This window comes from Syngnathoides biaculeatus, chromosome 7 (assembly GCF_019802595.1).
Source record: "Syngnathoides biaculeatus isolate LvHL_M chromosome 7, ASM1980259v1, whole genome shotgun sequence".
Classification (NCBI taxonomy): Eukaryota; Metazoa; Chordata; class Actinopteri; order Syngnathiformes; family Syngnathidae; genus Syngnathoides; species Syngnathoides biaculeatus.
In genome coordinates, this window is record NC_084646.1 from 10042047 (window position 1) to 10113118 (window position 71072).

At 45.8% G+C, this 71072-nt stretch overlaps 3 protein-coding genes and 1 long non-coding RNA gene across 6 annotated transcripts; 1 reads left to right on the plus strand and 3 right to left on the minus strand.

The window, feature by feature from the left end:
- Window positions 1–13926: 13926 nt before the first annotated feature.
- LOC133503533 (uncharacterized) lies at window positions 13927–23869 on the minus strand. 2 transcript variants are annotated; one of them, XR_009795757.1, is made up of 3 exons: window positions 23676–23869; window positions 17142–17229; window positions 13927–14077 (listed from the first exon to the last, which is right to left on the minus strand). It is a non-coding gene; the product is annotated as an uncharacterized LOC133503533 (long non-coding RNA). The 2 variants fall into 2 exon arrangements; XR_009795756.1 differs by lacking the exon at window positions 23676–23869 and adding an exon at window positions 19521–19590.
- Window positions 23870–27703: 3834 nt separating this feature from the next.
- Window positions 27704–36019, minus strand: lrrc8db (leucine rich repeat containing 8 VRAC subunit Db). The gene is made up of 2 exons (XM_061825807.1): window positions 35350–36019; window positions 27704–31722 (listed from the first exon to the last, which is right to left on the minus strand). The coding sequence occupies exon 2, from the start codon at window positions 31718–31720 to the stop codon at window positions 29207–29209; it is 2514 nt and encodes an 837-aa protein (XP_061681791.1). The 5' UTR covers window positions 31721–31722; window positions 35350–36019; the 3' UTR covers window positions 27704–29206.
- A 3636-nt stretch (window positions 36020–39655) lies between these two features.
- Window positions 39656–47054, minus strand: lrrc8c (leucine rich repeat containing 8 VRAC subunit C). 2 transcript variants are annotated; one of them, XM_061825646.1, is made up of 3 exons: window positions 46930–47054; window positions 45168–45310; window positions 39656–44035 (listed from the first exon to the last, which is right to left on the minus strand). In XM_061825646.1, exons 2-3 carry the CDS (start codon window positions 45303–45305, stop codon window positions 41804–41806), a joined length of 2370 nt encoding a protein of 789 aa, XP_061681630.1. In that variant the 5' UTR covers window positions 45306–45310; window positions 46930–47054; the 3' UTR covers window positions 39656–41803. The 2 variants fall into 2 exon arrangements, with proteins under 2 accessions (XP_061681630.1, XP_061681631.1); XM_061825647.1 differs by lacking the exon at window positions 46930–47054 and having other exon boundaries at window positions 45140–45241.
- A 2692-nt stretch (window positions 47055–49746) lies between these two features.
- On the plus strand, window positions 49747–58267 carry LOC133503741 (kynurenine--oxoglutarate transaminase 3-like). Its single transcript, XM_061825648.1, has 13 exons — window positions 49747–49834; window positions 50695–50764; window positions 50863–50927; window positions 50995–51139; window positions 52818–53054; window positions 54682–54804; window positions 54887–55007; window positions 55937–56013; window positions 56795–56884; window positions 56974–57160; window positions 57348–57421; window positions 57611–57697; window positions 57777–58267. The coding sequence occupies exons 2-13, from the start codon at window positions 50696–50698 to the stop codon at window positions 57843–57845; spliced, it is 1344 nt and encodes a 447-aa protein (XP_061681632.1). The 5' UTR covers window positions 49747–49834; window position 50695; the 3' UTR covers window positions 57846–58267.
- The last annotated feature ends 12805 nt before the right edge of the window (window positions 58268–71072 follow it).

Sequence of the window (71072 nt, forward strand, 5' to 3'; positions counted from 1 at the left end):
TTCCGCGTCTGCTCTCAAGATGACAGAACCAATTGTACGGCAGCATAAAAATAAATGCAAGCGTGGGCGCATCTTTCTTTATTTGTTCGGAAAAGGGCTGTACCTTTAACAGCTGTAGCTTTTTGTCACCGCTACGTACGATCGCATCTCTCTCTCGGTAAACACCCCACAAACAATCGCGCATCTGCGTCGATCAGACAAAAGAATCAGCCTCGGCACGCCATCTCGCTAGCTAGCTAGCGGGTAGGGGTCGGGGGAGGAGGCGGAGGATCTCGCCGGGACTTTGCTCCGAGCTCCCCTCGAGCGCATACAACAGATCGTCAGCCGCCGCGCGGCAGATCAGTGTGTCGCCGGCGCGCCGACACCGGCTCGCGTGTGATAGCGCCGATTCCCGTCTGCTCTTCCTCTTCCTCGCAGCCGTGGTGACTTACTTAGCGAGCCATCTGTGACTCAAGTGCGGCGCAGTTAGCCCACTTTTTACACGCGTCCCCCCCCCGAGCACTTTTATGATCTTAATGAAGCCAGCAGCTTTTTACTGTCAATCAATAATTGAAGAGCCAATGAGGGAGAGGCTATTTCGAGCCGCTTTCGCTCATCGGAGCGCTTGCAAGTTTTGACCGTGGGTGGCAAACTACGGCTCGTTACCCGCTTTAATCCGCCCCGCTGAGCTTCGACATTTTCAAGACGAAACGCACTCGCCTGAGTAATTATTTTCCCTAAAATTGCTCAGTTTGAGTACATTTATTTGTTACGTAAAATTACCGCAACCTGTTTTTGTTTTTAATTTGTTGGAACATATGGAATGCTTATGTTTTTAAGTGGTTTTAAATTAAATTAAATTACAAATATAAAGTAAAATATCGGTACCATTAAATCATTCTTTTTATTTTATAACAATTATCATCAATATTACAATTTTAATAATAATAATACTACATTTTAAATCAACGTGAATTATTTTATCGTTAAAGATTACCTTAATTGTCTGTAAGACTGTGTTAATTTTAATTAAATATGAAACAAAATGAGTTTATTATTATATAGTATAGTATTATTATTTTTTAAATGAAATATTGAAATATTCTTTACATTTGTATTGTATTGAATAATTGCTTGGTTAATTATACTTCAATTATTTTAATTGGTTTATTACTGTTTTGTAAAACTCCACCATTTAGTCTTAAATTCATGTCTAAATCTTTTTAAAAAAATTTTTACCACACCTATTAATAAATTGGCCCATACAATTTATCCCTGTTAAAAGTCACGTGAAATATTGAAATATTCTTTACATTTGTATCATATTGAATAATTGCTTGGTTAATTATATTTCAATTATTTTAATTGGTTTATTACTGTATTGTAAAATTCCACCATTTAGTCTTAAATTCATATCTAAATCTTTTGAATTTTTTTACCACACCTATTAATAACTTGGCCCATACAATGTATCCCTGTTAAAAGTCAAATGTAGCCCGAGTCCTATATTTTTTTTAATTCTGTTAGCATTACTTCCCCAATAATTGGTTAATTATACTATATTTATTGTTTCATGAAATGCTAGGTTAAATTATTCATGGTTAATGATTAAATATCAAATATTTTATATGATAAATGTACTGTTTTTATTTGATCAAATAATCGGAAAATGGAATAAAGTTAAATACATTTTAAACAATAGGTGAGTGGGCATCTTTTTTTTTTTTTTTCCCCGCCAGAGATGACCGTAGAAGAGGAACTTTGGGCTCGGATAACGTGAGTATTTCCTGGCGTCCAGTTTTGTTTTCGGACTTTATCCGACTCCTATGACATTTTGGTTAAAGTTCCCATGACAGTGAACACCGCCCCTCCTGTGAATCGCCAGAATCCACAAGTCATTAGTCCAACATAAAACCCAAACTTTTGTAATTGCCTTTAGATGCCACAAGTTGGCAGCAAAACCAAACTTTGCCAAAAAAAAAAAAAAAAAAAAAATGTGAATGGCGAAGCGCCAAAACGCGTTCTCGCCGCGACTTCTTATTTTAGACGGCGGGCATGGCAACGTACACGCTTGACGCGTGTTGTCGCGTACAAACCGGGGGTGATCGCCCGGTCGCAGCCGCCGGCACCCGCTCCTCATTTTCACCTCATTCGCACCCGCGGGGGGGAGGCAACGTCGACGCCGTGCTCGGGTCGTAGCCCGACGACGCAAAGTGCAGCTAACACCTCCCGGCATCTGTCAGGCGACGCCCGATGCCTATTCATGTCGTTCGCCGTGACGTGCTCGTCAAACACGGAGGGGGGGGGGGGGGGGGGTGTTGGGGAACTCTTGGATTTGTGCTCACGTTCTGAAGTCGCTTGCGAGGGGAACAAATAAAACATGCTCGCCTATGAAATCAACTAACAAACACACAAAAAAATGCTGCTTGGACTTCATTATCGCTTGGAATTAAACTGAAAATGGCAATTAGCATAATGCCAAATAGTGAGGTGCTAACACCATTATCACTATTTATATTTATATATATATTAGCATCAGACGAGAAATATATTCCTCACCAAGAAGCAGTGGAATAATACATAGTACACAAACAAGACAGATCATAGACACAAAGATCTTTGCAACTAGACACCAATAATAGTGCTAATTTATTAAGTTATTGTAATTATTTTTTTTTTTCAGAGCATCACCAGGATTGGGCAAAATCGTCACATCTCCCAAACCTTCATTTTACCAACTGGCAATTTTGCTGGGACGTTAACGTTGCATCGTCGAAACGGGCAAGTCATTTTCAACATTATTTTCATAAAAAAAAATTGTAAAAATAACGTACGCACGTGGGACCTTGCCAATAGAATCGATTGGTGGAAAAAAATGAAAAATTGGCCAAATTCAGACATGGGAAGTTTTGGCCTGATGCCAGCAATATAAAACACACGCCCGTGAGCGTTGTTGTGCTTTGTCAATTTGCGTTCGAGTTGTGCAAATCCCGTTTAAAGAAATTTGCCAAATCTGCCAAAAGTTGCAAAATCTAAAATCGACCAAGCTCCGGCGCCTAACTTGAAAATTTCACTGTAGCGCTTTCGACAGAAAAAAAATCATCTTCATCGACAAAAAAATTGCAGCACTTATGCCTCAGAAACTTTTTCTTAAAGGTCTACCATCATGAAATGCATGATTTTTCATATGTTATTAATGCAAATAAGGCAGTCGGAATGGACCCATGCATTTTTTTTCCCCCCACCCCACAACATAATTTTGACGTGTATGGCTTTTTGTCACTCCTGCCATGAAAATCCTCTCCAAGGATTTGTCTTCGACAAGAAGCAGGAAGTGACGTTAGTAGCAGACGCCCACTCAGGCGGTCTTGTATGCTTATACCAGTTTTACCTGCTGGAAGGTAGCTAGTTGTTCCTTCGCGTTAGCCAAAATGCCGGCTCGTCGCATCGCTGGATATTGTTCGAACACTCGTGAGGATAGGTTCGCTCTTCATACTTTGCAAAAACACCCGGTTCGTCGTGAAAAATGGATTGTACGGGCGCAAAGGACGAGAGCTTCGTGGGTCCCAAACGACAGCTAGGTGTGAGCACAGCTACGGAAAAAAAAAATAGTTTGGTGAGGGGACGTAATCCGTAAATCAGGGGTGCTAAATGTGTCGATATACCCGTCGGCGCCGCGGACGGCTTCGGGCGGGCTGTCTCGTACATGGTGTCTGGGAGTCTGTTGTTAGGTAGAAGTGATCCGCATATCATCTAAATACGTCTCGAAACAATAGGGTCATCTTGCCGCGGTCACGTCACTGGATGGTGAGACGTTCTCTTCTCTGAAAAGCGCTTCCGTGTTCCATAGTAGGCGCTGCAGCGTGTTTTCACTGGCGAATGTCCCGGTGTGACGTAATGAACAGACGTTGCAGCCAATATGGCGACCACTTGAATGTCGAATGAGACTTCCGCAACTTTGCGCGTGGATTTATTTTTTCGTATAGACATTGAAGTGACCTGTTACATATATTTTTCATTACAATGTCTATTTTAGGCATGACACTTGACCTTTAAGAGGGCAACGCACTTTGTAACAAGTTGCGGGCGGCACAAGGCCTGTTTGGGGAACCGCCGTTAGCGGCTAACAGTTTTTTTCCCCGAACAGGGGCCGGGAATACCCGGGAACGGCGTCCCCTTGGCTTCGGTTAACCTTCTTTATAGCCTCGTCGCGATTCAGCGCTTAAACGCGGCCGTTTCATCGCGGGGGCGGTCGCGGCTAGCGAGCCCCGAAACGTTTCACAGCCCCCCCCCCTCGTAGTACGTCCCTCGCAATCCTTCATTAGTCGGGCCTCGTCGGAAAACATTATTGTTGTTCTGGGGGTGCCGTTTTGAGTGACAAGGTGGCGCTCTCGACTTGCGCTGAATTAAAAGCGGATCCGCCGGCGCCGGTTCGCCGATATTGAAACGGACATTTGCATATTTGCCACGATATTAAAAAAGGATTAGCTCGGCGGAGCACAACAAGTGGCGGGAGGAGGGCGGAAGGGGAGGGGGTCTTCATATCATAAATGACACCGGGGTTGGAACGGGGGGGGGGGTGGGTTGGCCCCCGCCCGTCTGGCAAACTGATTAGTGCTTCTTAATTAGGACGGCTTCTCATCTCCATCCACGTGTTCAGCAGGAGTTTAGTCCCCCAACGTTCAATATTTACTCGGCACTCCCACACTTGTACCGCCACGTTCTCCTGCGGGGAAAGGGTGGGGGGGTGGGGGGGGGGGGCTCATAGGCTGGTTCATCGCGGAATTATCTCGGAATGTGCAGGTGCTAGCCAATTAGCCAGATGGCATTTGAAGGACTTTTAATTAATATTTAGTCACACAGGTAAGGTCGGGGGAAGAGCCAAGAGTAGCTAGCGCGCACTTCACGGAAATGGAAGTGATAAACGCGTTGAAAATGTCACTCCGAGTCACACCGGGGAGAGTTTAAAAGCGATATTAGTTGCACAGGTCGACGGCTTTTCTTTTCCGCTTTGGCCTTTTCGGTGTTTTTATGACTCGCTGTTTTTGAATCGCATCGGAATCGGAGGAGAAGTCATCGGGTTGCATGGAAATTGGAGTGAACTTTATCGTCGTCGGAGTGTTTGCGTCGTTATTGGACCGGATAGAATCATGAGTGACGGAAGTGCTCATTTTTTGTCAGATTTGGAGTGCTTCGTAGCAGGGATTATTATAAAACATTGGAGCGAATCATATTAGAAACGTCGTCAATCGTATCCAGTTTCATTCCGACGTCATCAAATTCCACTGTGATATGATTTGGTGCATATGATGTGTGAATGTAGCGGTTGCGTCATGCGAGTGACTTCAACTTGCGTACGCAATATGACTCATTCCACTTATCAAACGATTCATCTCTGATTCTGAAACAATTGAGTCAAATTACCAAACTGTTTAATTCAATTTCGCTGAAATGATTCACTCCAGCAACTAATATGATTCCCTAGATACAGTTTATGATACAATACAATTCACCTAAATTGTGACACAATATGACTCCGCCTAATTTTGCTGTGGCATGATTCACTCTGATTGCGATACGATACGATTCCGAATCGATGCAATACTACTCACTTATGATACTGAACACGTCAAGCCAATGAGAATGTGACGCAATTCACTCCAAATGTGATATGACACGATTGACTACAATTATGATACAATTGATGATATCATGTCATCCACTAAGTACGATGTTATTTTCAATTATTATGTGCTACGATTCACTATGACTACGATCCGATGCTATTTATTCACTTACACAATTCAGTCCAATAATAATAATAATAATACCATTAACTATCATTCTGATACAATGCCATGTGATTAATTCCAAAATTGATACGATTCATTCCCTTTATGAATATACAACAAAATACAATATCGCTTAAAATAAACCCACAATGTCGACTACAATTCCCATAAAATACGCTACGGTTCTTTATGGCTACGTGACGATTCACTTCAATTACAACGATATGATACAATTCGCTCCAATTATCGTAATTTCCGCCCTACAGAGCGCACCTCATTATAAGGCTCACCCAGTACATTTGTAGAGGAAATACCATTTGGTACGTACATAAAGCCGCAAGTGCCCACATTGAAACACGAGATATTTACAAAGAAAGACGGTACACAGAAAGAGTTTCAATACCTTAGCTTAGCTTAACACAGCAACAACACGGTAGCACGAACTGGGCTGGTAAAAAAAAAAAAAAAAAAAAAACATACTGGTTAAAAATAAAAACAGCCGCAGCAGCTACACATTAGCAAAACGGAAACACAGCATTAACAGGGCCGGTTAAACACACAAAAAAAAAAAAAAAAAAAAAAAATCGGACCTCAATCCCTCAAACGCAGCAGTAACACGCCAGCATGCTGCTAACGCTAGTGCGGCACAAACACTAGCGCGGCGCAAAGGGGTTGGTTAAAAAAAAAAAAAACAACTGGTAAAAATCCCTGAAACACGACAGTAACACAGCAGCAACACGCTCGCACAGCGGTAATGTTAGCAGCTACACATTAGCAAAACGGTAGAACAGCATTAACAGGGCCGGTTAAACAAAAAAAAAAATCGTACCTTAATCCCTCAGACGCAGCAGTAACACGCTAGCATGCTGCTAACGCTAGTGCGGCACTAACGCTAGCGCGGCACAAACACTAGCGCGGCGCAAAGAGGCCGGTTAAAAAAAAACCTACTGGTAAAAATCCCTGAAACACGACAGTAACACAGCAGCAACACGCTCGCACAGCGCTCACGCTAACGCAGCGCTAACAGGGCCCGTAAAAGTCACTTCCTCGGCAGATATATTCCACCGGTCTCACTCTTACCTTTTCCGCTCGAGTGCCCCCATGCGGCCGTTAGAAAAAGAATGCACAAATTAGTCGCAGGGTTGAAAGCGTGTGAAAAAAGTCGCAGCTTGTTGGCCGGAAATTATGGTATGAGTCTTTATGATTGAGTCCAATAATCATGGCACAGTCATGCAGTCCTACTACAACACGATTCCCACCATTTCCAATTTGATCCAATTATGACACAATTCACGATGATTACGATGTTCCGATTCCGACGCTCAATGTCGGGATCGCCCCGGCACACGGTGCCCACGAGCGAGCGAAGACGTCGTGGAGCTCCGCGGCTAAACAATGTCACGCTAGCCTCGCAAAGCTAGTCCAACAAGAGCGCGCGGCCCGCGGCGCGGCGTCACGCTTTGGTGGCCGGCTAACGCGAGGCCGTTATTCACGCCGCGAGGCAGCCGCGGGGTCCGCCGACGTGTTGGATTGTTTTGGGGAGGATGTTTGGCGGCTGCTGTGGCGGTTGAACTTTGACCCCGGCTTCCCCCGGCCTCCCATGATGAGGTCGGCGCCTCGGATTGTGATTTGGACAAAAATGTTTCATATGCGCCGAGCAGTCACATCATTAGGGACGCCGCCAAGGAGAGAATCCCAAAATGGTGCGCGCGGTCAACTGCGGCTCACCGGAACGAGACCCCGTCCGTCGTATTTTCCGGCAACTTGACGTGAATTGTATGCCGTCGGAATTGCTCGTGAATTATCGTGATAGTACAGTACAAAAATATTGCGTTGGGTCTGAACCGTGCGGCATCGCATTCCACCGAAATCGGACTCAATCGAATCTTCTCGCATTGTAATTGGAATTCATCCTATTTACATTTTAATTGGAGTGAATCGTATTGGAACTGATTTTATGGCATCAAAATGTGAGTTACAAATTTTCCACCTTAATTGGAGTGAATTGTATTGTAACGTGAATTCGTCGGTTGCATGATATCGGAATTTTAGTATTTTATGACGTCGTTAAACTGAACTATAACAGCTGTTGACTGAATTGTATCATATGAATCGTTTTTATTTTGAATCATCGTTTGAGTCGATTGTACCGTGTCGTAGTAATAATTGGAATAAATTGTATTGCATTGTAGATGAGTACATTGTATCTTAGTAATAATTGTGCCATAAAAATAACATCATAGCATAAATGGATTGAATTCCATTGAAATTTAGAGTGAATCATGACATATCACATTGCTTTGTACTTCAAGTGAAAGTGAAGCATTGAGGATGAGCGAATCATGTTGAATTCAGAGTCAATCGTATAGTATTTTAATGAAATTGGATCGAATCGAATCGCATCATAACCGAGAAAATCATACCAAATTAAAAGTGAATCATATCACATTGCAACGTCCTTGGATTGACTCAAAGGGGATCACGAATGAGCAAATCATATCGAAACAAGAGGGAATCGTATCGAATCGAAGCGGAATCGGAGTGAACCGGTCTGGAGCATAAATGAGCAAATCAGAATGGATTGCATGACAGTGAAGTTCATATTATTGCATCATAATTGGAGAAAAATTCCTTGTGTTTTTTACACACTTGAGCATTAAAGCTGATTCTGATTCTGATGTGAATCGCAGTGTAATTAAGTTCAGAATCAACATTTAATGTTTTACATGACAGAAACTTGAAAAATGCTTGTAATACTAGCATACATACTGGCCAGAGATGCTAATTATTAAATGTATGAATCTGCCGGGTCGCTGCAAATGTGTTTTTCCTTGTCGCACCTGTCTATAACGAGTTTTGCCCTGACGGACCAATCGGAGGACAGCGCGATGACAACATTTGATTTTGCTTCTTAGTGGTTTATGCATCCATCCATCCATCCATTTTCTTGGCCGCTTATCCTCACAAGGGTCGCGTGGAGTGCCGGAGCCTATCCCGGCTGTCAACGGGCAGGAGGCGGGGCACACCCTGAACCGGTCGCCGGCCAATCGCAGGGCACGTGGAGACAAACAGTTGCACTCATAATCATACCGATGGGGCAATTTAGAGTGTGCAATTAATCTTGCATGTTTTTGGGATGTGGGAGGAAAGCGGAGTGCCCACCCGGGGAAAAGCCACGCAAAGGCACGCAACCTAAAAAGGGTGCAAATGAAATAAAGTGATAAAGATGAAAATGAAGGACATTTCTGCAATAAAAATTGTTAAATTGAAATAATTCTGTGAATAAACAGTGCAGTTTGCTCTGTGGCATATTTAAAAATTTTGTGATTTGGCTCCGGTGCTAATATTTAATCCCTTTTTTTAGTGTTCTATCTACAAAAACAAATAATCCATCACTTTTTTTTTTTTTTTTTTTTTACATTTCCATTTGCTAAATGAAAATGTAAATAACCAACGATACACAGTTTGCGGCGTTCTCTTGCTATTGGCAAAGGATAAAAAAAAAACAAACCCTGTCACCATGAAGTCATTGACGCCCATGTAGAAGTACCTTTTTTCCTGTTAGACAAGGATATGGCCTGACAAAATAAAGCCCCATCCCTTAACGTCGCCATTGTTAATTGGTGACGGTTATTTCATGTACATTTGATGATTGTTGCCCACGGCCTGTGATGAGCCCAAAAAGAGACTCACGGCAAAATAGATTATCCCCAAAAATGGGCCGGGATTGAACCGGGGACCTCAGAACTGCGAGGCCAACGCTTTTCCAGCTGACCCACCGTGCCGCCGCGGTTTATATACGGCGACGAAAAAAAATGTCCATTTTATCCAAACAAAGTCAAAGAATTGGATCATTTTCCAGGGGTTCGCTCGCTTTTTTTTTGTTGTTGTTGTTGTTGTTGTTGTGTTGTTTGTTTTTATCTCAGCGCGGCTCCGTGATGCAGACGATCCGTCGCTAGTTTACCAGTCAGCGAAGTGCATCCTGAGTGCGTGCTGATCGGGAGTCGCTCGGGCACAATTAAAACGTGTTTGCTCTCCCAGCGTTGGTGTCTGCCGAAGAAGAGGAGGAGGAGGAGGAGGAGGAGGAGGAGGAGGAGGAGGAGGAGGAGGAGTAGCGGGCGAGGGTGGGGGTGGGGGGGGGCGTCATATTAGCAAAAATAAATGTTGGCGGGCAAATTGTGGCTAATGAGTCAAGAGACTGCGCCGGTTCACATGCATTAAAAGAGCCATCATTAGGAAATTAGGGCCCAGATTAATCCCGTTAATGACACGCCGGCGCTCCTGGGAGGGATGAGAAGAAAAAGATAGCGGGCCCAGATGTCGGCGTACGACGGCTCCCCCTCGCTTCCACTTGAAATGCAAAACGAGGGAGGGGGCGGTCGGCGGGGGTCTGGTCGTCGACTGCTAATGAGAACAGATCTCGGAGATGAGGGTGCGAGATAGAGAGGGAGAGGGAGGGTGGATAAATTAGAAAAAGAAGAAGAAGAGCCGAGGATAAGACTCGGCAGCGGGAACCGCCATGTCCCCAATTAGGCGGGACGTCGCGCCCGCCGTAATAAAGCCCTCACTCGGTATTCGCCGGCACACGGCTCCGACACTGTTAACATTCTAATATGTCGGCGGCGCGCGCTAACATTAATTACTTTGGCCATTTGGACGCCGCTCGCTGTTTGCTCCCCGACGGAAAACGTGAGCTCGGGCTTAGCGGCGTTACATTAGGAAATCATACGCCGTATTTACCCGCCCAGCACGCCTCCCGCCTGTTGACTTTTGCGCCCAGTCAGACAATTATTCCCTGAATTTCGACACCCGCGTCGCAAATGTTTCTTTGACACGTGCCGCCGTAGCCCCCGATTCGCTACTTTGATCCCGTCTGCCGGCGAACTGCCACAATGCGGACGAGGGGAAAAAAAAAAACTGCATAATTTATGAAAGTCAAGTAATCCGTCACATTTTCCATTATCGCTTTGATTCAATGAAAATGATTCATTTAGTGTATCCTGAAAGTTTTTTTTTTTAAAACGTGCTTGAATGTCGGAACAAACATGACCGGTGTTAGCCAAAACGTTAGCCCTTGCTAACTTAGCTTACTTTGGTTTCAAATCACAGCAAGGCATTTCGCTGCTTGTACACGTTCGCATGCTCATACAAGCGTCACAAAAGGTTGTTATTTTATGGCATTTTTCTTGTTTATTAGAGAGAAATATAAACATTTAAACAGCAGCTTCTCCCGTCTCCACGAGGCTAGCGTCGACCTGGCTTGCTTGCGTTTTCCGGACAATCATGCGTCGGATTCAAGGGCGGAATATTAGTTTCGCTCAAAAACAGATGCACTTTTAAAAACAAAAAGGACTTTCAGTTAATTAGAATGTTACCAAAGGGCAAAGTTTGTTAAATTCAAGAAATGTAATTAATTTCATGTAATTTAATGAAAGAAAATCCTTTGGTCACAATGAAATATTTCAGTTTGTCGCCAAGCTGTACATTTAAATTACAACAAAGTTAACAATACATTTGATTTAAAAAAAAAAAAAAATACAGTACACATTTTGGGGTTTTCCCCCCTCATTATTACTTGTTTAAAGTTATTCTGCACTTTTTTAGATTTAAAAAAAAAAAAAAAAGGTTGACAAGACTGGGTACCGAGTCGCTACAGATTTGGCGATGCGCTCCCAGGCTAGCCTACTCGACTACTAAACCATACATTTAAAGCCAAAAAATAAATACATTTCTTAAATGGCATAAAGTATTTAAACTATACATGTATTTCGACTATGTACTTTCTTACCACGAAAAGCTCAAAGAAATGCAAGAAAAAGCCACATTTTTTAGGCTTGGAACGCAATATTTTGTTTTCCATCCATTGTATGAGAAATATTGATTCGGTTTTCCAACAAATCACGTCTCGAACCGCCTTCTGGAATGGATTGCGGTTGAGAAATGAGGTTGTACTCTAATTTGAATGACAAATAAATTCACTGAACACGTAACTGCTTTATTCTGCTTTTCTCACTATTGTACTTGGAGAAAAATTTTTTCATTTGGGATGAATTGCTGCGACTTGTGAATACATTTCATACAAAATTTGAGTGAATTGTACTGAAATTGTCCATTTTTTTCTCACCGTGAATTGCATTCTAATTGGAGTAACGTATTGCAATTGCGAGTAGATTTTATTGAGACTAGAATGAATCATTCTGTAATTGGAAATAATGTAATTGGAGTAAATGTTATTATCATTGGAATGATTTCGTATTCGGGGTAAATTATATTGTAATTTGCTGAATTATACTGGGTCATATTTGCTGTAGTTCATATTGTATTTATCATATTGCGTCATATTTAGCATTAAAAAAAATCTGATCTGGAACAGATTGATGGGATTTCAATACATTTAAATGGGGAACAGTGATTTGACATGCAAGTCGTGAGTTTCTATCCTCTTAAACATACAGTTAAGCACATTAGTACTCTACGCTATTCCCATTTTATTCCTTTTGATGTTTTAATGCATTATTTGGTTATACATTTTTTAATCTAAAGTTAGCAACCGTTTTTACCAGCAAACCAAAAAAATCTGGAACGCAAGGAATCCGCCCCCACCCCAAAAAAAAAAAAAAAAAACAAGACATAGCAAGGTAACACCATAACTGTACATCCTTGACACCGATTACCACTTTCCTCTTATCAACGGCTTTGGCGCCATCTAGTGGCATTTTAGGGCATCATAGAAAGAACCCCAAATTTTCCCATGAATACTGTACGTCCTTTTGTGAATAAAAACGTGAAATGCGGGTTTTATATTTGACTTCCTTCTTTTAGCGCGTGGTGCGCAGTTCTTTTGGCTTTTTGGCTTCCGAACGACGCGAGTTCTTTTTCTCCCGTCTTAGGTTTTTCGGCGGCCACGCTCGTCTCGATGCGGCTCACGCAGGTGCGGCGGCCCGGGAGATTCGGCGCTAGCGAATGAAGGCGGCCCGGCGGGCGGCCGTTAGCTCGCGTCGCACTGCAGCGCGCCGCCGCCCGCCTCTGTTTAACGTAGTAATCGGCGCCCCCAAATTTATCTGGAATCTTCTTCCTGTGTGGCAATTATTTATTAACGTCGTTAAATTAGGGAGGGGCGAGCACTAATACCTGGTATCGCTATCGGGGCCGATACTCGGGGTATTTCAAGGTGTCGAGTACTCCGCAGGCCAGCGATACTTCAAGTTCTCCTCGCCAGGCACTTTTGACACCGCCGAAGTAGGGAAAAACTCTGCGTTTACGATGCAATATCATTTTGTTTATTGACATTTTATGTCTCCAAAGTACTCGTGGTATCGTTTCTCTCTGTCTGGGAGTACTCGAGCGTGAATACTCATAGCCGAAGCCACAACTGCCCCCGCCGGCCCCCTACCCCGCCTTACATGAACACATGCGGAAGTCCATTGACAAGATTAAGAATGCGGACGCACGTAAAATGATAAATCCCGGAATGGTTGCGACAATCCCCGTGCATGCCGTGCCGTGTGAAATTGTGCAATATTTCAAACGGAATGGACTGTGAAAGACGCGCAGAGGAGAGGAGAGGAAAGAGAGGAGAGCACAGGAGAAGATCGCAGTCATCTGCCTTGAAAATTGACATTTTTCATTTCCAGCACCACGACGAGCTTCGGAAGTCAAACACTGCCCCCCAGTGGTGGCTCACACTCACAGCAAATAGTTGTTTGCCAGGGAACATGGGGGGGGCGGTGTAACTGCATTTAGAGTGCGGAAAATGTTTATATATATATATATATATATAATTTTAAAGACATTATGGAATTTTTGTAGGGCATCGTGAATTTGTAAAAAATTAATCGTGGATTTTAGTTTTGTTTTATTGTAAAAGACGGAAAAGATGCTGATAAATCACTGCATCCGCATTGCAGGAGAATATATACATATTTTTTTTAGACATTGTGAATATTTTTTCACATGGTGGAATGTTTTTTAAAAGTCATCACAGGGGTTTTTTTCGGCACTGAAATATTTTCAAAATGTCATACATATTTCTCAAGGATCACGTGAGGCTTTGGGCGACATTGTGGGAATGAAGAAATCAGGGAATGTTAAGAAGAAGAGTGATGGGTTTATTTTTTTGCACATCGGGCAATTTTTAAGGCATGGTGTAAAATTAAAAAAAATGTAATTCAAAGTTTTCATAATTCAAATGACTGCATTTCATTGTGTTTTCTGAAAAGATGGTGCGTCTCAGGGCCCGCGCTCACATTCCGGATCGAGTTGGGACTCCCGCCATTTCCCACCGAGAAGGGAACAAAATGGCGCCGCTGCAAAAGAGAGAAGGGGGAGGAGTTTCCCGCGGCATGATGGGACGGACAGGAAATATGTTAGCATCTTAGCTGGTTAGCCCTTCTACGCTGTCATCAGAATTGTGGGAACGACTGGGCCCTCGCTTTTTATATTTTTACAGGACATTAATTTCACGTTTTAGTTGTTTTAATGAAGGGGGGGGGGCGTGGTCTTAATATGTTCGCAGCCAGCCGTTTATGATGCAAACTAGCCCAGTCCAAAAGCTCGAGTTTAAGATTTAAATTCATTTCATCGATTTAAAAAATAATAATAAATAACATTCTAAATTTCCCCAGTAAAGTGTTTTGTTTTTGTTTTTTGTTTTTTTAAGATAAAGTACCAGTATTTTGGGGATTAGAAAAGAAGTTGTGAAAAAGTCATAATTTTAATCCCACAAAACAAAAATAATCATACATTGCCAGTAAATCTTAATTTTGGGGGATAGTGCTGGGTTTTTTTGGGGTGTTTTTTGAGGGGGGGGTAGTTTTGTCATTGCATTTTGTAAAACTTTATGAAGAAAGTGGTAATATTTGCAGATAATGTGTGGTATGAAAATAAAGGGATTTTGACAAAATGCAAAATAAATATATTTTTAGGGAGGAAAATGTTGTACACTGGAAAAAAAAAATCCTTTGAGCAAAAATCAATTTGTTGAAAAAACAGAGTTGAGAAAACTTTTTCTGAACATATTTTTTCCAGGCTGCTTTTTTCAATAAAAATCAAAATAAAATCATTTTTGGAGGGGGAAGGGTTGTTAATCCTTAGGGAGAAAAACTGATATTTTCACCCCAAAAGTTAGTTTTGGACCAAAAAAAAAAGAAAAAGTTGAAATCATCCACAGCTGATCGGGCCGACACGTCGAAGCGAAGTGAAATGACGCGTTCTGCTCGGCTCGCGCGCGACGTGTTTTGACGTTCCATATTTTGAGCGCAGAAAAAGGCCTTCGCCCGCCTGCCGAGGCGTCGGAATCACAACCGCGGAAGGAAAAGTGGAGCAAAGCGTCGAAAAGCGACGTGTCATCGCGTTGAGCCGGGCAAAAATAAACATTTGTCGAGTGCCAAGCCAAGAATTGATTGAGAGTCTTCGGGCGAGGGCGGCGGGAAAGGGGCGGGGGGGGGGGGGGTATGCTAGCCCGCCGAGCTTGGCCCCAGGCTGTAGCTTAGCGCCGCTTTTATACATAGTTTATTTCTACCTGTTTTCTCGGACTGCTACCGTATTGCCAATTCCCATCTCAGTCTCCCCCACCACCCCCCCCCTTACACCCCACTACTACCAACCCCCGCTGCCCCCCCCCCCCCCCACCCACACCACCACCACCATCACGACTGTCTTGTGAATAAAACAAACTGCTCGGCTTACTGGTGTATAATGCACGACCTCGCCATTGGACATGAATTGACAGCACGTGCGCGACCCACCCCCCCCCCCCCCCCCCGCCTCGGATCGGTAGAGGAGGGGGGGGGGGGCGCGGACTCCGGACCGGACCGCCACAACATCAATGGAAAGGGTTGCGGTTGCAGCCGGGCGGGGGTTATCTTTTTGAATATTTCATGGGCCCCTCCGAGCACATGATGACTACAAAAGTGGCGCCCGCGCTCGTTTGCGGGGCCGACGCCCGCTGAAGGTCGCGCAATGCCTTCTGGGAAAACGCGTTCAAAGGTTGCTCCGCGCCGGCAACTGGGACAGCTGGAGATAACGTGGCGACGTGTGCTAAACTTTGCAGCGACGAGTTTTGGGGGGGGAGAATCGAGTCGTGTCCTGTCTTGGAAAAAAAAACAAGTCTAATAATTTTTTAAAAATGTTTTTTTAATTCCCAAAAAGTTTGGGTGGTTTTTGATCATTTTCCTGAATTTTTTTTAAAAGGAAAGCAATAAAATTTGGCCTGGAAAAAGATGATTTTGTGATTAAAATCAGTTAAAAAGTGGACCAAAATGAGAAGCTTTTTCGACTCCACAGATTCGAGTCCCTTTGAAAAATCCGACGGCAGCCTTGACGATGTTACACCATACGTCGCTTTCTGTGTACCGACAAAAACTTTTCGCACATTCAAGAACAACGAGCCGCGGTTGGCTCGGCCCGGCTAAAGAGGTCGCGTATGGTAGCGGAGAAACCAGAAGACTGAAGAAATTAAGAGGGTTAATGCAGCAAAGATGGAAGAACAGTTTTGCGCCAGTGACTCCAAACCACCAGGGGGCAGCAATAGTCGGCTGGCGCCTGACCTGAAAGGCTTTTACTCCAGCTTTGTAAGGGACTCTTCCGCTCCTGCGACCAATCCAACTTTTGCGTCGACCTTCCGCAAACGCGACGCGAGTCTGCTGCTCAGGAGACTTCTACTTCCTAGTTTACCAGACACCTCCCCCCTCCGCTCTTAAAGGGAAACACGCATAATTACAAACAGAACACACACCCGCAACTTTATATCTGCGGGCATGACTGGTGGACCACACCCGTACGTTTTTCAAATGTGAGTGGCTGGTCCCCATCCTGCCTCAAAGACCTTCAGCAGGTCTCTAGAACTATGCGAAGTACCAAACTGCCACCTCATGCACCCCAAGGTTGTCTGCCCTTGTGTGTTGTTGAGATACTCGCCAATAAATAAATACATAAAAATAAAATAAATAAATTATTCGGATTATATTAAAAAATCATTTTTAAAACACTACAAATTCTTTTTCCTGAAACTCAGATTTTAAAAGTTCGATTTCCCCCCAAAAATGAAAGTATATATATTTTTTTTAAATTACGATTTGCTCCTGTGGTTTTCTTCCACAATCAAGAAATTATTATTTAAAAATTGAGAAACAGAGTCATCATACCGCAACAGTGAAGTGGTAGATTTTTGTGATTTTTGTGATTTTTTTTTTTTCATTTGAAAACCCAACCGATTGAACGTAAGGAAGGCAACGTGTGACCCCCCCACCCAACATGTGTACCTTTACTCGCGTGCAGAATCAAATAAATACACACCCTAAAGCAAACAAATGCTTGTTCGGTAGCGGCGGAGGAGATGGGCGGGGGGGGGGGGGTCTTGGGGGGGCTTACCTGTCGTTAGCTGCGTTGGGCTGGGTCACATGACATTTGTCGCCTTTGAACAGCTGCCAGATTGGAAGAAGTCGTTTGATCAGCAAATCTGTCGGAATTGCAAATCACATGTGAAACATGCACCCCCACCCCACGTGACAACACAGCCACACGCACACCATCACGTCCCCCCCCCCACCCCACCCAAACAGCTCGTTTGTTTGTTTGTTTGTTTGTTTGTGCACTTGCACAAGATGGATGGATTCAGATCATCTTCATTTTAAAAAAAAAAAAAAAAACTTGGGGGGGAAAAAGCTTTTTTTGTAAAGACGAAAAAATCATATTGTTCAAAGAAAAATGTCATCTTACTTTTTTCCATTAAAAAAAGTATCCATTCTGGAAAAAAAGGAACATTTTTCAATTGTCAAATGAAAAAGTCTGATTTTGTTTTTCAATAAACTGTCAAGATAAAAAAATATTATTGTGAGAGAAAAAAGTGGAACGGTTTTCCACTCCTAACCTTCAAAAAAGGAAGAAAACATTTTTAAGTTTTGACAGCAAAAAAATATTTATGGAAAAAAAAATAAGAAATCTCCCAAAGTCTTTTTTTTTTTTTAATCAAGATTGAGCCCTAACTTTTTCAAGAAAGAAAAACATTATATTTCTCCAAACTTTTATACCTACGTTTCATATTGTATCACTTTAGGATTTTTTTATTGAGTGTACAGTGCATTTATAAATATAATTACGATTATTATTATTGACAAATATCACATTTTCCGGACAAACATCTTGCGTATTGAACAAAAAGCTAGTTTGCGAAAAATTTGGGGAGCTTTCAGGATTATTTTTTTCATTCCAAAATTCTTTTTTTTACAGATTAGTTCCATTTATTTATTTATTTATTAATCAGACGAGTCCTATTGTGGCCGTGTTAGTGGCGCACCGACGAGCCCGTGGCGTCCATCTTGGCGCCACCAGGGACGTCCTCCTTGCTTGGGCGTCAATGAAAATGAAAATGAGCACATTGGCATTTCAAAGAGAATGGGCAGCGGCCCCTGATCACAGCGGTGGGGAACCTCCCCCCCCCCCCCCTCGAGGCGAGGCGATGGCGCGGGTCCGCACGGGACAGCCAACGACGCCCTGCTGCGGCCTCATCTTGTTCCCCGGTGAAATGTTGAACCGTTGCTTTTTGATGTTTGCGGGGGCCTCCCGGGGACTGGCGGGTGGGGTCGGGGGTCGAGGGGGGGGGGGGTTGGGGGCCTTCTGATGACTCCTGGTGGCTCGCGATGGGGATGAGACGCCTTCAAATCCACATCAGAGGTTTCAGAGAACCTGTGCTCCAATCCTTGTTGGCCTTGAAAGTCTACTTTGAAACCCAAACTTGAACCTTGACCCCTGGGCTTCAAACCCTGGTGTGAAACCTTAACCCCTGTCTTGAAAATCATAACTCGCGTTTTTTTTTTTTTTTTTTTTTTTTACACAAGTATCTGCGCTCCCATTTGAATACGGAGTACTGCATTTTTCCCACTTCTGTGTGCTAGCTAGCATCCAAACTAGCACGTGAGCTAGCATGGCCGCCATCTCATCTCGGCCTTTCATCTTCCTCAAAAGTGGCGCATGAAAAATTCATCCGGGACGAGCGGGAAATATTTCCTGGCGCCGAGAGAAGCGAGGTAGCGCTGAAACATTCACGTGGCCTTTAATTACTTTGATTACGCCGTAAATACACAATCAATGACTTCATGCAATATTGAGCCGGCCTCATCCTCAACAAATACACAAACGCTGAAGGATCAGAAATCATCGACGCCCCAATTGGAGGACATTTTGCACAAAAGGCGGAAACGTGCGCGTTTTCTGGAAATTTCACTCGTCCTGAGAAAGAATCCTTTGAAACACCAAATAGCTCACGTCGAGTGTCATTTCCGAAAAGAATTTGCTCTCAAAGTACTACCACAATCATCAACATATTTAAATAAAATAGCATAGCAGGTAGCTAGCAGAACAGCGGTGAGATGTGCCGTAGGTGTGTAGGAAGAGTTTAAGGAGGAGGCGGGATTGCATCAGGGATCCGCTCCGAGCCCCTTCCTGTTTGCGGTAGTAAGGGATGGGCTGACAGATGAGGTAATCGGGACAAGCCGAAAGGAAAAGAAGAAGAAGAAGAAGAAGCATAGCAGGTAGGGCCTACTACTGTTTTCATCCAAAACGAGGAAAAACTTTCCCTTTTTTATGTTTTACCCCTTAATTCCTGGCCTACGGAGGGCACCTGGTTACAAGCCTCACTGAGTACATTTGTAAAGGAAATACCATTTGGTACATACACGTTGCAAAGACGGTACACAGAAAGAGTTCAACGCTAACGCTAGCGCTAACAGGGCCAGTTAAAATAAAACTTACCGGTTAATATCGCTGAGACACGCCAGTAACACCGCAGCAACACGCTAGCACAGCGCTAACGCTAGCGCAGCACTAACAGGTTTCACAAGAGTCACTTCCTCAGCGCATATATTGCACCGGTCTCACTCTTACCTTTTCCGCTCGAGCGCCCCCTTGCGGCCGTTAGAAAAAAAAAAAATGCACAAATTAGCCACATCACCGCATAAACCGCAAGGTTGAAAGCGTGTGAAAAAAGTTGCAGCTTGTGGCCGGAAATTACGGTATTTAATATTACTGTAACATTATGCAGTTATGAAATTAAAACTCCACATATATTTTCTTAAATAACAGAAATATTTTAAAAACATTAAATATATTTTTAAATATTAAATGATCATTTTTAATATGTTATTTTAATGCTTACTAAAAATTCTACATGGATAAATGTAGAAAAAATTCAGTTCTAAAAGATTAAATGCAAAGGTCTTGTACTTAAAAAATAACTCAAACACAACTGTACTTAACAAATGCACTTTACAAAATATAATAAAAGTAACTTTATGCGCAGTTTGAATATTTAATTGAGTGATTCATTCACTTACCACTTGAGGGTGCCCACGTACCACACGTTGAGAACCATTGGCCTGACCGGGGTTTGTTTGTATGTCTTGTAATTTTTTCACAGACATATTTTAAATATTTCCGCTTTGTGATAATGCTCTGGGTGTGTCGCTCCAAAAACATTTTGGCTAGCTATAGGAAGTTGAAAAAAAATTAAGCTTTTTTTTTTTTTTTTTTTAATTTTTCATATTTTATCAGTTCTCAACCATATTGTAGTCTGTCACTGTGACCATATAACCGGAAAGAAAAACAAACATTGATAATGAAGTTTTCCTTTTTATTATATTTGCTCCTTATTAGTTAGCACAGTAGCTAACTTACCTCGCATGTACAAAAACCCCAACTTTACCATCGATTTGCTAAGCTGTCATTGGGCTAATTCTATTAGCAATAAACAATTTTAATTTGGGATTTAGGACATAATGAGATATCATTCAATACAAATAATACAACGCTACTATACCAAAGACAGACGGTGGGCACGTGTGAGGATAAGCGTGTGTGCTTCTATTACATTTTTTTTCCTGTCAAACCAAACATAAAACAAAGACAAATTTCTGGCTGTGTATCGCCCAAACCGCATCACTTTGCATTACTAGGATGCACGACTACTTAAGATTGAATACTAACTAGTGTACTCATCTGTACGTAGGATGTAGTACTTGATCCTCTGTGTGATTGTATCCAAAGTACATAGGATACAGTCCATAGCGTTGTATACTAGTCATCTGTATCCTTTGTATTCTGTCCTATGAAGTACTACATGTAGTCCTATATCCTATCTCGTATTGTATCCTATAATTTTTCATATCATCGTATCGTAGTTTTCATCCTAAATAGTCTTCCGTATCCTACGCCAGTTGATATAGCGCTTGTATATTTTCAGCGTCTTGAGGAAGCGCTAACGCGCTCCAGGGTGTGCGCGCTAGCCACGTGACCGCCCCTCAAAGTGAGCGATATCGCGTATCGATCGGCGGCGGCGCCGCCTTCAAAGCGCCGACAACATCGATCATCTCCTAAGTGGAGTCATTAACATACACGCTGTTAACAAGCCGAGACGCGATGTAGCGCGTCCGGGCATCAAGACGGCCATCGACGCCCGCGCTTAGCGGCTGACTCGCGCGGATCGTCCGCGGCTTCAACCTCTTTACTTCAGCGTGAGAGCGCGCCCATCACAAATTCAGAAGGCAAACGGAGGGGAAAAGGAGCCGACAAGCTCGGCCGCGCTGCGGCCTTTCGACGCGTCACGCGAGCAAAATGACCAGAATAACCCGAAGACCGCTAAAAGCCAAAAAGCGCCGCCGCTAAAAGGGGCTTTCAAGGCGATCGTAGGATACACCGATACGTGGACGGTACATCAAGTGGAAGAAGAAGTTATGTGCCGCGAGAATGGGATGCAGTAATATTTACAAGACACAACTAAAAGGAGTACTACGGATAGCGTGCTATATAGGATACATTGCTACATAAAATCAAACAGTACTACGTGGCGTACCTTAGGACAGTAATTCTCCACTGGCGGAACACAGTTTGGTGAGTCGTGGACAATGTGGAAAAAAAAAATTACAAATACCGTAATTCCCGGCCTACAGAGCGCACCTGGTGACAGGCCTCGCCGAGTACATTTGTAAAGGAAATACCGTTTGGTACATAGATACGCCGCAGCTGTGTCAAAGCCGCAAGTGCCCACATTGATACCCACATTGAAACACGAGATATGTACAAAGAAAGACGGCACACAGAGTTTAACGCTAGCGCAGCGCTAGCCTGGCGCTAACGCTAACACTAGAAGGGCCGGTTAAAAGAAAACTGACCGGAGACACGCCAGTAGCACAGCAGCAACATGCTAGAACAGCGCTAACGCTAGCGTAGCGCTAACAGGGCACCTTGTTATAAGCCTCACCATGTACATTTGTAAAGGAAATACCATTTGGTACATACATATGCCGCAAGTGCCCACATTCAAACACGAGATATTTACAAAGACGGTATACAGAAAGAGTTTAGCGCTTACGCTAAGAGGGCTAGTTCAAATAAAACTTACCGGTAAATATCACTGAGACACGCCAGTAGCACAGCAGCAACACGCTAGAACAACTAACGCTAGCACAGCGCTAACAGGGCACCTGGTTATAAGCCTCACCATGTACACTTGTAAAGGAAATGCCATTTGGTACATACGCAGCTGTGTAAAAGCCGCAAGTGCCCACATTGAAAATCGAGATACTTACAAAGACGGTACATAGAAAGAGGTTAGCGCTAAAGCTAGAACTGACACCGCGCTAAGGCTAAGAGGGCTGGTTAAAATAAAACTTACCGTTAACCCTATCACTGAGACACCCCAGTAACACGCTAGCCCAGCGCTAACAGGGCCGGTAAAAGTCACTTCCTCGGCACATATGTTCCCCCGGTCTCATTCTTACCTTTTCCGCTCGAGTGCCCCCTTGCGGCCGTTAGAAAAAATGCACAAATTAGCCGCATCACCGCACAAACCACAGCCTTGAAAGTGTCGCCGCGCTAGCGTTAAACTCTTTCTGTGCACCGAGGCTTAGAACCAGGTGCGCTAACGCTAGCGCCGCATCACCGCATAAACTGCAGGTTTGAAAGCATGTGAAAAAATTACGGAAAATTACGGTATTCATTTTTAAGGTTTTTTTTCCCATACAGTACTGAGGTGTACCGAGTTCGACATGGAAAATATTACGCATTATTATTAATATTCGCTGGCTCACGCTTGAGCCAATACGGCACTGTAGTTGACTCCACAAACAAAAACCGTGCAATTCAGCCTCCGGCTAGCGGACGTCGTGTTGAGCCTTGAAACTCATTTGAAATCGCGTTTGAAAATATGCGACGCATCTGTTGTCAGAGGCTTTTTTTTTAACCAAAAATGTATTATTCTTATTAGTGAGTCGCGATGCTGCAAATATGGAAAATATCCGCAAGCCTTAATACTGCACAGATGCAGTTTTTTAAGTCGATTGGAGTACTGCAGAGGATATCGCGGTACAAAGGGCGACTCGGGCACTCGTGAATATTTCCCCCGCCACGTGGACGCAATTCTACTTGTAATTCTCCCGTTTGACTCGCGTAAACGCGCCGACGGAACCCGCGGCTCCTCCGGGGGCTAATTTAGCAGCGGGCGCGCATTCATTAGCGCGGAGCGCGGGAAATCCCCGCGCCGGCCGCCATTTTCCCCCCTTCAAAGGCGGCGATCGATAGGACGGCGTTCCCGGGGATGCGTCGACCTCCTCCAAGGCCTTTAATTCCCCGCGTTTAATCGGACCGCCGCTGAAATATTAATTGGCCTCCTTTTCTCTCTCGGCGTGCGTGCGTGCGCTTTTGTTTGCCATTTGTGTGTTTGACCGTTCTCACATGCGCTCGCATCAATATTGCACGGCGTTAATATTTCAGCGCGTTCGTCCTCTCGCACACAAACACAAACACAGACAATCCATCAAGCATTCCCCCAAGTGTGTGCGCGTGCGCCCGCGAGACCCCTCTGATGGACGTTCCGGGTTGCGACCGGTCCCTCCCCGGAGAACCGCCGCTCACCTGCGTGTGCTGGGTGGCGGCGTTTTGACAATCGCGACGCCGCCAAAGTGCTCGACGGCGGCCCCTCGGAGAGCGGACGCAAAAGCCGCGCCCGAGACGTGCGAATGCATCGCCGCCGCCCGGGAACGCCACCGAGGGGTCCACGCGCCACTTCGGCTTCGGGGGTGAAAAGGTCACAGGTTTGGCGGCGGCCATGTTGCTTTCTGTCGATTGGTCACGTGTTGCGTTCAAAGAGTGCTGGAAACCCGACCGCTGGCATCACATCAGTTCGTCATGTTGGCTTGAAACCTTAAAATTCCCAACCAGCCCTGTATGGAAAACATAAATTCAAACCCCGAACCTTTGCTAGAAGCTCTAAATCAGTTTTTAAACCTCTACCCTGGCCTATAATCTTATTTTGAAGCCTCGCGAACGGGTTAGCGCCCGATCTTGTCAGATCTCAGACGCTAAGCGGGTTTGGTCCTGGTTAGTACTTGGATGGGAGACCGCCTGGGACTACCCGGCTGAAATGCAGAGGGGTCACGTCAGGAAGGGGATCCGGCGTAAAAACTGTACCAAACAAGCCGAAAGGAAAAGAACCGTGTCGAAAGTAGAACCCTGACTTGGAACCCTTATTTTAACCCATCCATCTTATATCTGAGCCACTTATCCTCACAAGGGTCGCAGGAATGCCGGAGACTATCCGGGTTTACCCAGTCTTCAAAATCGACTCTGGCCAAGAAATCTTGAAACCTGGCCTGAAACCTTCATTTGGAGCCCTAAACCAGGTTTTAAATCCAAATTTCAATTCCTATCTTCCAAAGTTGAAACTTGATTTGGATGGTTGAAGTCCAAAGCCCAAATTGAAACCCCAACCCTAGATTCAAACTCCGATATCATCCCCATAATTGAAACCCTAATCCTGGTTTAAATCTCTAATTTGCAAAACTAATCCGGGCTTCAAATCTTCATTTTTAATCAGATCTTGTAGGCCTACCCTTGTTTTAAAGACCTACTTTTTTTAAAACCTAACTTGAAAGTATCTGAAACACTATCCTTGGTCTGAATCCCTACTTTGGATCCCGAGGCCTTTTGAAAAATCCAAACTGTGTCTGGAAACCCTAATTTGAATCCCGATCTTTTAAATCCGCCTCATTTAAATGCGCAAATCCTTGAAACTCAACCCCTGGCTTCGAGTCCAGCTTCGGAACCCTAACCCCTGTTTAAAACCTCACCCTGAACTTGTTTTTGTCTTGTCAGCGGGAAGTCTGCCAGTCTGGAACTTTCTCTTCTCACCACCTGGGTTCCAAAAGCGATTCTCTGCTGCCCCCTATCGCTGAACCGACGTCTAGCACGAGCTGCTCTCCTGCAGGAAAGCATCAAGATCCACAATCCAGGTGTCTTCGGGTCACTACTGTATTTCGTTCCCGCGAGGAACTGGTCTCCCCCCCCCCCCCCCAAAAAAAAAAAAAATTCCCCCACCCCATCCAGACACATTCGGGTCCACCCGGAGCGCCCGTAACCTCCTTAAAAGCGTTCATTTCAAGGCCTCCATCAAACACTCGCTATAGATTTTACCTCCGGCAGGGAGGGAAGCGAGGTCTGGGTCTGGGGTCTGTGGGGGGGGGGGGGGTAGCTCACTGGGTCCTTGGCAGTTCTATCTGAGAGAAGAACCAGATAAAGAAGAAGAAGCTAAAAGGATCCCGAGAGTCCCGAAGGAGGCCGGGGCAAGCGAGTCCGGGCTGCGCGCCCCAGAACCCCAGGACCCCGCGGTCCCGTGTGCCCAGCCCAAATGGAAGAGGAACAAGATGGAGGCCGAGGCCAGCGGAGCTTATTTGGAGACTCCGACAATCCCGGCGAGGAGGTAACCGACGAAAGGAGCTTTCCGGGGAGACTCCAGAGGTGGACGAAAGTTTTGCGACCGGATCGATGCATCAATTAATCATTCAGACTCGCGCGGTCGTTGAACGGATGCTTGGCGGAGTTTGCGCCAACAATGGCGTCCCACAAGTGTAAAAGCAACACAAATGTAGTACGGGTGGCTCATCCTCACGAGGGTCACGGGCAGTGCTGGAGCCTATCCCAGCTGTCAACGGGCAGGAGGCGGAGTTCCCCCTGAACTGGTCGCCAGCCAACAGTCGCGCTCGCAATCACACCTTGGGGCAATTTAGGGTGTCCAATTTAAGGTTGCGTGTTTTGGGGATGTGGGAGGAAACCGGAGTGCGCACCCGGAGAAAACCCACGCAGGCACGGGGGGGGGGACATGCAAACTTCCGAGGCTGGGATCGAACCCGGGCCCTCAGAACTGTGAGGCCGACGCTTTACCAGCGGAGTCACTGCGCCTTTGCATAGATATGGAAGATATTAAGATGATAGAAAGGAAAAGTATTCGAAACAGGGACGAGCAAAGTGAGCCACTACTTTTGTCCAAAAACACGTCATGTGTTAGCAAAAGTATTTGGACACGTGAATGGTGAAAACTAATATGAAAAAAAAAAAAAAAATGGGTTCATATCTGGGGCGAGTGTCCCAATATTTTTGTGTAATTCAACTTGTGTACTAAAATGAAGTTTTAGGGCGTGAAAATATTTGGATCATTTTTACACTTGGTAAAGGGTCACGTGATAGAACAACAAACTTATATTATTCTGGGCGGGTGGGGGGGGGGGAGTATTTTATTAGTATTTTCTCTTTTTATGTTATTAAAATAACTTCCCCTTCTAATTTAATGACTTGCTTCTCTTAGTAATTATTCAAGTATGACCACAGTACTGGTTGACACTTCAAATATAGTTATTATACAAATATACTCCAAAACTTGTGTCTGAGGAGGGGAGGGGGGCTCCCCCTAGTGGTATTTGCAAGAATCACATTTTTAGTCCAGTTCAGTTGTTTTTAACTTTGAAGCGTTTGCTTTTAAATGAACCTGTACCTTTAAAATTTAGGTACATTTAAAAAAAAAATGAAATACATTTTTATTGACTCAATTAGTTTCTGGATTGAAGTGCAATGTGAATGTTCAAACTGTGCGTATAAAATCATTCGAAAAATCGCAGTAACCACTATCGTCCACTAGAGGGGAGCATTTTCCAAGGATTTATGCCTGCAAGTTTTTTTTTTTTTTTAAACGTCACATCTCGTTTACTAAAACAAACAAAAATACAACAATATCTTCTTTTGCTTTTTTAAACAAGCTAATCTTTATTTAAATAGCACACGAAGAACAGATGTCTATCCTAGTAAAACAAAAATATCGTTTTGCGCCGAAATCATCACAGATTTGGATGGTTGGTCCCTTTTGTCAGCGTCTGATGACGTAAAATGCGGTGGAATGTGGAAGCTTCCTCAAACAAACCTTTTCGCCTCTCCCCAGAGCACACACGCGCACAAAAAAAAAAATAATAACAATAATAATAACTGTAGCGTTCGAGTTATTGTTCTTGCGCCGTCATTTACGGTCTTTATGATTTCCAGCTGTTGACACACATCGGAAATAAAAATCAGGTCAGTTTACTCCCGTGGGCCACAACATTAGGGACACCCGACCGAGACAAGATCTCTAACAATGCGGACAAAAATTAAAAATAATGTACCTTTGTTATTGTGCTTCGACTATGAAGTGTTTCAAATATTGGCATCCACGAACGTAGCTACAAGAACACAAGTTCGCTAAATTGCAAGCAAAAAAAAGGCAGATATTAGAAATCATAATACCGCGAGAACAATGTCATGTCACAAAAAAAAAAACAAAGCAAGCAAACAATTTTACAATCATAACGTCGGATTCATATTTTTTAATTTTCCATAAAGGAATGTTCTTATTTAAACTGGAGTAGTTTTTCCATTTGATGAAGAATCACATCTGAATATTAATTTGGTGTCAAATGATTAAAGATTTGAACAAGATTGATATTAAACAAGGTGTTATTTTCATGAATTCAAAATTCAGAATAAAAAGGTCACAGTGACAAAAACAACAACAACAACAACAAAATACAACAAAGTTGATTATTTTTCATTAATCCTGTTTTCGTTTCTGGGGGGGGTAGTATTACAATAATATCATTTTAGAATTAAGCTAAACTATTTTGGGAAAGAAAAAAAAAAAAAAAAATCAGAAACATAAACAAAAGGCTTCCCCAAAAGTTAATTTAAAAAAAAGCTTAATACAATTGCAATATTCTGAAACAAAGACCATTAAATCAGTTTGTTTTCATTTTGATTTTCGCAAATCAATTTACGCGACAAATACCATCATTTTGTGAGTGTGCATGAATATTTTCAGAAAAGTTGAAACACGCCAAAAATAAAGTGGTAATATTCCAAGAATATGAAATTTTCTGGAAAAAAAAAGTCACTAAGAGATTAAAGTCACAATAAAAAAAAAAAAAAATACTAGAAAATCAAATTGTTTTGGTAAATTCCGGCTACTTTGAGTCAATTTTTCTTAAAAATGAAGCTGCATTATTGCAAGAATATCCTACTAATATTACGTGATAATACCGGGAGGAAAACGCAAGTGTGCCTAATGTTGTGGCTGTGTCGGGATTTGAAAATAAATGTGACGTAAAATGTGCGCCGAGTTATGACAAACGTAGCAGAATTGGCTGACGCTCCTGCTAATGCTAATGCTACGTGTCAACACGAGGAGAAACAGAAGATGAGAAGCCCCCCCCCACCCAGTGGTTTGAGACCTTTTTTTCCTGTGCTAAAATACTTTGCGCGTCGAGCCGGTGACGGAGTGATGTGGACCCGCGGACCTTTGGTGTCACCAGCAGGGGGCGCCGAAAAAAAAAAAAAAAAAAAAAGTACGTTCATATTTGCCGTACTAAACGGGTGGCGTCCAAAAAGTTGTACTCCGTTTCCACGGAGATAACCCCCGTAGCGGCACCCCGAGCTGCCACGGTAACAGAAAGCGTCCCTCTGAACCGGCAAAGAGTTGCTAGTCTGTCGCCGCGGTTGCCGATAACCACCACCGATTCCGTCTCAAATTCTGACCCAACTCCAGCTTGCTGCGAACGAGGTGCGGGCAGAGTTCGACTTGTCCTGTGAGCATCAATGTTACATTTTTTTTTTTTTTAAATAATTCCAAAAACACTTGTGCCCTTTCATTCGACACTTTTTCCTATGCTCAAATACTTTTACTTTGAAATGTACTCGCACCCTTGGTGCCAGTCACGTCATTCGCGTGAGGCTCTCGTGAAGTCACCGCTAACTTTCGACTAAAGTAGGCTACCGTCGTAAAAACGGGGTTCGCCGTTAGCGCGGGGAACGCGTGATCAGTGCTAGGGGGACAGAAACGGTGGTCTTGAAATACAACATTTTCAATTTGCAGCCCTTTTGGGCCCCCAAGACTCCCCCACGGAGTCCCGAGGCGTCCCTCGATTGAGGAACTTTCCCTTTGGGCCTGCAGAGCGTTGCGCGAGTCTGACATCACTTTGGCAAAAACCAGCGCAGACTCGATGTGAAAGGAGTACCAGGGAAGTCTTACTTGGCCTTTGAGCTGCTGCATGGAAAAAAAAAGAAAAAAAAAAAGATGGCGGCCTGACACGCTACCGCCCGTCCGTCAGACACTTGCAACCGTTTGCGAACGCGGCGCCGGACTCCTGGTTGATGCTCTCTTTGACCTCCAAAGGCAGCGAGTCAAAGAGGTGGTCCTCGACCAGCAGGCATCCCCGGCGCAGCAGGGGGCACTGGCCCAACTGCACCGGCAGCCGGTCCAGGCAGTTGCTCTTCAGCTCCAGGTGGCCCAACTGGGCCAGCTGGCCGACCCTCTCGGGGAGGACGGCGATGCCGTTGTGGCCGAGGCACAGCGTCCGCAGTTTGGTGCACTTGAAGAGCTGCTTGGGAACGGCCTCCAGTTTGTTGCCGGTGATGGCAAAGTACTGGAGGTTCTGCAGGAAGCCCACCTCCGGCGGTACGGCGGCGATGGAGTTGTGGCTCACGTCCAAGTGGCGCAGCTTGAGCAGAGTGAAAAGTGGGCCGGGCAGACACTCCAGCTTGTTGTGGGACAGGTAGAGCGACTCCAGGTTCTTGACGTGGCTGATGGACAGCGGGATGGAGATGATCTTGTTGTGCCAGAGCTTGAGGCACGTCAGCCGCTTGAGATGCTGGAAGCTGATGACCTCCTCGATGGTCCGGATGTGGTTGGACTTCAGGTCCAGCTCCTGGAGGTTGTTGAGGCTGAAGATGGCGTGCGGGATGCGCTCCAGCTCGCAGTTGTGCAGCTCCAGCTCCGACAGGTTCATCATTTTCTTCAAGCTGTTGAGGACCAGCAGCTTGGTGCCGTCGTTGTGCACCACCAGCTTGACGAGGTGCGGCGACAAATCGGTGATGTTGGTGGGGATCTTGGTGAGGTTGCTCTTAAGATGGAGAACTTTCAGGTGCCGCAGGTCGCGCAGAGACTCCAGTCCGATCATTTTGTTGTTCTCAGAGTTCAGGTTGCCCACCAGGTACAGCTCCTGCAAGTTCTTCAGCAAGTACAACCAGCTGGGGATCTCTGCCACGTCCGTGAACTTGACGTGAAGGCACCGCAGGTGGTCCCGAAGGAAAATGAACGCCGTCTGCTCCACCTTGGCGGGGCAGTGATAGAAGTGGAGCTCCTGCAGGTTGATCATCTGCGAGATCTTGGCCGTGATCCTGGCCTCGGGGATGAGCTCCAGCTTGAGGATTTCCAAGTCGGTGAGGTCGAAGACCGCGTCCGGCACGCCGGACAGCATGAAGAGGTGCAGCTCCAGTTTCTCCTGAACGTTGCGGGCCACGTGCTGCCGGAGCTTCTCGAAGGTCCACTCGTGGTTCAGGCTGATCTCCCGCAGTTTGTTCTCGCTGACCTCGGACAGGAAGACGCCGAAGCGTTTGGAGTACAGCTGGTCGTACTGGTCTACCATGTGCAGCAGGAAGGCAAAGTCGTTCTTCACGTCGGGGATGTCACTGAAGCTGCTTTCCTCGCGGACCTTCTCGAACGAGTACTCCTTCAGGGGCCGGCGGAAGAGCCAGAAGAGCGTGTAGATGCAGATGACGCCGTAGACGCAAATGAGCGCGATGTAGCTCACCAGCAGCTTCTTCAGCATGAACGCCATGTTGTGCGTGCAGTGGAACTTCCTGTACCCCGTCAGGTGCTTGATTTCCGGCTCGCACATGTGGTGAAAGTCAATGGAGGCCACAAATGTCATCGTGTAGCACAGGATGAGGATGAACTTTACGGTCTTGATGAGCGTCTGCAGGGCGTACAGGCGGTAGATGAGGTCGCTGTCCTCCACGTGGGCGCGGAACTTGCGAACTTTCTCGAAGAGGGCCTTGGCTTGCTCGCCGTCCTTCTTGTCCAGGATGGTCATGGAAGGCGCCTCGCTCACCAGCTTCTCCGCGGAGAAGGTAACGCCGGATTTGGTCAGCATGGGGGCCGACTGGTTGGGGCTGCCCTCCTCGCTGCTGGTCGAGAAGTGCTTGTGCTGGGCGGAGGCCCCCGCCAGGCGCTGCTTGTTCTCCTCGGAGTCCTCGCACGCCGTCTCAGAAAGCGCCTTCGTAGTCCACGGAGACTCGAAACACTTGCCCAGGATGGACACAAAGTGCTCAATCTTGGAGCTGGTCCGGGGATACTTGAACCAGAAGTTGCTGCTGACCATGAGGATCAGGGTGTGGATCAGCGCCAGGTAGGGGAAATATTTAGAGTACCACGGAAGGGCGACGTGGTAACACATCTGGTTGACAAAAACATACTGTTGGAAATCTAGCTTGGTCGGGATCCCGGTGGGGGGCGGCCGCTGCCGCGGTGTGGGCTGCTTGTCAGGGGCCGCCATCAGGGGCGCCGCTTGTTCCCCGACGGCGCTCTCCTTATCCCACAACCTGCCGGACTCCCCCGTCGGCACGGGCGCCACTTCGACCGGTGCCGAGTCCAGGACGGGCAGGCAGACCACCTGGTCTCGCGTCAGCTGCATGGTCCCGGCAAAGATGGCCAGCATGAGCATGACGATCCCGAGGTAGTCCATGAACACGTCCCACCATGGTTTCAGGATGCGGTAAGTCGGCTGGATATCGTTCAGGGAGGCGACTTCGGTGAGGGTGAACATTCCTAGCAAACGAGGAAACAAAACAGCGTGACGGTGAATCGGTGGATTGCACATCAAGTAAGTTTCTTTCGGCTTGTCCCGTTAGGGGTCGCCACAGCGTGTCATCTCAGATGAACGCTCGTATTTGTTTGCCAGTTTTTACGCCGGATGCCCTTCCTGATGCAACCCCTCTCGGGGAGTAGAAGCCGCAGTGAGATACGAACTCACGACTCCTGGTTTACCAAACCAATCCTCAAACCCCCCCCCCCCCCCCCAAAAAACAAAGTTTTTTTTGTGCTGCCTGTCAGCCGCAGACATGGAACAATGTCCTGGCTTGGGAGGTAGTACCAGAGCCATACCTAGCAAGACGCCACCTGCGCGAGTCTATTCGGCAACACCGGAACAAGGCGTTTAATCCGGCACACGCCGTTTAACACCCAATTCTCACTTCCCGAAGCCTGTCACAATGCTAATTATATCAACTTATTGTTCCATAAATTAAACAGACACGATCGGTTTTGTGGATTTGATCAGTTCTCGTTGTTGTAGCGAGCCGGCGCTAGCTGAACAGCGGCAGACCGGTGTTGGCCCCCGTCCGATACTCCACAGCTTTGCCATATGTCCAAGGCGTGCAGATCCACAAAATGGAGACACTGAAGGGAAAATTAATAATTCATGTGCTCACGAGTTAAACTGCTCACTCGACCGTGTGGCGACGCTTAAAGCATCGGCACCTCGGTCCGGGTTGTCGTGTGCGTTCGTCCCCAATTACACAATTGCACAAGAAGGTTAACGGCTTATCAATCATAACCTCAGCGGCGCGTGTTATTCCGCCGGTAGTTGACTCCAGAAAACGTGTCGGACGGACAAGTGAAGGTCTTCACAAACCACGCAGTGCTGCGGCTCGAGTGTGGGCTTCATTTTTTCAAAGGCATAAAAAAAAACCCACTAAAATACAGTTGCGTATGGTAACAGATCAGAAAAAAAAAAAAAACTATTGTGACAGGCCTCCACTTGTCCCGGCAAGATCCCGCTTCGGCGGGTTGGCGCGTGCATCCGAAGGTCTTTTGCGTTGCAGCACATTAACCAGCCGGTATAAGTTGTCACATGTTCGCAAAGGTTGCTCGAACCGGATCGCTGACTCATGCCATCGACTCCCATGCGCGCATGCTAACGCTAATGAGCCTCGCGCCTGTTGACTGTAAATAAAGCTAGCACGCAAAAATGCCCGTTTCCATGATGGCGCCATCGGAGTGTGTCCGAGGTGCCTTGAAAAAAAATTGCGTTTCGCAAAATTAGAAGCCGTAAACATCCTTAAAAAGTGACACTTTACGTGGACTAAGGTCAAAAGGGCAAAATGTTAAGTGCGGCATGACATAAAATTTTGACAATTTTACATTGCCAATTTCAATCGTATAATTTCTTTAAGCGGTTAAGAGTGGAAACATTAGAAGCAGGTCTAAATTTGTGTTTTATTTATGTTATAATGTGATTCACTTCATGTTATAGTGTGAAATGTTTCACATTATGACGCAATTCATTTCATGTTATAGTGTGAAACTTTCACATTATAACATAATATGCTCGACGTTATAACGTGATTCGTTTCATGTTATAATAAAGAAAATAAGAGATAAATACATTTCACCCCTCTTTCCCCCCCCCCCCCCGAAAGGCAATTACTTCCGGTCCAGGTCTAAATTTATGTTTCAGACAATGTGAATGAAAGGTGTTCCTGTAGCATAATTAAAGCTCCACTGTCATGCCCGTAAACATTCTAAAATGGATGCTGTCATAAAAAAATACATATAACATTATCAATGTTTGTACGAAAAAATAAATATGAGCGGAGAGCGTGTCATCCATGCGCAAAGTTGCGGATTTGACATCCAAGTGGTTGCCTGCAACGTCATCAGCAGATGACATCCGCCATTGAAAACACGTAGTGGCGACTTGCCACGGAACACGGAAGTACTTTTCGAAGGAGAGAACATCTCATAATTGAGTGAAGTGACTGAGGCAATATTACTGCATCGTTTCGAGCCATGTTTAGATGATATGCGGATCACTTCTAACTAACAACAGATTCCCCGACAGTATATAGCGTAATCAGCTGCGAACGACGATAACAGTGCGGCCTGGGCGCGACGGGCCGATCACGGCTTCGGCCAGGTTGGCTCATCGGCGCTGAGCCGGGCCGCTTCATGGCGTTGTCGTCCCTTGCGGCTGAATGCGCCGTCGTCGGCGGCGTTGTTTAACGCAATAAAACAACACCGCCGACGATGGTGCACTCACCAGTCGAGCGACGACACATTTAGCACCCCTGACTTACGTACGCGGATCTTTTGTAACATTATGAGACACGGATTAAGTGGTCTGCCCCAAACTATTTTTTTTAGTAGCTGTATACACACCTAGGTGTCATTTGGAACCCACGAAGCTCTCGTCCTTTGCACCCGTGAAATCCATTTTTCACGACGAACCGGGTCTTTTGGAAAAATATGAAGAGTAAATCCATCCTCCCGAGCAATGCAACGAGCCGGTATTTTGGCTAACACGAAGGAACAACGAGCTACCTTCCAGCAGGTAAAACTAATAGAAACAAACGAGTCCACCTGAGGGCGGTCCTGCCATGTACGTCACTTCCTGCTTCTTCTCCAAAACAAATCCCTCGAGAGGATTCACATGGTGGGAGTTACAAAAAGCCATATTCGTCAAAATCAGGTTTTGTGGTGAAAAAACAGATGGATCCGTTCTAACTACCTATTTTTCATTAAATAACGTAGTAAAAATCATGCATTTCATGACAGTGGATCTTTAAGCACTCTATCACTGTTAATAACAAAAATTCAATGCATGTATATTTATTTATATGGAAACAACATACAGTATGTAAATTACACGCACAATATAATTTCTGTAATTGCAGACATTAAAAGACCTTGTCGAGATTTAATATTTCTACAGGTGTTTTGTCCCAGTCTCCTGGGCCCTGCCAGTGACCTGAACCGGAAGGAAATATTTTGAGGGTTATGTTGGTTTGTTGTGCAAAACATTTTTTTACAACACACTTTGCACTGATTGCACAAAGAATATATCCATCAATCCATTTAACAGACCGCTTATGTATTATTAGTATATTATTAGCCTCCATCTTTGACTTCCCACATAACATGCAACATTTTGAAGGCTTTGTTTTATTTTTTTGAATCCGATTTACGTGTTTTAATTCTTCCTAGCGCCTCCTCGTTTTTATTTATTTTTTATTAGTTGTTCCATAGTACTAAAACGAGTGGTTTCTGTTAAATATTGTCCCAAATAACGTGTATCACAATGCTGACTGTGTAAAATGACTCTAATAAAACTATGTTCATTTTGTTTTCTCGGCTGCTGACGCGTTCAGGGACAATGAGGAAATAGTTTCCTCGTGTCCGAGTCGCCCCAAAACGCCCCACGGCTGCTTCCGCATTTGTCGAGAAAAAAAAAAATGGAAAAAAACAAAACCCCTAAAATAAAAAAAATGAAAACAAAATAAAAAACACCGTCTTATTCAGCACATTTGCTTCGGTGCGTCTAAAACGCACAAAAATCACGCAAGTTGTAAACTACAGTCATGGTGTCATATTCGACAGAAATTTAGTCGCACGAACCTTCACGGAGGTCTGCCCGACGCGCAGTGTCGTCCTGCTACGCCAGAACCGAAACCGGTCGCCGGTCAACAGCCATGTTGAAGGCGTCCAATTCTCGCCTGTGGCGTGGTTCGGGCCGCTTCTAAGCGGCTTAGGGCGGCTACTGGTGTCCCCTCCCCGCCTCCCTGCTGTCCCGCCTCGCCTAGCCAGGGATGGTGCGGTCCGGTTTGTTCCGCCTGCGCCGCCGCCGGTGGTGGTCACGGGTCACGGGTGGCGGTTGGCGGCCGGCTGCCGTGGTGGCCTCTCGCCCGGCTCGCTGGAAGTTGACGCGGCGACGGTGGGTTCTTCCTCGGCCGGCTGCTGCCGCTGCCTCCCGCCCGTGGACGGCAGGTGGAAGCCTCGTGTCGCGCGAAGCTCCAAGCGCGCCGCACGGAAGCCGCAGGGAGTGTCACGCAACGCCAGGCGGCCACAGATAAGCGCAGAACACTAAGGGGCTATCCGACAAGGGCAAAACGCAAAATGAAATTTTCCCTCAACCGATGGACAGCTTTCCAATTCCGCCATCTTGTGTGTCGTAGAGGTCACAGCTGTTAGGTGAAGCGTGAAGTTTTTTTTCCTATCGTTAATTTATCCGATTCAGGGTTTCGCGCTGAGCCCCTTCCCGTTTGCAGTAGTAATGGACAGGCAGACAGACGAGGATAGACCCGATTCCCCTTGGACCGTGATGTTCGCCGCTGATATTGTGATCTGCGGTGAAAAAGGGGGAACAGGCGGAGGAACAGTGAGAAAGATGGAAAGGAAAGGAAATGGAGATTAGCCGTAGTAAAACAGAATATGTGTGCGTGAATGGGGAGGGGGGGGGGGCAAGTGAAGTTCCGGGGAGAAGAGATGGCGAGGGTGGATGACTTCAAGTACGTGAGGTCAACAATACAGAGGAATGGTGAAGAATAGTGAAGAAACGCGTCCAAGCGGGGTGCAGGCACGAGCATTTCGCGGAAACGATCGTTACCCAGCCTGAGAAAACACGGAACCGAAAGTCCATTTCCCAGATCTCAGGGATTACTTTTCATAAAATTCGCCCATGTGTGAAATGTAAAACAAGTTCTCAACGAAATACAACAATCTGTATAAAACCAACCTACATGAACCCCTTTATTTTTAATGATTAAAACGCCCAGCTTTGTCAGTCTGGTTTACAAACAGCACCGGTTTCCGCTTCTGCGCTACGCATGCGCAAGGTCGAGTTATTCATATCCGGGTCACTCAAACGCTAGTCAAACATGTCGGTTGCTAAGCGCAAAAGACAAAATGCTCATGCCTGCTAAGGCTTTATTCTGAAGTACATGTAAAAACCGGTTCCCATGAGCATTGTCAATGGGAACCGAAAAATCGTTTCCCACCGTTTACCAGGACAAAAATCAACGGAACCGAAAGATCGGTTACCATACTTGCCGAAATCCTCATGCCTGTTGGGGGAACATTTGTCGGAAGGTGTCTGGTGTTCTATGTGACAGAAGAGGCTCCGCTAGGTTGAAGGGCAAAATTGATAAAACTATGGATGGACGGATTAGAGACGGTGGACAGGAAGCAGAACAGGAGGTGGCAGAAATGAAGATGTTGAGGTTCTCGCAGGTTGGACAGGATTAGAGGGACGACCGAAGTTGGATGTTTTGGAGACAACGTTCGAGAGAGCAGACTTCGATGGTTTGGACATGTCCAGAGGTGGAAGCTGTCTGGTGTGTTAAGTGACAGAAGAGTCTCCGCTAGGATGAAGGGCAAAATTGATAAAACAGTGGCGAGGCCGGGCATGATGGACGGTGGCGGTGAAGAAACAACAGGAAGTAGAACAGGAGGTGGCAGAAATGAAGATGTTGAGGTTCTCGCTAGGAGTAAACTGGTTGGATAGGATTAGAAAATGAGTTCTGCAGAGGCACAGCCAAAGTTGGAGGTTTTGGAGACAAGGTTCGAGAGAGCAGACTTCGCTGGCTTGGACATGTTCAGAGGCGAGAGAGTGAGGAAATTGGAAAGAGGATGGTAAGGATGGAGCTGTCAAGGAAGAGAGAGCGAGAGGAAGACCAAAGAAAAGGTTGGTGGATCTTGTGAGGCAGGACATGAGGACAGTCAGTGTTAAGACAAGAAGATGCACAAGATGGGCTTAGATGGAAAAAGATGACACGCTGTGGCGACCCCTCACGGGAGAAGCCGAAAGAAAAAGAAGAAAAGAAGAAGATGGTCTAAGGGTGGTGCTGATGTCATTGGAATCCGTTCCATCGCTAGCTAGCTAGCTAAAGTATCCTCTTATTTCAAGCATCTTTTAAAACAGTCAGGGAACTCCGAGTTCTCAGTTCATGGTGAGAGTGCAGTCACCTTTAGAACAGATTTTAAAGTTCTGCTGCTGGTCTATAAATCACGAAATGATTTCAGTCCTGAATACATGAAAGAAATGCTTACGGAATACAAACCCGGTAGAGCTGACTCAGGTCAAATAGTGGAGCGTAGAGTCCAAAGCAAACATGGCGAAGCAGCGTTTAGCTATTACGCAGCACACAAATTGAAGAAGTTACCAACAGCGCCCCAAGTGGGAATGTTTTGAAATCCAGGTTGAAAACTCTTCTTTTTTCTCATGCTTTTTAGAATAGATCCACTTTTTGATCATATTACTTGTACTGTACGTGGTTTTAATTGGCTTTTTTTTAAATATTGTGTTTCTCATTTTTATTGTTTTTACCCCATTTTTAATGTTTTATCTCTTTGTTTTCAAACGTCTTTAATCATGTAAAGCACATTGAGTTACCTCGTGTATGAAATGCGCTATACAAATAATTTTGCTTTGCTTTGGTTATCGTCATTCCACAAGCTAGCTGCTCTAAGCGAGACACAAATCTGTTTTATATTTGTTCTTGTCTTGGATTTTTTTTTTCCATCTGTACGGAAGCATATTGTTGCCACACCAAAAAAAAAAAAAAAAAAAATCACTATCACGTTATAATGTGATATGTTTCACGTTATAGTGTGGGTGTTTCATGTTATAACATGATGTGTTTCGCGTTCTATTGTGGTTAATTACACGTTATAATGTGAATCATTTCATGTTATAGCATGAAAAGTTTCACATGATAACATGTCAGGTTTTAACGCAACCGCTGTACTAAATATGCAAATGAAGGGACAGAGGAGGTCTTCAGTTTGGCTCATGAGGAGAAACGGGTTTGGCTGACCAGGTGTAACTCCAAACCACGTTCTGAATCAGCTTTACCGGTGTCCCTCTTCACATTAGTTTCTCAGGTCAAAACGTTGCAAGTTCGAATGGAGGAACAGATGGGAATAAAATTAAAAGACGAATACTAACGTAAACATTTCTTCAAAGCTGCGGCATTGTCCTAATAAACCTGCGAGAGATCAGCGGGGCATCTGATTTTAAGCGTGTTTATGGCGTTGAGGAGGATCTGCTTGGAAGTCAGCAAGGGGGCGCATCACTCCTCGAGGTGTCGCTGGGTCGCACAGCCGCTCGCAAAGAGAATGATTCGGGCGAGGCTGATACAAACAAATGCATGATAAAAAAATAAATCCAACATAATGTAATTCATTGCATGTTACAGTGTGAAACTTTCACATTATATCGTAATGTGCTCTACGTTATAACGTGATCCGTCTCACGTTATAACGTAGAAAATAATAAATAACACCGCCTCTTCACCCCGCCCCTCAAAAGGCAATTACTTCCGGTTCTACTACATGTCCTACTACAAGTTCTTGCTCCATGTGTAAGAGGAAATCTTCGAGTACATCACGACTCGGTAAAAAACTCACCAAAGCTACGTTTTGCGCAACACTCAATGAGAGTCCACTTGGAGCTGTGTCTTCCTGTGTCCACCTCAGAAGGATGTGAGTGACCACAGGGTGGCAGTAAGTTGATGCCAACTTTTCACCTTATAACTTATTGGGTTTGACCGTGATATGTTTCATGTTATAATGTGATAAATTACATGCTATTACGTGGTTCATTTCACATTATAACGTGAAACGTTTCTTGTGAAATGAATTATGCTATATAATATGAAATGATTTACTTTATAACGTGGAATTAACCACATTATAACGAGAAACACATCACGTTATAATGTGATGGCCACTTTCTTTTTTTTTTTTGGGGGGGGGGGGGGCGGCAATACGCTTCCTTCCGTACACCTGCGTTCCCCTCAAATCATAACAATTATCACGAGTGTCTGACTACTGTGGCAAAGTACATTTTTGTTACTTTGGAGTTCAACAGTAGAAGCCGTATTACATAAGTCACAATTAGAAATCAACAATAGCAGTCAAGACCAAAGTTCCAAAAGTTTTATTTCAACTTGTAAAATAGTCTTTGTGTTCTATACAGTGCTTCGATTTAAGGCAGAGTTTTTTGTCAGATGCTGTATATATGTATCGCGACCCGTCCTTTGTTTGTGGAGCAAACTCAAATGTCATCCATTTTGCAGTTTATGAATAATATTCGTCGAACAAACAAACAAGAACAGTTCACTTGCCGTGATTCAACATTTGCGGATACGCTATGTCCCCACATTTTTTCATAGACACAAACCAAAAATGCTTTTTAGGTTAAGTACATTTTCACACTAATATATATATTTATATATTGCTGTGATTTTTTTTGTAACAGACAAAATGCTGACATTATTGTAATTATTGTTTTTTTTTTTTATTTTATCGTCTTTTTATTAGCCGCTTATCCTCACGAGGGTCGCGGGGAGTGCCGGAGCCTATCCCAGCTGTCAACGGGCAGGAGGCAGGTGGGGTACACCCTGAACTGGTCGCCGGCCAATCGCATGGCACTTAAGAGACAAACAGCCACGCTCACAATCACACCTTGGGGCAATTTAGAGTGTCCAATTAATGTTGCGTGTTTTTGGGATGTGGGAGGAAAGCGGAGTGCCCACCCGGAGAAAAGCCACACAGGCACAGGGAGGACATGGAAACTTCACGCAGGCGGGTCCGGGATTGAACCAGAGACCTCAGAACTGTGAGGCCAACGCTCTCCAGCTAATCACGCGCGTAAAATTTGTTGCGGAGTAGAAATACATATATAAATATTGAAAAAACGTCGCTTATTTTGTGTAGTCTTGACCAATGTTCCCTCTAAGTTGCGCCACTGCTCAATTGCGCACTTGTCACACACTCTCGGCGCACATGAAAACCGATCCAGCGCAGTGAACAACACGGAAGGACACGGTCTCGTTCTACTTCCTAGTTTACCTTACACCGCCCCCCTTCCGCTCTTAAAGGGGTACACTCATAATTACAAACATAACACACACCCGTAACTTTATATCTGCGGGCATGACTGACCACACTCGCACATTTTTCAAATGTGAGTGACTGTATGTATATATATCCATCCATCCATCCATTTTCTTTGCCGCTTATCCTCATGAGACTTTGCGGGGAGTGCCTTTGGACTTGGAATTGGGAGTCCAATTAATGTTGCGTGTTTTTTGGGATGTGGGAGGAAACCGGAGTGCCCACCCGGGGAAAACCCACGCAGGCACGGGGAGAACATGCAAACTCCACACAGGCGGGGGCCGGGATCAAACCCGGGTCCTCAGAACTGTGAGGCCACTGCTTTACCAGGTGATCCAACATTCTGCCTGTCTATATATACTGCGTGTAAATAAATAGATGTATGTGTATACGTATGTATATATGTATTTGTCTTTCGTACAGCTCTCATCTTGAATTGCGTTAGATCATGAAGGTGTGCCTAATTTTGTGACCATAAATGTAAATGAGGCTCGAATGAGGTCAAGTCGTCCTTCACGTCTTTAATGAGCTACGGAAAAAAAGTCAAGTAGGCCCAGATTCAAACCCCCCCCCCCCGGAGATAACTACGACATAGAGCACCAGGACGACTCCTCGGGAAGCTGTTTGACAAGAACCGAAATAGACGAGGTACTACTTATTGTGTTATCGTGGGTATTTTTTTGTTTTGATTGATTTTAATCGGGGGGAAATGTTTAGCCAAGCAGTCGGACCGTGCGGAATCGACCTTCTGGTGTCGTACGGGAAACGCGCAAACTTAACCGCCGCTCTCCGCCGACGCGCAGACTTGAAGATAAAACTGCTTTGCTTTTCGGTGTCATCTTTATGGCTCGTAATGTGACTCAAATTTGTTAGGTATTGGGCAAAATCTCCAGGATGAGTCCATCCTTGAGCGTCCGTTAGGAACGGCCAAAATGAGGCAGACTTCCTGTTTGGTTTCTTGATTTTTTTGTGGGGGGAGGCCGGGTCTATTCAAGATAGAGCGACCTAATTTCAGGCTTAAAGGGGCCTATTTCGAAATTCAGTGTAGGAAACTTAAACAGATTCAATGAAACTAGCGCTAGCTCCGTGTACTTTCGGTGGGCTCGTGAAATCCCGATCCAACAAAATCAGTGAGGGAGCCGAGAATAGGCACTGCGGTGACTTTAAGGCATCTTTACTCCGCCTTCATCTGGTCCCTGACGTCTGACGGCAGAGTCTCAAACAGGGCATCTTCGACCACCAGACCACTGCGCTTGAGCGCCCGGCAGCACCCCAACTCCTGCGGTAGGAGCTCAAAATGGTTCCCCTTGAGCTCCAGGTGTATCAGCTGGGCGAGGTAGGAGATCTTTGGCGAAATGACGGACAGAGAGTTCTTGCCCAGTTTCAGCGTCTTGAGCTTCTTGCAGAAGAAGAGCTCGTCCGGGAGGTTCTCAATTTTGTTGCAGGCCACCGAGAAGTACTGCAGGCTCTGCAGGACGCCGATCTCCGGCGGGATGAAGCGAATGTCGTTGTGACACAGGTCGAGGTAGCGCAGCTTGTTGCAGAGGAACAGGTGTGAGGGCAAGATCTCAATCTTGTTGTGGCTGAAGTAGAGGCGCTCAAGGCTGCCCAGCTTCTTGATATGCTCGGGAATGTACATGATGCCGTTGTACCACAGCTTCAGGCAAGTCAGTTTGCGCAGGTGCTGGAAGCTCACGATCTCCTCGATGGAACGCAAATTGTTCTCCTTCAGGTCCAGCTCCTGCAGGCCAGAGAGGCTAAAGATGGTGTGTGGGATGCGCTCCAGGTCACAGCGTACCATCTCCAGCTCAGTCAGGTTGGTCATCTTCTTCAGGTTTCCCAGCATCACCAGCTTGGTGCCATCATTGTGCAAGTAGAGTCGCTGCAGGTGATTGGACACGTCCACGATCGACTGCGGTATCTTAGTCAGATTGCTCTTCAGCGACAGCGTCTTCAGGCACTTCATCTCCCGCAGCGACTCCAGGATGATGTTTTTGGAGGCATCCGGGCACAGGGAGCCCGTGAGATGAAGCTCCTCGAGGTTCTTGAGGCCATACAGCCAGCTTGGGAATTCCCTGCCTTCATCAAACTTGACACGGAGCACCTTCAGGTTCTCCTTGAGGAAGGACATGGCTGTGGTGTGTAGCTTGATGGAGCACTGATACAACGAGAGCTCTTGAAGGTTCTCCAGCTTTGAGAGGGAGGCGGGGACACTCACGTTGTTGATGATCTCCAATTTGAGGGACTGCAGCTCGCTGAGCTCGAAAACGGTATCGGGCAAGCCGGGCAGCATGAAGAGCTGCAGCTCCAGCCGGTTGTTGGCGTTGACCTGCAGCCTCTGCCGCAGCTTCTCCGCCGTCCATTCGTGGTTGAGGTTGAGCTGCTTCAGCTTGTTCTCACTGACCTCGGACAGAAAGACGGCAAACCTCTTGGAGTACAGCGGGTCGTACTGGTCGATCATGTGCAGCATGAAGGCGAAGTCGTTCTTCACGTCCGGGATGTCGCTGATACCCGTTTCTTGACGCACATACTCGAATGAGTACTCCTTCAGGGAGCGGTAGAACAGCCAGTAGGAGGTGTACAGGCTGGTCAGTCCATAGACCGCCACCAGGCATAGATAGCAGTAGGAGAGCTTAGAGAAGAGGTGCGCCATGGTGTGATTGCACTCAAAGTCTTTGTAGCCGGTCATGTCCTGGATCTCCACCTCACAGGGCACCCTGTTGCGCACCTGGTCAACCAGGGAACTGTTGTAGATGACAATCAGCAGGAACTTGAACACTTTGAAAAACGTCTGCCTCACATACATGAGGTAGAGGATGTCACCCTCCTCCACATGCAAACGGAACTTCTTCACCTTCTCAAATAGCGCCTTGGCTTGCTCCCCTTCCTTTTTGTCCAGAACGCTCGCCGACGGTTTGTCCGCAACAATTTTTTCTGGGATTGAACGGAGCGACTGAGTCTTCTCCAAACCGACTCCTCCGTGGCACGCCACATTGCCGCTCTTTTTGTGGTCCGTGTCCTCTGGGTTTTCTCCAGACACCTCGGACAGAGCGCGGGTGGTCCAAGGGGAGTCGAAGCATTTGCCCAGCATGGAGATAAAGTGCTCAATTTTGGAGCTGGACCCGGGGAACTTGAACCAGAAGTTGCTGCACACCATGAAGACGAGCGTGTGGATCAGAACCAAGTAAGGGAAATATTTGGCGTACCAGTGCAGGGCCTTCTCGTAGCACATCTGGTTGATGAAGCTGTACTGCTGGAGGTCCAGGTCCGTCTTCAGGCCGCTCATTTCTCTCGGCCCGGACGAGAGGTTGTAACGCATCTGCAAAGGCTTCACGGCCACTTCGCTCGTGTTGTCGTGGGACGAAGATGTTCTGTGCGGGAGGCAGATGATCTTGTCTTGCATCACCTACAGTCGAGTGTAAGCACAAGCAAGTGTCACACAATTGCAGTCAGAAGTGGTGACGGGTTAGGGTAAGTTCTTTAAGGACGGATTATCGGTGAACATGTCCGGCTACGACTTGCAGATTTTTTTTGTGTTTCCCCGGGGTTGACCTGGAAATTTCTCTTCTTTGGAGGGATTAAACCCCTTTCACGGCTAATCAAAGCTCAAAGCTGGCTTGCTCTTCTGTAAGAAAAGTGCTGGTGTAACTGTGAATTTCTCAGTTTCAGAAATAGGTAAAGGTAGGCCCCCCAAATCAGTTTTTTCCTGGGTCACCTCACACATTTTTCTGTTTTGAAGATAGTATCAAGCACATGTCTCATGTCGTGATTTTATCTGGGTCATTCAATTTGAAGGTTACCAACAAGGAACAGGGGGATCACGGTTGAGAGACAAACTTCCCGATTTTGGAACTAGTATCAACACACCCTTTTATGCTCTCTGTCAAAGCCGGATTGTTTAGGTTTTCTTCCTGTGTGACTGTTTTGTATGAAAAATACCGCCAGGAAACGGGCACTGACTTGGGAATTTTTTTTTTTTTTTATCGAAAGGCCCTTTAACAGCACCCATCCTGCTTGATTCCCCCTCTGGAGGTCTGCGTTTGAAAGGTACTGACACAGAACGGGGGTTCGAAGTTGACCTGTGACTTTACTGGCTTCGGTGGTTTGCGTGTCTCTGTTCTTCGTGACTGCTTGAACCGTGGACTTTCACACTGTTCTATCAAGACAGATTTTTTCCCATTCCCCCCATTTCTTCCAGTGTCCCTTTTCTGTGTGAAAAGGGCAAACACGGAATAGTTGCGTCCCTTTCACGTCACACACGTTTCTGTGTGTAAAAAAGCGACATTGTGTTATGTTGCTTGGTGCCAAGTTTCAGCTAACAATAACAAAAAAGCCCCACTGAAAAAGAGGTCAAGCATCTGCAGTTTCCAGCGTAATGTTTACCAGAAGGGGTTGGCGGGGGGATTTTTCTGCTGCTGAATGCCTCCTTTGCTACCCTGTCCAGGTTGGGGGAAAATTAACAGGCGAGGAAAATTTGCAAGTCTGGGTGTTTGGCAAAATCGAGACTTACCCGAGAACGACGGCCGAAGGAGACTGACCTGGAGAGTGCATCCGAACACGCCGATCATGAGCATAATGACGGATAGGTAGTCGGTGAACACGTCCCACCACGGCTTCAGGACCCGGAAGGCCGGCTGCTGTTCCGAGAACTGGCGGAATTCCATCACGGGAATCATGATGCCTGCAATGACAAATGAAAGCAGTCGGAAATCGGAGCGCTTGTTAAAAATCCTTGAAGGAGGTCGTGTAGCTCTGCACGGGTTCTCTTTATCGATTCGTACGGCGGACGGGAGAAGGACGACATACTCCGCTTTGTGTCCTCGACAGCAAACATTTTGTCATTTAAAAATGCAGCTCCAGTTTTGCAAGATTTGCTCACATCCCACATGCATGACGGTGCTTTGATCTCCGAGTTTTGTTGGACTTTTGGTTCGAATGAACTATGACCGTGACTCTTCACGGTAACATTAGCACTGACGCTGATGCTAACACGCGCCCTCGCTGGTTCACAGCTATCAAAGATGACTTGAGTCGACAAACCGGGTTGCCGTTCCAGTGCCAGTCCAAGGACTGTCCCTTAACCGGTACAGGTTTCTTTGGGAACCTGCGCAACTGTGGTGCAGACACAAACAGTTCTTGGGACTGTGAGCACTGTCCCACTGGATACACATATGGCATGTACAGTTTCAAGATTGTAAAATCCTACACCTAAAATTCACTTGAGTAGACGTGGAGTCAATTCGGGCGTCACGGTGGGTCAGATTAGCGTCACAGTTCTGAGGACCCGGGTTCAATCCCGGCCCTGCCTGTGTGGACTTTGCATGTTCTCCCTGTGCCTGCGTGGCTTTTCTCCAGGCACTCCGGTTTCCTCCCACATCCCAAAAACTGGAACAATAATTGTTGGACACTCTAAATTGCCCCGAGGTGTGATCACGAGTGCGACCGTTTGTCTCCATGTGCCCTGCAATTGGCTGGCGACCAGTTCAGAGCGTACCCCGCCCCCTTCCTGCCCGTTGACAGCTGGGATCGGCTCCAGCACTCCCTGCGACCCTCGCGAGGATAAGCGGCAAAGAAAATGGCTGGATGGAGTCATTTGGAGTAGAGCAGCTTCACTTCTTTGTTGCGCTTCTACACGAAGAATGACATTTGTGTATTTTGGATAAAATTTCAAAATGATATTTGGCGAAGTTGAAATACTGTCAAATTCGACCAAGAAAAGGTGTCAGCAGTTCCAAATATTAGAAAGTTGCATGATGCAAGTCCAAGCCCGATAATAAACGATGACTAACAGAATCAAAAAGGAGCCATATTTTTTTTCCTCTATGAGCTCGTTTTGACAGCCAGAAGAGTTATTAGTGCACAATAAGAAGCACTTTGTAAAGGAAAATTCCAATTCGGGGCCGGATGAGTCAGCCTCCGAACCCGACCGGCAGCCCCCCACATCCTCCACCTCATCCCTTTCCTGAAAGGAAATTGGTCCCCGATGAATCCAAATAAAGGCATGTTTGGAACACACCCAGACTTCTTACTACAAGGCGAACGTCTGGGGAGTGGATGGATGTCCTTGAGCCAGGCAAACGGGGAGAACTGCAACTCCGGTACTACGACTACGAGTACTACTACGGCGTAAACCGCAGTGCAGGATGAAAAGAGTCGCTTGAGTTCAATCTGGACTCGAGTCGAGGATGCACTGAATTAACAACCGCAAAAAAAAAGTAACGCGCACTTTAGTGAAAACGTGTGTGGAAAATGGGGGGGGGGTGAAGGGGCGGGGAGGGGGGGGGGGGCGGACATGCTTACCTTCCTTTCGAGGGTCTCGTTTTTTTTTTTTTCCTTGTTGTCTTTTTTCCGGGCTCAAACGGCGACCAGGTTGCGTCTCGTCGTCATCGTCGTTGTTGTGATGCGGCGGTTCCGATTGTGCTGCATCCAGTCCAGGATTGCCCTGCCCGCCTCCCCGCCGTCTTCGGGGGTGGGTGGGGGGGGTGGGGGGGTTCGACGGTCCGTCGGGCGTGGATATGCGGAGGAGGAGGAGGAGACGTGGAGCGGGGCGTGGACTGGAAACCCGAGCCGAGCCGAGCCGAGCCGAATCTGCGGGCGGAGACTCGAAAATCGGCTCCCGGGTCGTCTGAGCACAATGCTGCGAAAGCACTTTGTCGTGTCCCGAACATTCATTATGGAGACGTTAATTTATTTTCACGCTTTTTAAATTGTTATTATTAATTAATATTATTATTAATTTTTATTTTTATCAAATTGATCAATAGTCTCCAAAATTCGAAAATTGTATGAATGGATAATTACTAGACATTTTCCATCCATCCATCCATTTTCATAGCTGCTTATCCTCACAAGGGTCGCAGAGAGTGCTGGAGTCAATCCCAGCTGTCAACAGGCGAGAGGCCCTAGAATGGTCGCCAGCCAATCGCAGGGCACATAGAAACAGACAACAGTCGTACTCACAATCACACCCATGGGCAATTTAGAGTGTCCAATTAATGTCGCGTGTTTTTGGGATGTGGGAGGAAACCGGAGTGCCCACCCGGAGAAAAGCCACGCAGGCACGGCGCGGACACAGGCGGGTCTGGACTCGAACCCGGGCCCTCAGAACTGTGAGGCCACTGCTTTACCAGCTGTTCCAGCTTATACATTTTCCATACAATTATTATACGTTACTGTATACGTAGAATATTGTCACCGCATGTTTTGGGGATGTGGGAGCAAACCCAAGCAGGCACGGGCAGAACATGCTACCTCCACGTGGGGGGGAATTGAACCCTGGACCTCAGAACTGTGAGACGGACGCTTTACAGCTGCTTCACCATGCCGCCCATAGAAATATATCCATCCATCTTCTGAACCGCTTATCCTCACAAGGGTCGTGGGAGCGCTAGCGCCTACTCCAGCTATCAGCGGGGCACACCCTGGATTGGTCGCCCCCCACCACCAGCACCAGCACCAGCACCCTCTCTCGCGTCTTCTCCCAGCCTACGAAGGGCTACTTTCCCCAAGTGGCCTCCTCGTCCGACCTCTGTCACTGGATTCCACACAGACCGAGTCGTCTGACGTCCGGCCCTGGTCCCCGGCAGTCTTGGACAAGTTGATGGTGCTCTTCTAAGCTTTCGTTTCAGGATTTATTTCCTCTCTCGAGACCTCGTGATGACGCAGGACCTTAAGGGTTCCGGGCAAGTACAAAAACCCAAATGGGACCAACAATTCACATTCCTTGTCGACAGGTCTCGGGTGTGAATGGGAAGCAGGTACGCTCAATTTGGTTTCACACGTTTCATCGAGATTACTGGAAGTTCAAGGAGAGACACAGCCACCGGTGCACTGCTTTATTGAAAAAATGGTCAAAAATAAAATAAAATAACATAAATATCACGAGAGAGTCATTGTTGGTGTCGTGGTACACATACCTGACGTTGATGGATCGATTCCCGCTCACATTCCTGCCCTGCGACTGACTGGCGACCAATTCACAGCGTACTCTTCCTGTCGCCCGAAGCTAGCTGGGATAGGCTGCGGCTGTCCCGTGACCCTTGTGGGGATAAGCGGCTTGGGTCACGGCTGCATGGATAAACGTCGTGAGGACATTCATTCGGGAGCTCCCACAGGCCAGAACTTTCACGGAGACACTCAACGACCAGATTAGCTGACAGTCACCCAACTTTACGTGCTCATTCGCTGACACCCACATTCGCCCCGCCTTTTAAAGTCACACACCCTCAATTCCAGATTGAACAAAAAAAAAAAAAAAATCATAATTATCTGCACTTTAGCAGAAATGTATCACACGGAACCAAGGTTGAAATCATGGACATTTTTAGTAACACCTGTGATGTTATTTTCTTTCAGTTATCAGTAATTACATTATTATTATCACTGTAATGAGGGTAATTCGTGATAACAGCACAACGCTAACTGACCAGATACATAACTAATTCATATTTTGGAAGAAAGTGGCGGCCCTTCCTGTGACGGCCTTGGTCGGAGAGGAATCCAACGAGGACCTTTGACAAGTATATTTCGTTTTCCTTCTTCAAGGTAAACACCGGCCACCTGAAAAACACCCAAAATATATATTCATACTGCTGTATACATATATTGAAAATAACAATAACTCTTAATTCTTTTCCAAAGCGGGATGAGACTCTGGATGCACCTGAACGCATCTTGAAGAAGCGGAAGTCGGATGCCTTGAAATACGATGAAAGCTCATTTTGGATGGAAATCAATGCCAATAAAGCAATAAATATATTAAAAGCAGCTTAGTGTGATGCAATATATTTGTAGATAACAACTGCACACAAAATTGTATCACCTTCAGCAAAGAAAAATGCACTTCTGGGAAAAGGATCACTCATTTGGGATGCAAGCAGCATCATGCGTTATGAATCATTATTAAGCATAAAATTGTTTGTTTTGGAACGACTTCTATTGGTCCGGCGGTGATGCCTTCATTTACTCTCATAAAAACAGAAAGGAGAGAATCAACAGTTACTGCCCTTCGACGGAGAAGTTGTGAACCGCTTTTTGAAACAAAAATCATTTAATATCACAGTGTTTTACTTTAAGAGGTCATCGTTTTCTTTTAAAAGGTCGATTTTAAAGGCGACTAAAAAGTTTCCCACGCGAGGAACAGATAAGTTAGCTGTGATACCGCTTCTTCCTCGCTTGCACGCGAACGCATCCTTTCCCCCTGTAGGTAAGTGTCGCCGCAGGCAAGTTTGCTCGGTTTTGTTTAATTACTTTTGCAGATTTTGTGTTTTGCTTTTTATTGAAACTGCAGCGGCGTCTACACTGCGACAATTACGATAAAACGACATGAAAAATATTTATTAGTTTCCTAACGGGCTGATTGGCAGCGTGCACGTGATTTTGCTAAACACCTTTAAAAAAAATAAATCTCGCGTTTTGCAGCAAAGGCATCTTAACTGTGCCATTATTCATTAATAAACATATTTTTCATATCAGGGAGTGACGTTGACACGTTTGACTTAACAAAGTGAAAGTATTAGCTGCTGGCTGCTTCCTGATTGTCTTCTTCGTCGTCGTCATGAGCATTTACTGCGCATCATTGCTCCCAAGTGGCTCGCCATGTTACTGCAACTGACGTTTGCAAAGGTTTCAAGCCGGCATCATTATTATTTAAAATTTTGTATAAGTTTTTTTGGGCTTCTTTTTCAACCTACAGAGTTTAAATAAAACCGGTAATCATCATTAGTATAAAATATCCTTTTTCAAATAGTTTTTTTTATATGAACATGAAAACGTCACCATCTGACATGCCTTCATTAAAGAGCAGATTATGCTTTTTGTTTGTCTTTTTAATTTTTTGGGGGGTGGGGGGTGTTTCTGACGTAAATTATGAAAAAAAAAAAAAAAAAAAAACAAAAAAAACAGAACTGCTCAATACACTATAAAGACAGTTATAGTCATAGAAGCCTGATAGCCGCCAACGCCATCTTGTTTCCTTTGCATTATGTGGTGCATTTTCAACTGCCAAGTAGTTTTGCTTTATTGTAGTTTTATCACACGGTGGTTAACGTAGACATACAATTGCAGAATGAGCGTGGCCAGTCAGCTCCGGGTCTGCTCTAGGTTTTCGCTCCAAAGGAGTTTTTGTACATCGCAGGTAAGTCGCTTAACAAGGCGACAATGCTGATCTTAGCTAAATGCTAGCTCAAAACAACGGAAAACGTTTCGGATGATTAAGCCGCGAGTGTGTTGCAGTGTGCGACAATGGCGTCCCGACACGGCAACACCAAGAGGATCCAAGGACTGGACAAGAATGTGTGGTGAGTGAGCTTTTCCGTTTATTTGAAAGGCTAGCACGCTAACGTTAGTCTGCGGTGGCAAAACCAGGGTGGCGTTTACGTCGCTGGCGGCGGACCCTTCCGTAGTCAACCTGGGTCAAGGCTTCCCGGATATAGCGCTGCCGCCCTACATCAAGGATTCCCTGGTGCGGGCGGTGTCAGTGGACAAAATGAACCAGTACACACGAGGATTCGTGAGTAGCGCCGCTAATTTACAAACACTGTTGACATTATCCACCTAGTCCCGCCGTAATCCAACTGTTTTACACATGCGGTTGTCTTTAGCCAGCTAGCATGAATGCAGGGTACTCTGTTTTACATACATCCATTTTCTCTGCTGCTTATCCTCATCAGGGTCGCGGGAGGGCCGCAGGCTATCCCAGCTATCATCAGGCAGGGTTGTGGGGTACGCCCTAAACTGGTTGCCGGCCAATCGCAGGGCACATAGAGACAAACAGCCGCACTCAGAATCACACCTAGGGGCAATTTAGAGTGTCCAATCAATGTTGCATGTTTTTGGGATGCGGGAGGAAACCGGAGTACCCCGGAGAAAACCCACACAGGCAGCGGGCTGGGATCTGAACCCCGGTTCTCGGAACTGTGAGGCTAATGCTCGATTTTACGTACACTGCTAGTATTATCTTAAGCCACATAAAAACTGTAGCGCACCTCTGTTTTACATGCAACATTAGCTTCCTTCAGCTAACGTGACCACATCACCGTTTTACAGACAGCTTTAGCTTTACCCAGCTAGCACACACACTTATAGATATCAATATATGTACATAAAGTATACTTGTGAGTGTACTTAGCTTTTGAAATCTCGTACTTTGAGGTTTAGCTAGCTAGCGACACCAAAATACACCACTATTTTACATACACTGCTCGCGTTAGCCACATAATATGAGAAAAGTGTCACGTCTATTTTATATTGGCTGTTAGCTTTAGCTTTAACCAGCTAACATGAGCGCAACTTTTCTTTTACATTCACTGGTTACATTCTGGTGGTACGGCGGCGCAGCTGTAAAGCTTGAGCTTTACCCAGCTAGCACACACACTTATACATACCGATATATGGATATACAGCACACTTGTGAGTATACTTAGCTTTTGAAATCTAGTACGATTACACTGCACCTCTTTTTGCAAACACTTTTAGGTTTAGCTTGCTGGCAAGACCAAAATACACCACTATTTTACATACATTGCTGGCGTTAGCCACATAACATGACGCTATTTTATATTAGCAGTTAGCTTTGACCAGCTAACATGAGCGCAACTTTTATTTTACATTCACTAGTTACATTCTGGTTGTACGGAGGATCAGCTGTAAAGCTTTGGCCTCACAGTTCTGAGGACCCGGGTTCGATCCCGGCCCCGCCTGTGTGGAGTTTGCATGTTCTCCCCGTGCCGGCGTGGGTTTTTTCCTCCCACATCCCAAAAACATGCAACATTGATTGGACACTCTAAATTGCCCCGAGGTGTGATTGTGGCGCGTTTGTCTCCATGTGCCCTGCGATTGGCTGGCGACCAGTTCAGGGTGCACGCCGCCTCCTGCCCGTTGACAGCCGGGATGGGTTCCAGCACTCCCGTGACCCTTGTGGGGATAAGCGGCAAAGAAAATGGATGGATAGGTGGACAGCTACATTCATTACTGGCTTCATCTGCAGCTAATGTGATCACATTACTCTTTAACACACTGGTTAATAACCACAACAAAAACTTGTTTTTTAGATATAACAATATTGTTATTACCACAGCACACATTTATGTTATATATGCTAACTTTTGACAGCTCGCGTCACCAGAATACAACTTGTGTTTTGCATTAGCGTTAGCAAACACCCTCTGTCCATCTGGTGTTGACTTTAGGGACACCCGACACTGGTGAAGGCGCTCTCTCAGGTTTACGGCAAAGCGTGCGGGCGCGCCATCGACCCGCTCAAGGAAATCCTGGTGACGGTGGGCGGCTACGGGTCCTTGTTCAGCACCGTGCAGGCCCTGGTGGAGGACGGTGACGAGGTCATCATCATAGAACCCTTTTTCGACTGCTACGTGCCCATGGTGCGCATGGCGGGGGCCAAACCTGTGCTGATACCGCTGCGAACTGTAAGCATCAAGCAGTCATTTTTCCATGGCGTTGGGCCATTAATCCCTTTGATTTGGCAGGGTGTTCATATATGCATATACCATAATTTCCGGCCTATAAACCGCGACTTTTTATACACACGTTCAACCCTGCGGTTTATGCGGTGATCCGGCTAATTTGTGCGTTTTTTTTTCCTAACGGGGGCGCCCGAGCGGAAAAGGTTAGAGTGAGACCGGCGGAATATATGTGCCGAGGAGGTGACTTTTACCGGTCGGCCACCGATCGAGGGAAAAAAAAAAAAAAGATTGGATGGCTTTTTGGCCACGAAAAGTGGAGTCGCCATCCGCCATCTTGCAACTCCCAAAACAAGCATGGCGACGTGTGCGTGAATCGCTAGTTTTGTGGCTGTGAGAAAACATTCCACATGTAAGTTAGAAACATTTACTTTGATACTGTTAATGTTTGTTTGTAAAGTTTTTTTTTTTTTTTTAATTTTCTGATTAACTTAATTTTGTTGTTGTTCACTGTTCACTCTCTGCTTCACCTTTTATAGGCCGACATTTTCTTCGCGAAAAAACAATGTCAATATTTTCCCAAACTTCATCAGTGTGGATAAGCAAGAAAACACATTTTCTGTGAAATTTTTGATGAATTTCATAACACAGAACTCTGCAAATTGAATTACATTTTCAAATGCGAGGAAACAAGTTTAAATTTTCTGTCCGAAATAGGACGTCGCATGTATTTTCCCATTGCGTGTCCTTATTTCTAAAAATATATCGAACTGATTGACTTGAAATGTTATGTTTTTATGACAAAAAATGCTTGTTTTTTTGCTATGTTATGATGATAGTGCTTTGGGAAAGGTTAACACATCACGGAAATTGGGCCCTCGGTTTTATGCAAGATTTCTTGCTAGTCACGGTGTTGTATGTCTTTCCTTTGTGCTTAGCGTTTTTTGGTTTACCAAGTCCAATTAAAAATCCTTCATGCTACCAGAACTGAAAAACATGTCTAGCTCACACGGCCAGTTTTAATTCTATGTGCAAAACTTTGAGAAAAACCCCGCCATAATCCAACCAGTAAGCGTCCTCCGCACGTTTGGGAGTACCAAGATGGCAGCCAACTAGCGTCACCCAATCAATATACCGATTTGATATGTATGCGCTATCCAGTCTTTTTATATATATATATATATATATCACTGTTAGCGCTGCGCTAGCGCGTTAGCGCTGTTTCTCAGTGATTTTACCGGTATGTTTTTTTTTTTTTAAAACGGCCTTGTTAGCCCGGCGTTAGCATTATCGCGGCGGCGCTACCATTAAACTCTCTGTGTAGCGTGCGTCTTCATAAATATCTGGTGTTTCAATGTGAGTTTCAATGTAGGCACTTGCATCTTTTACACAGCTGGGGCGTACATATCTGCGCTCTGTAGGCCGGGAATTATGGTATATATTTCAGTTTCTGTCGTTGAAATCTGCTAGCAAACAAGCACGCTAAGCATTGCGGCGTTAAAAAGCACAATTGTGCCATTAATCCGAGCATTAGAAAAGCTTTAATTAACCAATCCCTCAATGATCTGAGAAGAGTTGACTGGATATGAAATATTATTTAAGGTCATATCACAGTATTTTCTCCACGTTGCAGAAACCCGGCCAGAGGAGCACCTCCAGCGCCGACTGGTTCCTGGACCCCGAGGAGCTTGCCGGCAAATTCAACTCCAAGACCAAAGCCATCCTCATCAACACGCCCCACAACCCCATCGGGAAGGCATGTAGGACCAAAGACAAAAAAAAGACCAGTATGGTTCCCCATTCTGATGAGGTTCCCCCCCCCCCCCCCCCCCCGGCAGGTTTTCACCAGGGAGGAGCTGCAGATGGTCGCCGACTTATGCGTCAAGCACGACACGCTGTGCTTCAGCGACGAGGTTTACGAGTGGATGGTCTACCGCGGACAGCGGCACCACAAAATCGGTACTAATTTGCTTTTTGGCAAACGGGTGGCCAAAGCGTGGGTCGTGGGCACGTTTGACACTTTTTCATTTGACTCACGTAGCATGTACATTACCTGTAACATTTGTTCCATTAATTCAGCATTTTTGTTTCTTTTTATTTTTTACATCCATTTGTCCATACCGCTTATCCTCACTACGGTGGCGGCATGCCCGAGCCTCAGCCAGCCGACTTCGGCCGAGACTCGGGGTACACCCTGAACTGGGTACACTTACGCAAACAACACAAAAACAACCAATCACACCTACGGGCAATTTAGAGTCATCAACTTTTCTGGAATCTGGAAGCAATAACCCGGAGAAAACCCACGCAGGCACCGGGAGGATTTTGTTCATTTATAAAATCAAATTCTCTTTTGTGTAATAACTATTGAATACATTAATTGATCATGAAAAGTGGGGGTAAAAAAAAAAAAAAATCACATTTGCATTTAACGGGCCTTAATTCTATTTTTTTTTTTTACTGTATTCTCATAAAATGAATGATAATATTAAAATATTGTAAAACAAATTCATTAAAATATGCATTAACATTTTTATGTGTAAATGTTTAATTATAGTTGGTTAACTCAAATTTTATTAATTGTAACTGCAGTATCCAAATAACAAAAAAAATGATTTGATTTTTATGATTTTTTAAATTAGTTTTTGTATTATTTTTTTATGATTATTTTTTTGTGTACAAGATTCACCTTCCAATGAGCTGGTTCACGCTGTTTTTTTTGGGGTCCTCGCGCCTCAGCAGGCAAAAAGCAAGTTTGCAGAACTCCATGTAGCGCAAGAGCATATTAGCCGGCTCAAGCTAACGGTGAATTCGAACTGGAGAGACATTACGAGCACGCTAGCTGGCTCGAAGGAATTGATTGATCGAAAATGTTGCCGTCTTTGCAGCGACTCTGCCCGGAATGTGGGATCGAACCATCACCATCGGCAGTGCGGGGAAAACTTTCAGCGTCACCGGATGGAAGGTGAACATGCTATTTGAAACCGTCCAGTGCGCATCCACGCTGAAGTCGTTTTGAGTTTCACCCAAAAAATGGCCACTTGTTTTAGCCAGTTAGCGTAATTTCCGGCCTACAAGTCGCGACTTTTTTCACACGCTTTCAACCCTGCGGTTTACACGGTGATGCGGCTAATTTGTGCGTTTTTTTTTTTTTTTTTTTTTTTCCTAACGGCCGCAAGGGTGCGCTTGAGCGGAAAAGGTAAGAGTGACACTGGTGGAATATATGTGCCGAAGAAGTGACTTTTACCTGCCCTGTTAGCCCTGCGCTAGCGTGTTGCTGCTGTGTTACTGGTGTGTCTCGTGTGTTTATATAACCGGCCCTGTTAGCATTAGCGTTAGTGTGGTGCTAGCTTTAGAGCGGCGCTAGTGTCAGCACTAGCGTTAGCACCGCGTTAGTGTTTAAAAACTCTTTATGTGTACCATCTTTCTTTGTAAATATCACGTGTTTCAATGTGGGCACTTGCGGCTTTTACACAGCTGCGGCGTATGTATGTACCAAATAGTATTTCCTTTTCAAATGTACTTGGTGAGGCCTATAACCGGGTGCGCTCTGTAGGCTGGGAATTACGGTAATCTTTTTTTTTTTTGGGGGGGGGGGGGATCAGGACATTTTTAATGTTAAAGACATAGGGACAGAGGTTGGATAAATGCTAACGACTAGCATTATCGCTAGTGATCTACATTTGACAGAATTCATGGATGTCGGCTTCTTGGTGTCTTTCAAAGTAACGTTTTTCTGCCCAAAGCTCGGTTGGTCCATCGGACCTGAGCACCTGATCCGCCACCTTCAGACCGTCATGCAGAACACGCTGTACACCTGCCCGACACCACTACAGGCTAGTTGCGGGGAGGGGCTGATAAATACCGCGACGTAACAGAGTACGAATTTGCATTGTAACGAGTAATGAGTCTGGTTTCCCGGCAGGAGGCCGTGGCGCAAAGTTTACTCCTGAACTACGAGCTGATGGGTCAGCCCGAGTGCTACTTCACGTCGCTGGCCGAGGAGCTGGAGGGGAAGCGGGACCGCCTGGCCGCCATCTTGCGGGAGGCCGGGCTGTCGCCCGTCGTCCCCGAGGGAGGCTACTTCATGCTGGCTGACGTCGCGGCGCTAAGTGAGCTCTCGCGCTAACGCTGGCCGCTCAAGTTGAGCTAACTTCTTACCAAGATGTAGCAGTCGAGCTAGGCTAACTGCTAACGTCACCGCTTAGACGCTACGTTTCTGTCAATCAATCGATTTTATTGACAGTATTGTTTTTGAGGGAGAAAAGGATTTTGACATTTATGTTTTTTGACACGTAGACCAGAACCTCTCACACATGGGCAGCGACGAAGCTTACGACTACAAGTTTGTCAAGTGGATGATTCAAGAAAAGGTGAACGAGCCGAGTTGTTTTTCGTGTACATTTCTGTCCGGGCATGCGCTTCCAATTTGAGAAATCCAACAAAATCCGAGCGTTTGCCAAATTGAGCCGTTTCAAAACGTTGACTCACGAATGACGCACCTTGCAAATTTCACGTTTTTTAATTGGTAATATATTTAAATCATGTCGCCTTTGATGTAGAAACTGGCGGCCATTCCTGTCACGGCGTTCGTCGGGGAGGAATCCACCAAGGCTTTTGAGAAATACATCCGTCTTTGCTTCATCAAGGTAATCGTCGCAGTAGATCAAAAGCGTGTTGAAACCTTTATAATATCATCTTTATGATTTTATGTTTCCGCGACGACAGCGAAACGAAACTCTGGATGCGGCCGAGCTCATCCTCAAGAAGTGGAAGTCTTCAGGGAGCAGCGGCTAAAAAGTTTTTTTTTTTTTTGTTTTGTTTTTTTGAAACCACCGGAGTGCCTCAAGGTTTGAGTCTTGGTCCCGTCCCTTTTTCCCATCCCCCACTGGGAGGAGCCTAATAGTACCGAGTCCTTCTATTTCCACAGCACGTTTTCATGAGTTTGAGCGTAGCGGAACATTCTGGAGTTACAGTATTGCGAATTGGTGAAACTGCGATTATACAGCTCATAGTGTGATATTTCACGATTTCATTTCGATGCTTTTAATAACTGAGCCACTGAAATAAATGTACTGCACTCGTCCACGATGTCAAATGTACTGAGATGCACTTTTCATTTTTTCCATATTTCAGTATGACTATGTAGCACATTTTAGATCCTGTCCAGTCTGAAGTCTGTTGTGTCCCGGCAACATTTCAATAAAATATTTCATGTATTTTGTTGCTTAACTTTGTTTGGGCGGCACGGTGGATCGGCTGGAACGTGTTGGCCTCACAGTTCTGAGGTCCCGGGTTCGATCCCGGACCCGCCTGTGACTAGTTTGTATGTTCTCCCCGTGCCTGCAAGTGTGGCTTTTCTCCGGGTGGGCACTCCGGTTTCCTTCCACATCCCCAAAACATGCAACATGAATTGGACGCTCTAAATTGCCCATAGGTGTGATTGTGAGCGCGGCTGTTTGTCTCTTATGTGCCCTGCGATTGGCTGGCGACCAGTTCAGGGTGTAACCCCGCCTCCTCCCCGTTGACAGCTGGGATAGGCTCCGGCACTCCCCGCGACCCTTGTGAGGATAAGCGGCTATGAAAATGGATGGATAACTTTGCTTTGGGACTCAGCTGTTGTGTTTTCTTTCTTTTTTCCCTGCAAGGAACCAATCACACCACTTGAGGGAGACAAAGCACACCACATTGGCTAAATAATCATGTACAATATAGTAAGTTTCTTTCGGCTTGTCCCTTTCGGGGTCGCCACAGCGTGTCATCTCAGATGAACGCATATATATGTTTGGCACAATTTTTACGCCGGATGCCCTTCCTGACGCAACCCTTCTCAGGGAGTGGAGGCCCCAGTGGGATACGAACCCACAACTGGTTTATCAAACCAGTGCTCTAACCACTGAGCTACAGGGCATCATGTACAATATGAATTGGTATAATTTTTATCGCGATAAATTTGGCTTGATTTGCAAACTGAATCCCATTTGTTTGAGCAGGTATGCCCAAATTTATGTTTTTGCCCAAAAAGGGCCCATTCAGGGCTAGTAGTCACCGCTGTTGTAGGTCAGCGTTAGTCTGCCCAGTGATTTGTCCGTCCATCCATTTTCTTAGCCGCCTATCCTCACAAGGGTCGCGGGGAGTGCTGGAGCCTATCGCGGCTGTCAAGGGGCAGGAGGCGGGGTACACCCTGAGCCGGTCGCCAGCCAATTGGAGGGCACATAAGAGACAAACAGCTGCACCCACAATCACACCTATGGGCAATTTAGCGGGTCCAATTAATGTTGGAATGTGGGAGGAAACCGGAGCGCCCACCCGGAGAAAAGCCACGCAGGGCACGGGGAGAACGTGCCAACTCCACACAGGCGAGTCCGGTATTGAACCCGGGACCTCTGAACTGTGAGCCCAACGCTTTCCGGTTGCTCCACCGTGCCGCCAGGCCCGATTTTGTCCACCAACCGACCGTTATTTCGTCATGATATTCATCATGTTGCGCTTGCTCCGATTTTGATATCGCACAGCGTACAGTGATCAAATACGACACTGAGCTGATTGCATTTCGATGGCCAACAGAGAGAGCACCAGATGTTGCGCTAACTGCTTTTGTTCTCCAAAAATGGGAAATATTTCAATTTTAATGGCATTTTGTCGTCTCGGCCTCGAGGATCACGAGCGGCCGTTTGGGGAAACCGTGCGGCAAAAGTTCGAGAGACCTCCTTACTTCACTGCAACAGGAACGGCGGCGAGCATGTTTACGAATCAGCCGCCACTTGTGAATAATCAGCGCGTCGGCCGCTCGCGCCGTCATTTGATCCTTTGCGAGCGCGTCGAAGTTTACAAAGTCAAAACTGCGGTAATCCGAGCGCCCTCGTGTTTGTTTATGAAAACGAAAAGGGGGGGCAAGGATGCTTGTCACGCGTGCGGTGGCCATTTTGAGCTCGCCCGTGTTGCCCGCAGGGTGTTGGTCCTCTTCATACAAAATCCCAAAGCCGTCCACGCGCCCAAATGTGGCATCGGACTCGCAAGCTGCGGTTTCAGGACAAGGTGAGGGCTGAAAATCGGAGCGGGGTTCGGAAGACGGTTAGCCTTCCAAAAAAGGATTTTGAGAAAGAATAAAGGTCTTATAAGGCCAAGGTTAGCTTTTCAAACTACAAACTGCGTTACAAGCCAGGGTCAAGGTTTTCAAGTTGGGCTTCAAGACGCCGTTAGCGTTCCGAAAACAAGCAAGTAGCGTTAGCATCTTCAAACTAGCAATTGAGTTTCAACAAGTGACTTTTTTCACACGCTTACATCCCTGCGGTTTATGCGGTGATGCGGCTAATTTGTGCATTTTTTTTCTAACGGCCGCAAGGGGCACTCGAGACGGAAAAGGTAAGAATGAGACTGGGGGAATATATGTGCCGAGGAAGTGACTTTTACCGGTCAGGCCCTGTTAATGCTGCGCTAGCGTGTTACTGTTGCGTCTCAATCATTTTTACTGGTATGTTTTGTTTTGTTTTTTTTTAACCTGCCCTGTTTATCGCTGCGCTAGCATTAAAGCTGCGCTAGCATTAAAGCTGTGCTAGCGTGTGGCTGCTGTGTTACCGGTGTGTCTTAATGATATTTACCGGTAAGTTTTATTTTAACCGGCCCTGTTAGTATTAGCGTTAGCGCGGCCCTAGAGTGAGCGCTAGCATTAGCACCGTGCCGGTGTGCCAAGGAGGTGCCTTTTACCGGTCAGGCCCTGTTAACGCTGCGCTAGCGTGTTACTGCCATGACCTAGTGATTTTTACTGGTATGTTTTTTTTTTTTTAATCGGCCCTGTTGGCGCGGCGCTAGCGTTAGCGCAGGGCTCAGCAACCTTTTTGAGGCTGAGCGCTACTTCACGAGCGCCAATCGTACGAAGGGCTACATGACCTGTTTGCGGCTAATTTCAGACTCAGTTCATCACATGTAAATAAAATATTTTTGTTTTAATTTATTGTGGTAAATGACATAACAGGTATTTAAACATTTTAATTCACGTAAGTCAGATTTAGAATTTCAAGCACAAATAACAGTAACAATTTGTGGCGTATGGTATTTTTAGAACATACCTCGCGGACGCCTTATATGGTCCTCGCGGGCTACCATTCGCCCGCAGGTACCGGGTGGGTGACCCCTGCGTTAGCGTTAGCAGGGCGCTAGCGTTAGCATTAGTGTGGCGGCGCTAGAATTAAACGCTCTGTGAACCGTCTTTCCTTGTAAATATCTCGTGTTTCAATGTGGGCACTTGCGGCTTTTACCCAGCTGCGGCGTTTGTACGTACCAAATGGTATTTCCTTGACAAATGTACTGGGTACGGTAAATATTTCGAAAAGAGGGTTAGCGCCTCACAGTCGGGTTTCAAGTCAAGGATGAAGTTCCAATGTAGGTTTGTCGAGACAGGTTTCAAAAAAGGTGAACGTAAGGTTTCAAGCCCGTGGGGGGGGGGGGGGGGGTTTCGGGCTCGGCGTTGGGTCTCAATTCCAACTTTCGAGGGGTGGGTAGGGTATCAAATTAAGGTTTTCAACCGGCTAACGCTGGTTGTTGAATTTTATTTTAGAAAAGCCCAAAGAAAGGCTCCCTTCCAATAGAGACTATTTATATATTGATAGTGAGGATAAGCGGCACAGAAAATGGCTGGATGATGATGCTGATGTGTTGCCAGGCAGTGTGAAGACCTTTTTTAGTTTTCCTTCACGGAGATTATTTGCGTCTTTCTCAGACAAACGCAGCGTGCGACCGTCGCATGCTCACGGATTAGTCGTCTGCCGCCGTAATAATCCCGCCGTCGTTTATGCAAATTACGTCGATTATGACAATAATCTGCTCCCACCGCCGATGAGGTTAATGGCGGCCCTGAAACCTGACGCCCGCACGTCGTCCTCCAGGAAACCCCGTCTTGGCCCACCTGATTTGTCACGTTTCTACTTCATCGATTTGATAATTCACATCCGATCGAGTCCTTGAACGTGAACTTTGTCAAATTAGGGTCACAAGACAAGCCTGGATTCAAACTCACACATCGAAGTTGTGGCTTCCCTCGGCGGGTCATAAATGTATGCCGGGGACATATTATCACATGCGCAAGGATTACAGTTTTGAAATCAGTTCATACGCCCGTGATTTGCTTTCGGGGGCCACATAAAATGATGCGGCTGGCCGGATTTGGCCCCCAGGCCTTGAGTTTGATAGCGTTTCAACAAGGGTTCGGCTCGCAGAAGTGCAGTGATCAATAAAATATCAAACAACCGTATTTCTTTCAAAGTAAGGTTTCCAGACAGTATTTCAGATTCGGCTTTCAATTCGCCAATTTGTTTGGCGCAGTTTTACGCCAGATACGCAACCCCTCCCTCTGGATTTTAGCCGTGGGAGAGAAGCTTACAGCAGCTGGTCTTCCCAGGCGGTCTCCCATCCAAGTACTAACTAGGGCCAAACCCGGTTAGCTTCCGAGGTCGGGCGTACTCAGGGTAGCGTGGCCGTGAGCTTCAAAATAAGGTTTTAAAATGGTCTTAAGCTTTCAGAGTAATTCTGAAAGTTTGGCTTAGAGACTTTTTAGCATCAGGTTTCAAGGCAGGGCTCTGGTTTTAACTTTGGGTTTGAAACTCGTCTCATTGTATGGTCTCGAGCGTGAACGTAGGGTCTGATTTCAAGTCTGGGTTTTTGGGTAAGCGCGGGTTAGGTTTCAAAGGTTTCAAAGTCTTTTGAGGTGGGAACGGACCATCACCGTGAGGTTCTTACGGTAAGTCCATCCAGCTTTGACAACATGCGTGGTCCACCCCTCAAATATGTGTGAGAATGTGAGCGCGGCAGGTCTACACGCCCCCAACCCGCTAGCGAAGCCCCCAATAACTCCTCCAATAATACACGCTGGCCATATGGCCCCCCGGCCTGACAGCTTGCTCCACGCATAATTAATTTGCTGCGGCGTCTGCCTGTTTATTTTCCAACCTACATTTCCTTAATTGCGCCGATGAGGTTCAAATCAAAACCGGTGTCGTCCCGGCGCGGACGGCGATTTACCGGTTATGGGCTGACGGCTTAAGGGGCCGGGGGGATTTTTTTCACAGGTTAGAAACTTGTTTGAAACCGATGTGAAATCTTGGAACGCGGAAAGGTTTCAGTGAAAATGAGAATCGAAAGTAACAGACGGAGCAATTGGGGTTAAGCGTCGTACCCCCGGCCCTGGATTGGTAGTCGTGCGTTCCGTTTCGCACGCTTGCCATTCTGTCATGCTTCTTGCCTGTTTCAAACGGAATTCTCCAGAAAATTGGCCGTAAAAGGACTGCTGCCGGTCGGTGCCTTTCACGCAGAATCCAGCAAAGGCGGCATTTTACACTGACTGTGTACAATTTCTCGCAATCCGCAATTGGAAATGTTGGACTGTGACAATAGAAAGTGCAGTTTCTCACACCCCGTTCCTAGCATTGCATTAGTCCCCTTTCACACAGATGCTGTTTTGCCTGAAAGGCCTCGAAGCCCTTTCCCGCAGAGTTTCAAAAAAAAAAAAAAAAAGGCAAATCATAGCTGGAAAATGTGCCTTTGCCTTTCACACGACAGGAGCTGCTTCATGCCTTAATGCGATTATGTATGTATATCTGTATTATTTTCATAAACCCGCAACACAGACACCCAAGCTAAATGTGCAGCATAAAGTCGTTGTCGGCTAGTGACAGTTGCTTGTAACGCAACATGTTGGGTGGGAATAGTGAGTGTGAAAACTTGGAAGCTCCTCCCAGATTTTGCTTTTCCACTTTCACACAGGTGTCATCCCACTCTCGAGCCTGTAGCGCCCCCTTACAAACTGACCCGACATGGACTCGTTTGTGCCTTTAACACGGGTGTCATTCCACTCTCGGGCCTGTAGCCCCCACATGAAATTTCTAGAACTTTTGGAAACCAGAGCCTTACAAACTCAGCCGACATGGACTCGTTTGTGCCTTTAACACGGGTGTCATTCCACTCTCGGGCCTGTAGCCCCCACATGAAATTTCTAGAACTTTTGGAAACCAGAGCCTTACAAACTCAGCCGACATGGACTCGTTTGTGCCTTTCACACAGGATCCAGCGCACTTGGAATATTGCCGATCTTGCGCACCCTTTCACGCAGCCAAGAGAGAAGAATCCTGCACTGTTGAGGACGCCAGCGTCAGCTGCGACGTGAAATTGTCGCCGTCCGGCAACCGCAACCTGGTTGGTGAGGTGAGTGTTAAAAAAAAAAACAAAACTTCACACCGCCGTTTCTGATTTCACGCAGCTGAAACTGGATAATTGCATGACATCGACACAGGTTGACGGGTGTTCATGTCTTTCCTGTTCTGCAGTTCGCTTTCACACACAAAGTTTTTTTTTTGATTAATAACCCCACGAGAAGACAAAAACCGTTATGAGATCAAAAACCATATTTGCAGGAGAGCTTCAAGTCATCTACTTGCAGTACGCCTGAATCCCACCAGAGGGGGCTCAAGGACAGTAAAGTTCAGGTCTGTTATGGCTTAAAAAAGAAGCAGGGTTAAAAAAAAAAAGTTGCATTATGAATTAGGTCAAAAAATCAAAAAGTGAACACTTGACTCGTATATTAGAGAAAAAAAATGACATGACTTGATTGCAAATGGAGGCCGCTTTATCATTCTGATGATTTTTTTTGTTGTTGTTGTTGTTGTTGCGGCGTCAGTGATGAAAGTTATCCGGGTGATGGGTGAGATAAATTCTTAATTAGAAAAGATGAATATAAATGAGGCGCCCCCATTGTCTTACATTAATAAGTTTAATTTGACACCGTCATAGCGGGTGATTACAGATAGCAAATAATAATCGGGAAAAAATAAGAATTCATAATTCGTTTAATGGGATTTGGCAGTCACCTCACCTGTTTTTAGTCTTTTATGGGTGGGGGGAGGCAGGAGGCCCAAAACATGCGGGGTGGGTCAGAATTTCTTGGGGGTGGAGAAAAAAAATTGGACAAATGAGCAAAAATGGAAAGAATAGCCCAAGACTTGGCAGAACTAATAAGTAGTAGTCCAATAAATAATGACACGCACACTGTCCAGAAAACTGGTGAAGAGGTCCAGGATTTGGAGAACCGATCGAAGTCATGGTGGAGTCGCTGTGCCGGGAGGCGGGGCTTCAGGGTGCTCGATGTCGAGGAGAAGTCTGGCCAAGGCCCAGGTTTTTGATATTCTTCAGGTCTTTGCGGATGTGGGTTCGGTCTTGGCGATAGAGCTTCCTTCCTGGTATACCTGGTATGGAGGGGTTGGATCTGGAAACCGGTCCCGTTTGATGACCAGCTCCACAGCTGAAATGAGAGGACGGGATCCCAGAACTCTAAAGGTTTACACTATGTACTGTAAGTAAGGGTCCAAAGGCCACGGGACGGAGGTTGTTCACGATCCTGGGAGGGTCCCCACTTGGCGATGCGGGGGCGTTTCCACAATTTGAGGGCAGTACAATTCTTTCTGGAGTTCTAGAAAGCGCACCAAAGTGCTCAACGCAGTCTTGTCAGCGCCAGGTGAGTTTTTGCTGTTGTTGAGGGCCCTCACCACATCCTTGGGACGGAACGCGAAGTTGAGATCTGGTTTTGGCACTGTCGATGGAGTCGATTGTCTCAAATGCGGTGGAGAAGGAGTCGAGTGCCCACTGATGCGGACTGGATCACCGGTGGTGACACAGCAGTCCTCTACCAGAGACCTCGCCGAGCTGCCGGGAACTTTGCTGTCGGCGTGCCGCTTCGGTGATCTCGGTGGTTCTTCCGGGATCTTTATTGATCGCGTTCTTCTCCAAGACACATTTCTCAATTGTCTTTTCTCGGGGGGGTTGATCCAACGGTTTCTGGCAGCTGAAGGTGGTCCCACTCTTTTGGGGGTTAGGGAGATTTCCTTGGTGGACATTGATGAGACGCCATTGGACTGCTACATCAATGGTCAACGCTTTGGTCGGTGGCGCCGAGATTCTTTCACTGCTCCACGTTTTTTGAGTCTGGTTCCGGTTTCTGGTTCTCCAGGTTGGGCGGTGGGGGGCACGGGAGAACCGGGTTAAACATTATGATGCGAAGACAATCAGGTCCTCGTTCTCACTGTGGCGAGACCTCGTCTACACCTTGAGAAGCGAGTTTATGTACCTCTTTACGCGCTCCCGTTTCGGTTAGCAACAGAGTTGGTCCGGGTCAACCCGTGAACCGCATTTATTACCCGTTTTGTTTCTGATTGTGCAAGGCATCTAATTGGGGGGGGGGGGGGTCGGTCTTCGAGCAGGGGGGTTAATCACCTGCCTCTCTTGTGTATCTTGCAACCTCCCCCTAACCCCGCCCCCCCCCACCCCCGCCACCTTTGCCACACCCCTCCCCCATCCCATGCGGCGCTGATTTGCAAGAGCAGATTAATCAGAGCGCTGGCGGGCCCTGATGAAATTTTGCTGTTATTGTTCCCAATTTTAGCAACATCTTTTATTGCCTTCATCGCTCATCGGCAGGGGGCGTGGGGGGCGGGGGGGGCTTTACACATGCGTCAATTATGCAAATGACGCCGCGCACTTTTGCAGATTACTTCACTCGGCGGCTGTTGTTTGCGAGGCTTTTGATTATTAAATATTATTAGGATTTTTTTTTTTTCCTTTTTTCACGCGGGCCATCTGCCGCAATCAAAGCGCCGAGCAAACTCCATTTTGAGCGCTTCGAACTGGCACAAACCAGACGCGCGCAGAGAGAAAGAACAGACGAGGCCGCCTTTCGAAGCGCCCCCGAGAATTGAATTCGAGTTGATTTCAATTAGGGGCCACCTAACGATATTTTAATCTGCCGCCTTTCATTTCCAGGAAGCGGCCGTTGAAAGGTTTTCGGGGGGGTCCCAAATAAAGAACACGCCGATTGACGTTCAGATCTCGGACCGCGATAGGAAATTAAAGCTTTTTTTTTTTTTTTTTTTTTTATCGGCGCTGTTTTCTTGTTAAGACGCTTCGGTTGCTATCTTTCTCGGCGGGATGATAAGAACATGAATCTTTTTTTTTTCTACATATTGCTCTTTTCATTTCTTTGAATTAAAAAAAAAAAAAACGGATTTGCTACTTTTAGAAAGATTTCATTATGGTGAGTTTATCACCTTTTTCTTGCCAAGAAGTTTCCAAAGACATTATTTTCATAACTTACTGTATGGTGTTTTTACATTGACCAATTTAGTCATTTTTCTAAAAAAGCAATTATAGTAAATAAACCAAAAACCAAAATAATAATAATCTGGATTTTTAAAAAATGCTGAGGTTCTTTATTGGGTTGAGATCAGGGGATTGACAAAACTTGAGTATTTTCTCAAGGAAAAAAAAAAGGATTTGTATTTATTTTGGTATGTTTCAAATCTTTAACTGCAAAGAAGTTCCTGAAAACATTTTTTTTAAATAAATTGGGCTCTTCTCAGTAAGATTGTTATTGCAATAATTGCAATCTGCCGTTTTGCTAAAATACTCTCTTCAAATCGCCTTTGATCATCAACATTTACAGTATATTCGCTTGTATAGCAGCAGGGGTCAGGAACCTTTTCGACTGAGAGAGCCATAAAGGCCAAATATTTTAAAATGTAATTTCAAAAGAGCCATACAGTATTTTAAAAACCAAGTACAGGCGTATTTGCGCATTTATGTACACAACAACACTTTTAGAGTACAATAAGTCTCTGAATTATTTTAAATAACATTGTTACACTGTTGCAAACGCTATTGACGCGCTAATGCTAGTGACGAGCTAATGCTAGCGACGATCTTACGCTAGCAAGGCCTACATTGGGCCACAAGGGAGGAAGACTACAACAAGGACCACTTACCACCCATCGAGAGTGAAATTAAAGAACCAACAATGAGCTAACGCTAGCGATGAGCTAACGCTAGCGAGGCCTACATTGGACCAAGCTCAGAACCGTTCATCGTGAATGTAATTCAATCGGATTTGCCATCATGATGGTCCAATGGTGAACGGTTCTTGCCGACAAAGGCGTGTCTTTTATTCGTTTGGTTATCTTGTCTTTATGCGAAGTTGTCAAAATCTTTATTGGCAATGTCGACGACGGATGCTTTGGCGTCTTCCCCATCTGTGGATTTAACCACACAGCAGAACCCTCCGTCTCCACAAAGTCTCCCCGTTCTTGTTGAAAACATATTTTTTTCTTTCAGCAACCTTTGTCAAAACCGATTCCATAATTAGTTGTTCCGACACGATCGGCGTTAGACCCTTCTGCGATTGTGGACATCGACTACGGCAACCCCACGAGGACAAACTGTCTCTGCGTCATTTGCGTTGCCTCCCACAACAAACTACGGCAACCCCGCTAGGACAAACCTTCTCTCCACGACAGAAATCACAAGTACAGTATGTCGTTATGAGGGCTCCGCGACCCATACGCTACCACCAAAAGAACCAGCTATGGCTCGCGAGCCATAGGTTCTCTACCCCTGTTCTATACTCATCTGACTTTTTGGTCGTCGTCAATTTTTTTTATTTAGAGATAATTTATGATTGTGAGTTTATTGTTGATCACCCGACAGAATATTCTAGGAAATATCGTTCCAGTGAAAATGTTTTTACACCACTTTTTTTCATTTTCCTAAATATTACTATTACATATTATTACATTGCAGTGAATGCAATTTTTAATCATCAAATGGCTTCTATTGGCTAGAATTGGCTCGGATAAGGATATGGATTTTTTTTTTTTTTTAAACTAGAATCCACAGGTTCTTAATGGGGTTCAGGTCAGGGGATTAATAGAACGGGAAACATTTCTTCAATTTTTGGGAAATTTATATTGGTGAGGGTATAATCTTTCATTGGACATCTGCAGTTTTTCATTTCGTGAAATGGCCAAAGGGAAATACATTTTTTAATCAGCAACACTTGTATTAGCTTCGATAGCTGACCATTTTTGTGATTGGGGACAAACCAGTGAGAATATTTAACGTTTGAGCGTGAGGTCGGCCGGTTTGATCGCCGTGGGTTTCGTGCGTTCATGAATTCTATTTATGTCCCGGGTGCCGGTGAACGTCGCAGCGCCGCCCCCCCCCCTCCCCCTAACGCGAGACCTTCCTGAAACTCTGACAGGACTTTGACGTGCTCTGTGTTAATTACAGTAATGGCAGCCATTCTCATGAAGTCATTGTTTACGTACCCCCCCCCCCCCCCCCCCGGGGAGGGGGGTTCGTTAGCGCCGCGCAGCTGTTCCTCGCGGCCTTTGCGGTGCCGGACGCCGTCATTTTCGAGAATGGAAGCGAGCGATTGACCCCGCCCCAACACCACCACGACCCGGGGGCGAAGAGCGAACCCGCCTCGCTGGACCGCGCCCCCGTGCGGAGGGTTCAGAAGCGTCGCCGCATCCCGAGAGGCGACATTATTAACAGTTAATCACGCAGGGAAGGCTTTCATAACGGCCTCATTTCTACCAATCGCAGACTAATTATCCGCGTTTGCGGCGGCTGTGAATTACCTTCGCGTCTAATGTGCACTTTACGGTCCGGGGATGACTTTGCGTTTGCATCCGGCTCAAGCTCGGCTTAATTAAGGAGGTAAATTCTTAATAGCCGCCGTCGCTTGCCGTGTTTCTCATTTTCTGTTTACTTTTATCTTTGGCTAATTAATGCTACTTATCAAATATGACTGCGTGTATGTTTGCGTTTGCGAGGCAAATAATCTTTTAATCCTCCATCCTTGTGGAAATACGCGCTGCACTTAAACGAGTCGTTACGACCGCGGCCGGGAGAAAAAGAACGGAAAGGAAACATTTACGTCGCTTTGCTTCACATAAACTTTTGAAAGTTGTTGTTTGCCTCTAATTTATCGGACTAATCTCAATTATTCTTTTGTTATTCCTGCTTTTATGTAAAGCTTCGGGCTGACTGTATTTTATTTAAATTTTTAGGCCCCTGTTCCTTTTCGGCCGCGCAATCTCCCAGTCGAGATGACTTCATTCCGAAAAAGCGCATTGAGGATTTGTGGACGTCTTTGTGACGCGGACATGTTGGCTGTGGTGGTCTTCCACTTTTAAGGAGATCCAGAGTGGGTTTCCCACCTCCTCGGCCTTCCTGGTCTCCTTTCTGACAGCGCTACCCAGACCCAGACTCAAATGAGCAAATGGACGATCTCAATTGAAGCGAATTCTACCAAGACGGCGGGAACGAGCTTTTTTTTTTTTTTTTTTTTTTTTGGGACGGGGGGGGGGGGGGGGCAGTGGCTGAAATGCGCGGGAGGACTTCATCACCTGGTCCGGACCGAAATGGACGATTCCAGATGATTTTGTTGACTTTCAACCGGCTGAAGTTGAGTTTTAGTCCAAAGGTGTTCTGCTGTTGAAACTGGAGGCAGCGACTGCCGGCAGGGAAGTTCGGATTATCACGAGGTTCCACCCACGTCGTAGTTAATGTCGAGTAAACGGCGGGTTACTGCCATCAAGGTGCCGTTTTGGTGCTAGCTGACCCGATTGTTCAAGTTTGAGGAAACATTTTTACGATCAATCAAACATGCGTCGCGCATCCCACGTGCGGAAGACAAACGCCCGACGTAGCACATCAGAGACGGATGACCCCAAACGTGTTAGCATGTCTTGGTGTCAGGCGAGGTGACTCTGGGCTCATTTTTTCCTCCTTTTGCACATCCCTCATTCCTTCTTTGCATTCCATTTAACGAAGACGTGTTTATGTGACCCGGTGATTTAAGCGTGTGCTCATTATGTCGCTAGTAACGTAGACACGTCCGTGTAAGCTTTTGGAGATTTTACTAGCTCGTAACGTGGACATTTTTATGTTAGCCAACAGTCATTATGCTAGCTAATAACATAGACATCGTTCGTGTAAGCTTTTGGACATTTTACTAGCTCGTAACATGGACATTTTTATGTTAGCCTACAGTCATTATGCTAGCTAATAATATAGACATGTTTATGTTAGCCTGTGTTTTTAGCGAATAGCCAATGTACTAACTAGTACGGTCGACACGTTTATTGTATGTCAGCCGGTTGTTTTAGACGATTATTATTCCAGGCGGCAATGTAGACTCGTTTA

Excerpts from the sequence above, each read along its gene's own strand:
- lrrc8db (XM_061825807.1), bottom strand. The coding sequence starts at position 31,720 with ATGTTCACCCTCACCGAAGTCGCCTCCCTGAACGATATCCAGCCGACT.
- lrrc8c (XM_061825646.1), bottom strand. The coding sequence starts at position 45,305 with ATGATTCCCGTGATGGAATTCCGCCAGTTCTCGGAACAGCAGCCGGCC. Across the intron at positions 44,036-45,167 it reads TGTTCGGATGCACTCTCCAG|GTGATGCAAGACAAGATCAT; the intron begins GTCAGTCTCCTT and ends ACTCGACTGTAG.
- LOC133503741 (XM_061825648.1), top strand. The coding sequence starts at position 50,696 with ATGAGCGTGGCCAGTCAGCTCCGGGTCTGCTCTAGGTTTTCGCTCCAA. Across the intron at positions 51,140-52,817 it reads ACCAGTACACACGAGGATTC|GGACACCCGACACTGGTGAA; the intron begins GTGAGTAGCGCC and ends TGTTGACTTTAG. Across the intron at positions 57,422-57,610 it reads AGTGGATGATTCAAGAAAAG|AAACTGGCGGCCATTCCTGT; the intron begins GTGAACGAGCCG and ends CCTTTGATGTAG.